This window comes from Nuphar pumila, chromosome 17, assembly GCF_984573655.1.
Source record: "Nuphar pumila chromosome 17, dmNupPumi1.hap1.1, whole genome shotgun sequence".
NCBI lineage: Eukaryota > Viridiplantae > Streptophyta > Magnoliopsida > Nymphaeales > Nymphaeaceae > Nuphar > Nuphar pumila.
In genome coordinates, this window is record NC_143265.1 from 81,978,677 (window position 1) to 82,050,765 (window position 72,089).

At 37.4% G+C, this 72,089-nt stretch overlaps 2 protein-coding genes and 1 pseudogene across 7 annotated transcripts; 2 read left to right on the forward strand and 1 right to left on the reverse strand.

Moving 5' to 3' along the window:
* Positions 1-24,752: 24,752 nt before the first annotated feature.
* Positions 24,753-51,995, forward strand: LOC149812495 (uncharacterized). Of its 5 annotated transcripts, none has more exons than XR_016428562.1 (16): positions 24,753-25,426; positions 26,612-28,386; positions 28,475-28,626; positions 28,731-28,957; positions 29,359-29,427; positions 31,450-31,522; positions 32,271-32,427; positions 32,523-32,814; positions 33,079-33,193; positions 33,369-33,532; positions 33,632-33,706; positions 34,319-34,732; positions 35,151-35,217; positions 35,542-35,600; positions 35,785-35,815; positions 51,849-51,995. XR_016428562.1 is itself a non-coding variant. In XM_089993386.1 (12 exons), exons 1-12 carry the CDS (start codon positions 25,067-25,069, stop codon positions 34,505-34,507), a joined length of 3,648 nt encoding a protein of 1,215 aa, XP_089849512.1. In that variant the 5' UTR covers positions 24,753-25,066; the 3' UTR covers positions 34,508-34,813. The 5 variants fall into 5 exon arrangements, 1 of the variants encoding a protein (XP_089849512.1); XR_016428559.1 differs by having other exon boundaries at positions 49,030-51,864; XR_016428561.1 differs by having other exon boundaries at positions 51,479-51,864.
* Positions 51,996-57,029: 5,034 nt separating this feature from the next.
* Positions 57,030-65,446, forward strand: LOC149812496 (homologous-pairing protein 2 homolog; annotated as a pseudogene). Its single transcript, XR_016428499.1, has 7 exons — positions 57,030-57,156; positions 58,435-58,460; positions 60,681-60,941; positions 61,080-61,150; positions 61,230-61,392; positions 64,395-64,420; positions 64,482-65,446. The product of XR_016428499.1 is annotated as a homologous-pairing protein 2 homolog (transcript).
* LOC149812497 (uncharacterized) lies at positions 64,806-67,075 on the reverse strand. Its single transcript, XM_089993387.1, has 5 exons — positions 66,757-67,075; positions 66,563-66,666; positions 66,219-66,390; positions 66,009-66,131; positions 64,806-65,930 (listed from the first exon to the last, which is right to left on the reverse strand). Exons 1-5 carry the CDS (start codon positions 66,940-66,942, stop codon positions 65,031-65,033), a joined length of 1,485 nt encoding a protein of 494 aa, XP_089849513.1. The 5' UTR covers positions 66,943-67,075; the 3' UTR covers positions 64,806-65,030.
* Between the last annotated feature and the right edge of the window lie 5,014 nt (positions 67,076-72,089).

Here is a 72,089-nt window from a genome sequence, read left to right on the forward strand (position 1 = left end):
TTCCAAGAAATCCAGCTTCTCGTCAGGCAAGTTTGGCATGACAAAGTCGTCATCTACGACGACGGGGAACTCATCTCCTAGTGTCAGGGATCCCTTCGACGGTCGTTTCTCCTCCTCCCTTTCGTCTTGTTGAGTGGTGGTGGTGGTGGTCGATTCCTTGGTCATGTCGAACCTACCAGTGCGAGAAGAGACCCTTTTGGTGTAAGCAACGTAGTGTGGTGGGGAGGTTCTGTTGTTGGAGGAGCAAGAGGAGGTGAAGAGAGGAGAGTTCGAGTAGGTTTCATGGTCGACGTCAACAAACGAGCGAGGCGGTGTCACTAAGAGATGAGCTATACAAACCGTCATCTACGCCATGGAAGAGAAAGAAAGAGGGTGGCAATCGTTGGCTTGCGATTGCCACTTATCTGTTCCACTATTTTACTAATAAAATGAGTTATTGTAAGGAGGGAGGATCAGGTGTAATGTGATTGCACACTTTTAGTGTGATGTTGCACCTGATCTTCCTCTGTTGTGAGTGGGCTTATAAGTGGGACCAATGTCCAGTTTGAAAGCTTGTGGTTTGGGCCAGTTAGAGGGATGGCGAGTTCATGGGCTTAGATCTGGTTTTATGTTTCAGTAAGAAACTATATCCTGCATGAAGACCTGACCGGGTTGGCTTATCCTGACATATGTATTATAGTTGTGCAGGTAGCATAAAATTTTGGGGCTACGACCCCTACCCCCGAAGCTTATGCAACACGTTGGCTTGTGCAGAAGAACCATTTTTATGGGAATCCCATGTCTGATTTTGAGATTTCTTTTTTTTTTATGAACCTTCCAAAGGATGCAAGTCATTTAATGGGCTCACTTTACTACCAAATAAAATCCATAAATTTTTTTGTGACAATGAGTAAGCCTATGGAGTTTTTGTTAGAAAAGTTTTAAAATATAACTTAACTATAAAGTATTGGTGATTTATTGTTTCCCACCAAAAGTGCTTTGAAAATATTTTGTCCAATATCTAGGAGAGGAAAGTTTTCTGGTGGTTTAAATAGAGGGTTTATTCTCTATTCTTTAGTTTGGTAATCCTTGAGTCTTTCGGTGGCTTATGAACGTTGTTGTGCATTATGCAGCAATGGACGTGTCATTCATGCACACGTGTGTGCATGTGTGTGCTCAAGGGTGCTTGAGGTGCAATATGGCATTTTGATGTGCACTTTGCACTTTGCACGCTCGCAGCGGCGTGAGGTGCAAAGGTCCATTTTGACTTTTTGATTTTTGAGTTGTTTGACTGTTTGAAAGGCTTTAAAATGCATTTATATAGAGATTATGGTGTATTGTGGTTTTGAAGGCCTTTAATCAATAGTCAAAGGTGGGTGACCATTCAGGGACCTTTTCATCCTAATTTTAAACCGTCAGATTTATGGGCATTAATCTCATTTATCGCAAAACGTTTTGATCTTTCTAAAAGTCTATAAATCTCTGCATTTTTTGTCTTTTGAGGCATCAGAATCTCTGACTCCCTAGTTTTTCTCCTTTCTTTCTTCCTGATTTGTCTTGCAGAGTTCAAGTGTGGGAGAGGTCATCTGTTCTTGTGAAGCAGTGACTCTCTTGAGGTTCAAGCCTAGTTATATCCTGGGTACTCAGTCGTATCAAACCCCTATTCGCATCTTTGGAATTCTCGGAGTGGGGCAGTTGAAGTTCTAAAGATAGCAATCTTAAGAACGTGCCTCTAAGCTTGAGATCTTCATTTCCTTAAATCCTTATTTTGTCACTTGTTTGCAGTAACAATTTTAGAACTTCAATATGGCCTCTGGTTCGACATCCAACTCTATCAATCTGCTTAGCCGTGACCTTGAAAAACTCGATTGATTTGATGGGTCAAACTTCAAGCGATGGCAATCAAAGGTCTCCTTCTTGTTGCCCGAGCTCCATATCGACTATGTCCTCAAAATTGCTTGTCCCACTATTGTTGCTGGAGAAGTTGAGATAGAAGAACAAAAGAAAGAGTAAGAGAAGTGGCATACTGACAACTACCGATGCAAAGGGCATATCCTGAACACTTTAGCTGATTCTCTCTTTGACTTGCATTCTCAATTGGAGTCGGCTAGAGAGTTGTGGAATGCTCTCGATATCAAGTACAATGCAGAAGATGCTGATAACAAAAGGTTTATCGTAAATCAATATGTTAATTTTTCTATTGTTGATGATAAACATATACTTGCTCAAATTCATGAGATGCAAATATTGGCCTATAAGATCAAAGAAGAAGGTATGTATCTTGATGATGACTTCCAAGTTGTTATCATCATTGGGAAACTACCAGACTTCTGGAAAGAATATAGGAATCACCTAAAACATAAAAATGAGAAAATCACTTTAGATGGTCTTCTTAAGGACATTCGAATTAAGGAGGAGACTTTTCTTCATGACAAAAAAATTTCGAGTCCTAAAGAGGGTTATCCTAAAGTGAATTTTGTTAGTAACAAGGGTGGCAAAATCAAGAGAACTCGGAAAATAAAAAAAAAAATCGTGAAAGAGAAAAAGCCAATTGATAAAAAGAAAACCAGTTGCTATGTTTGTGGCATTTTGCTAGAAAATGCAGAAAAAAAAAGGACTAGTCCTAAGCCAAATGAGTCAAAGGAGAAGCTTGTTGTTATAATCTGTGAAACCTTTATGGTGGCAGCAAATAAGGAGTGGTACCTAGATATTGGAAGCACTGTTTATGTGGCAAACGGCAGAAACTTGTTCAAGTCGTATGAAATAGTGGGGGAGGGATGCAATCTCTTTAGGGAAACTCTTCCTCAATTAAAGTGTTGGAAAAAGGGAGTGTGGAAATTATGTTCACCTCCGGGAAAGTCCTAACACTTGAGAATGTTCACTATGCTTCAGAAGTTCAAAAAAATTTAATCTCTACAGATCTACTGTCCCGAAAGGTTCAAGATTGTTATTGAGTTTGGGATTGTAACTATGACCAACGAGAAAATCTTTGTAGAAAAAGGGTTTGCCACTAGTGGTATGTTCAAGATGAGCATAAATGAAGCTATTACTTCTGTTTATATGGTTGACTTCTATTTTCTTTTTCATTCACGATTAGGACATATAAATTCTCGTTGCATTCATAATATGAACAACTTTGGTCTTCTTCATTGTCATGTTAGAATAGAACATAATCATACGTGTGAGACATGCATTCAAACTAAGCTAACTAGACCTTTGTTTCCTAGTATAGAAAAGAATTATAAATTACTTGAATTAGTGCATTTTGATGTGTGTATGATGAATAATGTTTTGAGTTATGCCAGCAATATGTACTTTATTACCTTTATAGATGACTACTCAAAATTCTGTTATGTTTATTTGATGAAACATAAATCTAAAGCATTTTCAAAATTTCTTTTTTATCTTGCTGAAGTACAAAATAGGTTTAAAACAAAGATTGTACACTTAAGAACAGATAGGAGAGGTGAATACTTAGGTAGAGAATTTTATAAATTTTGTGTAGATAATAGTATTATTCATCAAACATCTGCTCCTAAAACTCCTGAACAAAATGGAGTAGCAGAAAGGAAAAACAAAACACTAGTAGAAATGATGAATATTATGCTTTTTAATACGGGTTTGCATTCCAACTTATGGGGAGAGGCTATATTTTCTGCTTGTTATATTCTTAACCGAGTTCCTTATTCCAAATCTAAAAGATCACCTTATGAATTATGTTTTGGTAAGAAACTTAATCTTAGTTATTTTCGTGTTGTTTAGCATATGTTAAAATTTTAGAAAATAAAAAAAAAGGAGGTTGGACCTAAAGCATTTAAATGTGCATTTGTTGGATATGCTGAACATAGTAAAGCATATAGATTTTTGGACATTATTAGTGATGTTATTGTAGAATCTAGAAATGCATCTTTCATAGAACATAAAAATGCATTTGATTCTCTTTTTTATGACAGTCATATTACAGTAGATGAATGTCCTGTTAATGACATGATTAAGTATTCTAATGATTGTGCTATTGAACCAGAAACTGAAGTTAGGCATAGTAAACACATTAGAAAACCAACTAATTTTGGTTCTGACTATTATACCTTTTTAATTGAGAATGATCATGTGTCTTTTCGAGAGGCAATATCTTCTCAAGATGTTGGCTTTTAAAAAAAAGCTATAAATGATGAAATTGAATCAATTATGTCTAATAATGTTCAAAAATTAGTTGATTTACCTATTGGTTGCAAAACTATTGCCTGCAAATGGATTTTCAAAAAGAAATTAAAAGCTGACGGTACAATCAATAAATTTAAAGCTCATTTGGTTGCAAAAGGATTTAAACAAAAAGAAGGTATTGATTATTTTGCTACTTTTGCTCCTATAACCAAGATTTTTACTATTAAAATTCGGATTGCCATGACTGACATATATAAGCTTCAAATCCATCAAATGAACATAAAAACAACATTTTTGAATGAAGAATTAGATAAAGAGATATATATGGAGCAACCTAAAGGATTTGTAGTGCTAGGGCAAGAGCGCAAAGTTTGCAAACTTGAGAAATCCTTATATGGATTAAAGCAAGCCCCTAAGCAATGACATGAAAATTTTGATAGTTCTCTGGTAAATAATGGTTTTAAAATACATGATGTTGATAAGTGTGTCTACAGTAAAGTAGATTGCAACTCAATTATTATTAACTATTTACATGGTGATGATATGCTTATTTTGGGTTCCAATAGTGAATGCATAAATCAAATAAAAAGATTTTTAGCTTTCATGTTTTGTATGAAAGGTTTGGGTGTTGCAAATGTTATTTTAGCAATCAAAATTGCAAGAGATAATAATGGCCTTGCATTATGCCAATCACATTATATTGAAAAAATTCTTACAAAGTATGAATATATTAATAGTTTACCGGCATGCACGTCATATGATCCAAATATGAAATTGACTCCTAATATTGATGCAAGTGTTCAACAATTAAAATATGTCAGTGTTATAGGTAGTCTTATATATGCAATGAATTGCACAAGGCCTGATATAGCCTATGCAATGAGTAAGGTGTGTAAATATACTAATAATTCTGGTCATCAACATTGGAATGCAGTGAACAAGATTCTTAGATATCTTAAGCATACTTTAGACTATGTAATCCACTATACCGAGTTTCCTATTATTATTGAAGGGTATAGTGATGCAAGTTGGAATACCGATTTTGAAGATTTCAAGACTACGAGTGGTTGGGTTTTTACCCTTGGTGGAGGAGCAGTTGCATGGGAGTGTAAGAAACAAACATGTGTAACTCATTTTACAATGGAATTTGAGTATATTGCTTTGGCATTTGCTTGTAGAGAAGTTGAATGGCTTAAGAATATGCTAGTGGATATTCCACTAGGTGAGAAGCCTATACCTACTATTTCAATATTTTGTGATAACCAAACAGCTATATGTAAAGTAGGTAATATGAAATACAATGGGAAGTCTAGATATATTAGTCTAAGATACAGTTTTATAAGACAAATGATTGATGACATTATTATATCTTTGAAATATGTGAAGTCATATCAAAATTTGGCAAACCCATTTACGAAAGGCCTTTCAGGAGATATCATCAATAAAACATCGAGGGGAATGATAATTAAGCGAATTAAGTCATCACCTAAGGATACCCAACCTAGAGCGCTGGAGATCCCACATGCCTAGGTTCAATGAAAAATGAATTGATGAATGACAGATATTGAGCATATTTATGTGAACCCATTACTGATGTTTGCTCATGAATTGTAACTTATGTGAGAGATGAGCTAATAGCTCTTAATGAGTTTGTAGGCCATAAGGCTAGGGTGTGTGTTACAGTACACTTAGACAAACTCACCTATATGAGTGTAGAAGTGTGAGCCGCTTCTTATGAGAATTAGCAATTCTCTAGAGCACTCATGAATCCAGGAAAGCACAAGACTCAAAATGTGCCAACATGAAATCCACACAATTGAACTTTTGGAAACCTATGTATGATTGAAAACCCGTTAACAATATAAGGAGCTAAGTTCAAGGTAACTCCACTTAGCACCTTAGTTAATTTAGGTTTTCTTTCAATAAATGGGGGTTCAAGTCATGCAGACACTCTCACTAATGCATAAGTTTCTATGCAAGCCAAGTACATTTTAAAACTAGTGAGGGATTGTTAAAACAGTTTTAAAATACAACTTAACTGTAAAGTCTTGGTGATTTATTGTTTCCCACCAAAAGTGCTTTGAAAATGTTTAGTCTCATATCTAAGAGTGAGAAGTTTTTTTGGTGGTTTAAATAGAGGGTTTGTTCTCTATTCTTTACTTTGGTAATCCTTGAGTCTTTAGGTGGCTTGCGAACATTGTTGCACATCGTGCAGCAACAGACGTGTCGTTCGCGCACATGCGCGTGTGTGCGCATGGGTGCTTGAGGCACAATGTGACATTTTAATGGTACACTTTGCACTTCGCATGCTCGCAGCGGTGCGAGGTGCAAAGGTCCATTTTGACTTTTTGATTTTTGAGTTGTCTGATCGTTTGAAAGGCTTTAAAATGCATTTATATAGAGATTATGGTGCATTGTGGTTGTTGAATGGTTTTGAAGGCCTTTAATCAACAGTCAAAGGTGGGTGACCATTCAGGGACCTTTTCATCCTAATTTCAAACCGTCAGATTTATGGCCATTAATCTCATTTATCGCAAAACATTTTGGCCTTTCTAAAAGTCTATAAATCTCTTCGTTTTTTGTCTTTTGAGGCATCAGAATTTCTAACTCTCCAGTTTTTCTCCTTTTTTTCTTTCTGGTTTGGCTTGTAGAGTTCAAGTGTGGGAGAGGTTATTTGTTCTTACGAAGCAGTGACTCTCTTAAGGTTCAAGCCTAGTTGTATTCTGGGTACACAGTCGTCCTTTTTTGCATCTTCAGAATTCCCGAAGTGGGGCGATTGAAGTTCTAAAGATAGCGATCTTAAGAACGTGCCTCTAGGCTTGAGATCTCCATTTCCTTAAATCCTTATTTTGTCACCTGATTGCAGTAACAGTTTTACGTTGTCAAGGTAATGATCAAAAGTATGGCATGCAGAGCCAGCACGATTAGGTCTCTGATCCTGAAAGAGGTTTCTTCGTATAAATATAAAAAGAAAAATCAGAGATGATCCATCAATGCATGCTCATTATCCCTGATACCATGGATGGGATGTGTGTCTTTTAGATGGGTCTCACAAAAACTTTTTTTTCAAAGTCGGTGATGCTCTAGATGAGTGGGCATCTAGGTTTTGCAAAACGAACAACTGAAAAGCAGTTCACCAAAACGTATTTGGGATGTCATTCATCACATGGATGAACGACATCAAAGCATGCTCTGACCTGTCATTTTAAATGAGATATTTGGTTATATCCTTAGTGATGTGAGATGATCACTCTACTTAACCAACATGATACAATTAAAGCTATGTTTGGGTGCCTTGAATTGGAGGTGTGTTGCAGTGTGTTCTCTGATTGTTTGGAAGTAGACATTGAGAATGGAGTTGGCAGTCTTAGGGCCGTCGACGATCGGTTAGGGTTGACCTGAACCTGCCTATATAATTAATGATCGGATTTGGGTTTTTGTCGGGTCACATAGATGGAATCCAAACCCAAACATGCATAATTTTGTTCTTTTATTAAAAGTACATATAAAATACTTGCATAGGATACTCAACAAAGAAGTTGAATTGGGTAGGGATGCACAACAAACCAAGTCGGCTCGGGAAAGCACGACTCAATCTTGGCTCATCCTGTAAATGAATCAGCTTGAACTAAGCTCTAAATCTCAGCCAAGCAAACAAGTCGAGCTTGATCAGCCTACCGAGCTCGATAAGGCTTGATAGGCTTGATAAGGCTCACCTCATATTATATTTTATATGATATAAAATATATGCATATTAATTAAAAAACATTGCCCCACCCAACCTCGAGTCCCTTCCCTCTCTCTCTCTCTCACCCTGGTTGTTTGAGTTCTCTCTCTCTCTTTCATCTCTCCTACCTTGTCTCTATGACCTCTCTCTCTCTCTCACCAAGAAATGAGAGGTGGTAGAGAGCGGCGCTCCACTTTCGATAGATCTTCCACCATAGTCTGGTGGCTCTTTTGCTACCAGCTTGTTGCTTCGTCATTGCCCAGGCGATCGTCGATGAGCTGCTAAAGCCTTATGAGACGTTGTTGTCCCTATAGGAGCGTCTCAATGCCCTGAACCCTAACCTGACCTATCGGCACTTCGTCAAAACCCTCAACCTCTCCGGTGACAATACCACCTTTTGCATCGTCATCGATCGCCTCGCCTTTGGCAAGATCGACACCTTCGGGTTCGAGATTGACTATCTGGGGGGGCTCTCAATCATCACCTCGGCACTTTATGACCATAGCTTCGCCAACCACGCCGAGTCCCTCATGAAGAAGACTGTCGATCGACTCTTCTCGGAAAATGCCATTTGCGAGACACTCGTCAAGGGGTGGTGCACGTTCGGGAAGCTCGCCAAGACTTGAACCCTTATTGGATTTGTCTCTCTCTTTGCTTGCCAAGACTGAACACCCATGGTTCTGGCTCGGGCTAAACTCGAGCCAAGCTTGAACATGCTAATCTCATACTCATATGCATCCCTAGGGTTCGGTCAAGTACTTGGCAAAAATCATGACCTAACCCCGGCCAACATATTGCTCAAGTCGGGTTCGAGTTAACCCGAATATTGTCCCCGATGCAATTTTCATGCTTATACCTAGGAGTGTCAAGGGGTTGGGTTTACCCGAACCAAACTCTATAGGGTTTCGGTATGGTGATAAATAGAAGACTCACGACTCGGGTCTGAACCTGAAGGTCCGATTAATACATGGACCAGGGTATAGTTTGTTAAATTTTATACCAGACTCGGGCCCAACCCAAGTTCTGATTAAGACTCACAATTTTTTCAATGTAAAAATGCTAAAAATATTGTTTTACCGAGTATGATCAGGTTCTGATTCATGTAGTTCTTATCGGGTCCGGGCATGGTTTCTCTTATGGTGGGTCTGATTAGACTTGGGTCCAGACCCGATACCATACCCGAAAATCGGGGTCAGGTCTGGTTCCACCTGGGTCCGAACCAAACCCGACCAGTTGAGACACCTACTCATACCTGAGAATCTGAATCCAGCACCCGATACAAACCCGACCCGTTGACAGCCGTAGGCAGTCCCAAACCACATTCCAGCATATTTCACAAGAAGATGTTCTTGAAAACTCCATGTTCAACATTACATTTTGGCAAAACCGTGCTTTCCCAACACACGAAGATGGTGTTTTCATCCCGATACGATGCTCTTGAACAGAGCCTAAAGGATATTGTCCATAGACTTGTAAAACACCAGTTAATTAGGTTTGATTGACTCGTTTGAGGTGTGTCGCTGACTTTTGCTCTATACTGAGTAGAAAATGCGGAGAAAGAGATTTCAAACTGAAAAAAAACACCTACTTATTTTATTGGACTTTATTTAATTAAGCTTAACCAATGTGTCTTTTTTCTTGGATAGTCAACCACAAGTATGTGTATATTGAATTGCTGATTTATTTATTTACACTTTTACAGTAATATCTGATGTATTTATACAATACCTTCGCCCTTTTTGACATTGACATTGAACTGATTTTTATTTTCATGTCATTTTTTAGAATTTACATAAATCTATACTCAGAAAACAAACTCAATTCTGTGTGTGTGTGTGTGTGTGATTCAAAATGTTGCCTTGCCAAAAATAACTGTGTTTGATATTTGGCCGACTTACAACTTTCTCGGAATGTTTTGTGTTTTCTCTCTCTACAATTATTAGAATATCCAAGTATGGTAGATTGAAGAAAGATAATTCTTGGTGCAAATCGGTTGCCCAATTCTCCAAGAAACAATTAAGTGACACTAGTTCTATGAATTACACTACCAAAAACATGAATAATGAAAAGTAATAAAATAACAAATGCATAAATTTCAGAAAAATGACAATAATTCAATCCAACTCCTCCAACTGAGAAATCCCTATAATGAATATTTATAGGGGAACATGGGAAACCCTAGTTCTATTTTGGATCTTGGATGGATCCATTACATTTAAAAAAATCCAAATCTAAATAAACTCAAATAAAAACCTAAACTAAACTAAATTCAAATGGATCTTATGGACCAAGACTACACTGTTCCACTCCTGGTTGGACCCAAATTCTCAATCTTGGTCCTAATGCTACCTGAAATCAAAACACCTCTAATCCAAAAGTGTTTGAACCAGACCCTTATCCAAAGCCCTCATTAGGAGCCATTATCTTTTTCTCAAACCTAACTTTGATCCAAACATGTATACAATTTGTCCAATTGAACCCAAATGTCACCCTAAACCCACCTGTACCCATCCATGCCTATTCATTACTTGAACAATCCTCGAAGTACCCATTTGACCCATGTGGAACCAATTTGTATCTGATATGTCTTAATTGGATCCAGAAACATTTCTAGCCTTTCTACTTTGTCTCATATATTGCAAGATGATCCATTCAGCATTGTTCTACACCAGCCACCATAGAGCAACTAGCTCCAGATTCTCCCTGTTTGGATCATTAGCAAAACGGATCATGCAACAATCATGTTCTCCACACTTGTGCTTAATAAGTTCACATCGATCTTCATGGTGCTTAGAAGTCGAGTGTTGAGACTTTAGTGCAAATGATGCAAGAGCAGACCAACATGTACTCCAAGTCCATAAGAGATCCAGTTTTGTTTAGACTTTTATTTGAGTTTATTTAGATTTGAATTTGTTTTGTATGTAATGGATCCATCTTGGGTCCGAAATAGATAAAGGTCTTTGGTGTTTCCCTATAAATATTCATTGCAAGGATTTCTTAGTTGGAGTTGTTGGATTGAATTATTGTTATTTTCCTCAAGTTTATGCATTAGTTGTTTGATTATTTTTCACTAGTCCTATTTTTTGTAGTGTAATTCGTAAGAGTGGCATCATTTCTCTCTTAGCTGTTTCTTCGCGAATCGGGTAACCTATTTGCATCATTTCTTCTCTCTTAGTTTGGTTGATACATGTTTAAGAATGACAGCATTGACATTGTGTATGATAAAGGCATTTGGTCTTCCAACTTAAGACACTTTTTTAAATAAATGGCATATCTACTAAGAAGATAAGGTTTGTTCTGAAATAGAGAAGATTTGTCACTCTACATTCATTTTCTACCCTACTCTCGAGTCACTGCATATCATTCTGTCTTTAGAACAACAAATTATCCATTGAGCCTTCAAAAGGATATAATCGGTGGAGGCAAGCTCTGAAGATAGATGAGAATGTCACTTGCCTGACTAAAGGAGGGATGAAGGTGGGAGGACCCTTCGCCCCCACTTTAAAACTCATGTAATTAACCCAAGATGTCAATCATAGACCTGAACCAATCAATAAATAAGTCAAGGATGACTAACCTTGATTTGTGAAAGTCCATCAAACCTGTTTGCACATAACCCACATTGAGATTTTGATTCATTTATCGTCTTGGTCCAACTTGTTGTAATCGAGTGCACCAGGTCCTAACTATTTGACTGGATTCAATCCAGTTCAATTGGTTCACTCGAGTCTACTTGGCTTAATCAGCTCAATAAGATTTAAAGAAGTCCATCAAGGCGCTAGATCCAACCTCCTTGCTATACCTGATCCAATTAAACTGACTGGATCATAACTACCACCTATCCAAATTAGGTTCGATTTCCAAAGCTATATCCCAATGCTACGTAGTATAGAGGAGTGCATGTTATTTATTTTATATTACCATTATGCAATCAGTTATATGCAGTTATTTATTGTTGTAGCCTCAGTAATCTAAGATATAATAGTACTTAGATAAGGACCTTGTTGAAACATTGATTTGTGTGTGACTTGACCCTTTATTTTGCATATGAAGCAAGTAAAAAATATGTATTTATTATTTGGTGCTAGAATTTAAAAATTAAACCCTTGGTATATTTGTAGTTATAAGGTGATCTTAAAAGCATTCAGTGTGTTTGTTTTGTTTTTTTCGAAGAGAGCTGGGGTTAGGCAGACCCCTACCTGTTTATTATTAAAGAAGCAAGAAAACAAACAGATTTACATCAGGGGGGGGGGAGGACCAATTGGGGTTCATGTTAGACCATACTTGGGTCCCATTCAGCATAGTTGATCTCGTCAACTTTTAGGCTAACCCATTATACTGCTGGGAAACAGGCCGAACAGTCACTTTCTTAACCGATATAATGAGTCCACCAAAAGGTCTAGGGGGGGGGGGGGGAGAGCAGTTGAAGGTCCCCTTCTAGGGTAAGAAGAACCTTGCCGATCACGACCGCTCCTAGTTTGATAAAACGTCCGTTTGAACAACGGATGGAATACCCTACATGTCATCTGTCTCTAAATAAGTTGAAGATGTTTGCCTTCAGTGTGTTTGCTTTCTCGTTGATATTTGTGACTAATTTTGTTGTGGTTCCATCTATTTTGATTTTGGATATTAGACTTATTTGCTAACATTTCGTAAAAGCAAGAAAAATGACAAGCAAAGATTGTGCTTTCGAACTCGCAAAGACTGGCAAAATAAATAGAATCTACCCTTCACATGTGAACAACCCCACCACTACAAGAAAACCAGTTTTTGCTGGCACACCCGTGCGGTAGCGCCATTGTAAAGTTTCATTTACTGGCGCAGAAATGAACTTCACCACCATTTTTTTTTCCTCTGACTCAGTTCTTACGGAGCTAGTAAAGACATTTTTTGTTGGCTCAATATAACACTATGCCAACAAAGTGTTTTTGTTGGTGCAAACCTGCACCAGCAAAGATTTTTGTTGCTGGCAAAATATAATACTGACTCAGCAAAGGCCACTGCGCCAACAAATAGTTGTTGTTTTTTTTGCGCAAAACATATCCCTCCCATTTTCTATTCATTTCTGCACCAGTAAAGTTTCCTTTACTGGCGCAGAAATAGACTGCGCCACCAATGTTTTTTTACCGACGCAGTTCTTACGGAGCAAGTAAAGACATTTTTTGTTGGCGCAATTTAACACTAAGCCAACAAAGTGTTTTTTTGGTTGGTGCAATATAAACTTACACCAGCGAAGACTTTTAATTGTTTCTGATAAAATATAATACTGAGTCAGCAAAGGCTTTTTATTGCTGGTGCAATATAACACTGCGCCAACAAATAGTTTTTTTTTTTGTGCAAAGCACATCCCTCCCTTTTTCTTTTCATTTCCCCCCTTTTTGAGAACCTTCTTCTCCTCTCTCTGATCTCCCTTTTTGAGAAAAGAGGATGTCTCGGCATCTCTCTCTGATAACAGGAAGAAGAAGAAGAGGGTGTCTCGGCCTCTCTCTCTCTCAGCCTCCCCTCTCCCTCCCCCCCCCCCCCCCCCGATCTCATCTCCCTCAACCCCTTTCCTCTCCTCTCTTTCTCTTTCTCTTTCTCTGCCCCTCGACGATATCCTTTCTCAGGTTCTTGGAGAGGATACGTTCTGGCATGTTCGTACTTACAGTTTCGGTGTGAAGGCTCTGAGCTCTTTGGTCCACGCCCTACTCGATCCCAACTGATGCAATAGTGTGAAGGCAACTGAGTTCTTTGGTCCAGGCCTTACTCGATCCCAGCTGATGCAATAGTGTGCAAAATACAAAGAAGAAATCCACGTGATGAAAGGAAAAATGCATGAGATGAAAGAAAGAGTGCATGAGTTGGAATCACAGTGCAACACCCAGTCTAGCAAATTACAGGAGCTCAAATCTAAATATGAACATTTGATTCAATTGATAAGTCAGGGCGGTGCAAGTGCTTTACATCTTACTGTTGGATGAATCTAAGGTTCAAGGTGAAACTTGTTTTGTTTTCTTTAATCTTTTTTGGTGTAGCCAAACTTTGATAGATTTTTTTGTGCATGTCCGAAATGATATACTACATATTGTGATTGCACCCTACTATCATCATTAATGGATACTATGTAGTGTGAAAAGGGTATTTGCATTATGATTTATAAAGTTTCTCATGATTAGTTTTGAAAATTCACTCTTCCGAGATCATGCCAGGTTGTTTTCTCTGTGTATTATTTGTTCATATCTATGTGAAGGAATTTCATTGATGGTCACCGCAGTTGAAGATTTTGGTGCCTCACACCTAAAATTGAAGGTGAGTTAAATCCTACTTAAAGATTAGTAAATTTTGTTTCCTTGATATCATGTACTTTGTTTGATTTTATCATGTTTGTTTTTTTGTTCATTTGTATATGTCTGCGGGATTTGATAGATTTTTGCAAGGATACAAGATTACAGTCAAGTGGTGCAGCCACCATAAATTCAACCATTAAGCTGATCGGAATGTTGCACAAATTTGTTGGCCCAGGTGAGCACATATACCTTTTTACTGTCTGGTATTGCATTAGAGTTATTGATTTTCAGTTGTTTTACTTCTCTTTGTACTGCAGGCATCAAAGGGTTCCTCTCTGATGTGAAACCTGCACTTCTTATTGCTCTTGATACTGAATATGAAAAAATCCTTTTGAGGTTTGAAATCTCAGTCTTGTATACCTTTTGGAGTTTCTCAAAGACTTCTATTATCATCTTATGTTCTGGTGCATGTTATCAACAGGGTGCAAGTGCCTTGGAACGACACTTCTTATTTTCAACAGGATCTTGAAAACAGATTCAGTCTACCACATGTGAGGGATATCTTTGATGCTAAGCCAAGACCAACCACCTTTTCTCTCAAAAGCTGGTAAACTCTCTCTCTCTCTCTCTCTTTCTCTCTCTCATTTTAGTTTTGTTTCTTCTGTGTTCGGTTCATGGGTTCAACATTTTGTTGATCTTCATGAGTATTAATGTTGATCTTCTTTCGGCTCTCTCTCTCTCTCTCCAAGATGATATATCTTTTGATGTTTGCTATTACATGTGTCGTGGTTTTTATATTGTTGATGTGGAATTAGTGATATATCTTTTGAGTAGCTAAATGATATAGTGAGTTGAAGCACTGTTAGGGTAATGCTCTGGTTGAAGGTTAAGCCTTAGATTTGTCATGCTTCATCTTATGCATCAATAAAATCATGGGTTAGCATCTGCTAGCTTATGATGCCCATCTGTTTAAGGCATGGGGCGTGTAGTTACGACAAAATTCACTCGAATCCTCTATTTTGTCAAAAACAGGACTTGATTGACTTTCCAAATCAAGATTTAATTGTTCTATGGATCTGTTGTTTCAAATAAGAAAGAAAGGCCTCCGTCTTGTGTGGAAAATTTAGTTATCTTGAACATACCTTTAGCCTTCTGGGAACCTTCTCCTTGATCAATCCTTTAGCCTTCTGTGTTTCTTGATTTTGGTGTGATTATTGACAAATATTTGGGTTGGCTTGCCTTTATTCATGGAGTATTTTCTTTCCTTCGGGAAGAAACAGCAACTTGATTTTTTTTCCTGTGAGTTGTATGGAACAGAAACTTGAATAAAAGATATGTTTACAAGGGAAAGTTCTTTTATTTTTGACATTTCCCTTCATCCGTATGGTTTGAAACATTGCACTCTTTCCAACATCAATGTCTTTCTTGATTAGCAGAACATCCGAGTTTGGCTACCGAAGACATGGTTTATGCTATGATGCATAGCCTGGAATCATCAGTGTCATAGGCTAGTAGTTAAAGAAGAAGAGCAAGAAATGAGGAAAAAATACAAAAAACCACTTTGCTTTCTATTATGATCAATCCAGTACCATTAACCTCAAGCATCTTTTTAATGCTGCAGATTGGTTGGAGATGCCAGGATCGTTGGATCATGCCTAGAAAGCAGACCATCCTAACAATGTGGCTAATAAATGCTGCAGTTAGGGTACTTCTCCATTATGCAATATAAGAAGGCTGGAGTCTTACAGATTTGACAATTAGAATTTAAATATTTAGCAGGACATTAATGAAACAGACGAAGCGATGAGGCTTTCATACGTTAACATGTAATGCAATTAAAGCAATGTCTGAAACTCTGAATCAATTAGGGACTTCAAAGACTGCCTAAATAGTTGAAACCAATTGATGGGCTGGTGACTAGAAGTCTGTATCAGATAATATATATTTTCTCTGCTATATTTTCTAATGAAGGTTAGATTTAGTTATTGAAGTCATGAGTTTGAAATGGTAAATGAGAGGAATTCCAAGCTAAAGGAGGGTTACAGTTGGAGGAATTGATTAGGTAGGGGGTTTAATATAAAATTGCTCTGTTTTTAGACAGCTTGAATGTATTGTGAAAAATAATATGTGACGAGTTGGAATGCTCATCCATTTTCAAAGTGAAATACTTTCTCCTTGACACATTGTCTCCTTTTCTTTATTACAATATGGAATAAAAAAGAAAAGGAAAGGACATCTTTTACTGACCTGGAGTTGACAATCTATGAACAGTTACTAGTACTTTTCAAGTTCAAGTTGAAAGGGCATTGACTATTGCAGCATGATGATCTGTCGTCCTATCTTCCAACTGCATCCTGGTCCAACTGACGCCATATCTTTATGTTGAACATTTGAAATGCTGTAGCTCAAGGATGCTTCACTTTTCTCCATAATGCATGCCCATGTTTACTATTCTTAATAAAAAATTAAAGAAATAACCACATTCCCCCATCCTATAGCTGAATCTGTTCATCACTTTTGAAATATTCCAATCAAATGATGCTCTGGAATGTATTTAAATATATTTTTGATGATCTAGAAAACCATAGTTCATTTATTGATTTGTTTGGGTTGACTTAACGGAAAAACTTAGTTCACATAGTAGTAGTTGAACATTGAGTTTTCTGGTCCAAGCAATTATTCTGTGAGCTTCTTGGTTTAAACATTTAACATCTCATTCTCTAATATATTTTGTTCAGTTTGCTGACTCAATTTTTACAACACTAACAGAAAAAATACTGGTAATGATAGTAAGGAATGCAATAATTGGTTGAAGCAAGAAGCTGTTGTCTTTGTTCCGGTAATTGAGTGTACATAGCAACTTTAGCTCAACTTTAATACCCCGTTTTGTTGAATCAGTGACTCGTCCGAGTTGACCCTTTAACTGGGTCAACCCAATTGGATTGGTTCATAGTATATTTCTGTATTTATGTAAAAAATTAGCATTTGATCAAGCATCATTTAGAAGTTATATGATGGATAACGGTTCTGTTTATATTTCTGATATAATTAAACCAGTTTTCTGTTCAGTTTGCTGCTATATGCTCATAAGTATTCTTGCTCTTTATTCTGCAGGCTATAGTATTTAAAAGAGATGACTTTGCTGGTCTTCCTTTTCCACTTCCAGCTATTGTTAAGGTAAATTGTTTTTGTAAAAGTGTTGCCTGATCTCCTTATTTCAGGATCAGATGCCATTGTCCTTTATACTGTCTCTCTTTCTTGATGTATAATAGTACATTACCATCTTGTTTACAAGGACTTTGAGGTGGTGGATTAGAGACCTTGAGATTTTGATAGTGCATTTCATGTGCATTAGTGGCATTCAAGGATGGGGAAGACACCTGCAATCTCAAATGTCCTACATGTAGTGGTTGTTGCCTGTGACACTAACATATTGTAAATGAGGTTTCAATGTGCTTGTTGCTCTGTCTTCATCACAATGGCTTTTGTTGTTGCATGTCTTGTAAATTGAATTTAATACTTGGATATTATGTCGTAAACAGAAAACTTGTACTCATTCACATTTTTTTCTCATGTACTCTGCTAGTTTTTGTCCAAGTTTCATAATTGACAGAGAATATATTGACATCTAGGTATATAGTGACAGGGAATATATAATTTCATAGTTTCTGCCCCTTGTTCCTGCTATATATTGACAAAGAATATATAATTTAAAAAAAAACATTTTTACAGGCGCAGTTTTAAACTGCGCCAGTAAACACTTTTTGTTGGCACAACAAATGTGTCAGTAAAAAGACCTTTGACACTCTGAAGGCCATAAAAAAGTGTTTACTGGCACAACTATTCGCCAGTAAAGCCTTCAAAATATTATATTTTTGTTGGCTCAAAACTGTGCCAATATTATATTTTTGCTGGCGCAGAAATACGCCAGTAAAAGTTGTTTTCAATTTCATGAAAGATTTTTGCTGGCGGAGAATTGTGCCAGCGCCAGTAAAAGTTTTTTTTAATTTTGTGAGAGATTAATGCTGGCGAAGTACTGCGCCAGTATTATATTTTTGTTGGTGTAGATCTGTGCTAGTAAAAGTTCTTTTCAATTTTACGAAAGATTTTTTCTGGCGCAAAACTGCATCGGTATTACTTTTTTGTTGGCACAAATTTGTGCCAGCAAAAATAGTATTTCTTGGCGGTGTAAAGTTGCACCAGGAAATGGATTACCGACGACACCTTTTCTGGCGCAACGTCTGGTGCATTCTTGCGCCAGCGAAGGTTTTTCTGGCTCTATTAGTGCGCCCGTAAAACCCTTTTTCTTGTAGTGCACTGACTTTAGCCCTAGTAGTATAAAATATATTTTGGACAAAGAAATGCATGAACCTGATCATGAGGCACTAGAAAATGGACAAATTTGACTACCAAAAAATTGAAAAGAGATAATTAAATCACAACTATCATGCTAGCTTATATGGAGGATGACCTCTTTAGGGTCTTTGAGAACTACTTTACAATAAATGCTAGTTTGCTATTTTTGCAGCAAAATATACATTAGAAACCAACGTCTAGCTCTTTCTAAAGCAATACACATATAAGATGTGGAAAAACAAACAATGTCAAGAACTATGTGAATAAGATAATTGTCATGGCCAAGGATTTGGTAATTGATGAAAATGTCATTAATGATCATATACAAATATCAATAATCCTAAATACTTTGCCTCCATATTGAAGAATAGTCACAATTGCCCTTAAACTTAACTCAAAAAAACTAAATACGATTGAGCTACCACCCTGATTACCATGAAAAAGATAAAAAAAATAAATTATTGGTAGTATGAGATATTGCTAAGAGTAGTCATAGACAATCCAAACCCCACAAGTTAAAGAGATGACCCAATAAAAAATTGGCAAATATAATAAGAAAAAAGGGTTCAATAGTATGAAAGTCAAGGAACCGTTTTTCATGCCAAATACTTTATATTTGAGAAGTTTGGACACGTCAAAGAGATTATTGGCCTTGCAATAATGACAGCAATAATAAATGCAATAAGAAAAATGTCAATCATTTCCAAAATTCTGATATAATTTGCATGGTAACGAAATGTTTGTTGATAGGCCAAGACACTTCAAGATGGAGGGTGGATTCGGGAGCTACTCATCATGTTGCAATGAGCAAAGATGGAGCGGCAAACTTGATGGAATATCCACCTAGATACCATCAAGTACATATGAGAAATAACATGTATTGTGATTCAAGTCCTGTATACTAAATGTATTAGGCAGAATATGTCAAGGATGAGACAAAAATTGTTGTTGATACAAGCCCTAGTTGAGGACTTTGGAGTTAGGTTTGTACCAAAAAAGGTCACTATGGGTGTGTACGGTCAAATTAAGTTTGATGGCATATTCAACCAAGATTAAGATTTGTTTAAGATGAGTGTTTCTAAAATGAACAATTCATCTACTTCTTCTCCTTACATGGATAGTGCATTAACTATAGATGCGGATCTCTACAACAAAGATTGAGACATATTAGTTTAAACAAGATCCTAAAATCATAAGAAGCGAAAATGTTGAATGTTAACTATAAGTAGCTGATGAGACACAACCCATTAGTTTTTCTAGCTAAAGTTTAGAGTCTGGTCTCATGAAGGATTTTTTTCCTGCTTTTCATGTTTCTGGGGTGCTCGCCTCCTGATTGGTGTAATCACCAGTATTTTCTTTCTTCTAATAAATTAATATTTTGTAACACTCCGATCTGGGACCTCAGAAGTCCGAGTTCGGTTGGTATTACTTCCCAGAGGGAAGAGTGCAAAGCTTATACAGAGAAAACGTGGCTGAAAAAAACTTTTCATTTCATTCTCATAAATCAACTTTTTTCTTACAATTGTTCATCATTCATAATAAAATAAAGTAAATACATCTTATTCAATGACAAGGAAAGTAAAAAATACCAATGCTCTGCTGAAGAAGAAGAAGTTGCTCACAATTGAATGATCTAATGCCTGGAACCTACAGTTGTAATTAAACAAAAATGGGGTGAGTCTACAACCCAGTAAGAAATAATCATAAGTAAATAAACAACAATTTACAACTGTAGTGGGCTCTAAGTCCCTAGTCTTATTTTAATTATCGATACACCACACATGTTTGTATATTTTAATTTCCCCCATTATCATTCTCAAATACTCTCTTTCACACAACTATTTCTAGGTTGGCTATACCGGTAATAACCATCTATGGGCGTAGCAACCCTGTAGAACACCTCAATTCTACATGTTGGCCAAACTATGAATCATACACTCTCAATGGTCCCCAGACCACCAGGCACTACAGTGAACCACCACGAGGACCCTACCGGTAGCTAGCCGGGAGGTCAAGCTCTTAATCTCGACATGGTTCATGCTACATCCTAAATATGATGTTTATCAGCCATCCATGATCCTCTAGAGTACCAAACCAGTGTGAGTGAAATCTTAAGTAATAACTAAGTTCACACATTAAACAATATTCTTAAATTCAAAGTTCACTCGTTCCCTCATGAGTGGTGCTATGACTAATCACAACACTCTCATTCTTAATCTCATGTTGATGTTAGGACTCACACCGTTCTCACTTAGCACGCAATGATGCAGTGTCTCTACATCATTAAATCACCGGCGGCCCACTCTCCATGGTGGCTGCACTCTGGCCGCGAACCAGGTAGCCCTTGCCACAGGTCGCCACTTCCAGGATTTAAGGGGTACTGCATGCTGAACTCTAAATATCCATTCATACTACATGAATGAACTAAATGGGACTCAAAACCACTTAAATATCATCATAATGCATGATATTAATACTCAATTCGACATGCAATTACAATTGCTTTTTATCATACATGACACATTACAACTAACATGCATTTCACAATAAACATGTATTTAAATTAACTCAGAATGTCAAGCATGCATGTCATGGTCTCACTCAAATCTATCATGCTAATCACATAATCTCTTAAACACTACGATAACAAACAACGTGAAACATGTTTATTCATATCTAAAGTTACTTATAATATTTCTTACCTCAAATGCGAACACTGTACTTCCACCGAAGGTGAGTCTCAAGATGCTCTAACAGTAGGATTTGGTCATTAAAGCAATATATTTGAATTAATTCACAAAACCTCTTACTAAAATTACCAAAATACCCTTCCTGAATCTTATTAAATAAACCACGGTTTCTGTATTACAAGTTTGACTGAAGTTCATAGACCAATGGATTTCTCTCTTCAATACGAATCCAACGCACCAAACCTCAATCGATTCCGAGTTTGGAGTGCAAAGATATGCTCATTTTACTGAAATGGATCTCAAGTATCCAAATAGACAACATTTCAGTTAGATGAACTTTTATTGAACATTCAAAAGGATCCAAGTGATACAAATTTCATGATCTTACTAAGGGCTTGATTGAAAGCAAATATGTTAGAAGTTTTAGAATAATAAAATATTGATATTGATGTTCTTAAATATCATGATTTTGATGATCCATTTGATCTAATTTATGTTTTTTTTATAACCCATCTAAATATTAAGATAATGAACAAAAGCGAGTGATCTTTTCTCTTATAGTAAGGGCACATTTGTTTCATTCAACTTACGTGAGAACTTGCTAAGTTGACAACTCTGTAATCCCTTTTGACCGTGAATAAAAACAAACATCAAATCATCATGATGTGAAAGTGCCACGCTAACACAAATGGGCCCCAGCTTTTTTCACAAACTACTAATTTTTATGTGTAAATCCTTACATACCTCTCCTATGAAGCTTTCACATGGGAAGGTTGAGCTAGCAGGGTTTTTTTCAATCTTGTGCCCATTCTTATGCCTTCCTTTTATACGAGAATGAAACAATCATGGCCTTAATGGTAGTAACAGATCACAAGATCCTTCTTCATATTTGAATGGTTATTGTTTTTCTAGCTGAGCAACTATGTCTACACGTTTAATTTGAATATATAAAGTGAATTTTAGAAGAGAAAAATCACTTTATAAGGAGTATTGTCATGTTTTTAACTTTTAGCTTCTCCTAAATTACTCCCTCTTTTGATGATGATGATGCGTGTTCAAATCAATGGCACAAACAAGTGTTTGGCAGGCTTCTCCTAGCAAGGGAAAGCCTTACCATGAAAACCTAAATCCAATAAAACAGTGCCATGTATAAGATTTCAAGATCTACATAAAGTGTGAACATAAAAAACTATAGAACACACATTTCAAAATATATTAGTATCACACTTTTATCATATTAATATCATGATAGTTTAAATATTAACGTTTATTTTGAAAGATCACCTCCCTCTTGTAATATAACACCATTTGAAAATACTTATTTCAAATAATATATCCATGTAAATATTGATATTTCATGCACATGAAATCATTATGTTATAATTAAGAAAAAAGTAGATAAGAGTCGGCTGACTCGTTCAAGTCAATAATAAGACTTAGTTGTTTCAATTAAGTCAATGATAAGACTTGTCTGACCTAGTCAAGTTTAGTCCCTAACCAACTCATACTAATTTCTTTACTTGGTTAGGGGTCGATATGAGAACTCAACTGAATCACGAGTTGGCTCACTGATTTTACCAAACTATGATTAGGATGACACTTTAAAAACAAATATTTCAAGTATTTCATGAACTTTAGTCGAAAATTAAGCCTTATGTTGCATAGATATGTTGATAAGGACAACTTACCACTTTGTATAAATTTTCATCAATAACTTATCGGGGGATACAATGTGTCTTTTACAAATGACTCGCCAACTCTTTTTTAGGGTCCAAACAATCCCATAGATGTGATATCGTGTTGAGTTTTTTTTTTTTTAAGAGATAAAGTTGGGGTTAGGCAGACCCTTACTAGTTATACAACTGTACCATTTGAGGTTCAAACTTGCAACATCCCAACACAAGGTGACGTGCACTAACTACTCCTGCCAGACAAGCAGAGCCCCCGTTAGTAATATCGTGTTGCGTTTGGTGCGAAACAACTTTTGAATACTCTGACATGTATACATGTTTTTTTTCGATAGTGCAAAAACGGGCTGTTGCAAATTTTTCTTTCTTTCAACAAAGAAAGTTGAGGTTAGATTAACTCGGAACAACTTGCATAATAAGATTTCAATCAAAGCGCCCTCAGAGTTGTTTCCTATTAAACCAAGCATGTAGATCACATATGTATGGTTAAAACTAGAAAGCAAAAACTCACAAAGCCCATTTAACATATCTCATTAGCATGTTTTCATTACTTTAACTATATATATATATATATATATATATATATATATATATATATATATATATAGAGAGAGAGAGAGAGAGAGAGAGAGAGAGGGTCCAAGAAAACCCTCTCATCATCCACCACATATGGTCTGGTTATTGTTTGGCAAAACCTTTAAGATCTCTTGCTTGTAGTAGATTACATTCAACTTTGTCCTTGTTGCAAAAAAGCCCTTTATAGGTTTCACATTGACAACTAATGTCTCCTCAGGGTGTGTTTGATCATGCATTTGGGGTGATGCTGCGGCAATCAAATGTCGGATGTGGCATAACACGCATACGTGAAACAATTCTCCCCGTTACATTGGGAACAGATGGGAGAAACACCACTTAAAAAAATGAATGTAAGGGGGGTCTAACCCTGACTCTCTCTCCCTTCTCTTCTTTCTTCATCCACTCTATCCCTCTCTTTTTTCTTCTTATTTTTCGTTCTTCTTCTTCTCTCATAAAGGTTTTTATTAGGGTGCTGATTAAGAATTTTGTTATTATGACTTTGAATAAATTTTCTTTAATTAAGATTTAAAGTTAATTTGATTAAGGCTTTTTTTCTTTGATTTTACTCGAGTAAGTTTCTTTTATTTTATTTTAATTGACTAGGGTTTTGAATCAAATATATTTAATCAAGGTTTTTGCTTTTTGAATTTTTTATTTGGGATTTGAATCAATTTTCTTTAATTAAAACTTTTTATTATTAATTTGATTAGGGATTTTCTTATATTTGATAAGGATTATTTTTATTTTATTTTATTTGATCAGGGTTTTTTATATTTAATTTCAATGTTTGTTTATTGTTTCTTTGGTTTTATGATTTATTTTTTTAGTTTATGGTTTTTTGGTTTATTTATGATTTATTTTCTTGTATTTTAGGGTTTTATGATTTATTTATGGTTTTTGTATTTGTATATAAAAAAATATGAATTATTTTTTCTCAAACCCAAAATTTAAATATTTTTTTTTTGTGCTTGGATTATGTTTGAGATCCATATTAGGAGCTCAAATCCATAATTTTTTAATAATCTTTCATAATTAAATTCAATATGACACCATACATATAAAAAAATATCAATTCTTATTTTTCTTAATTTATCCAAAATTTATTTATTTTTGTTTTTTAGATCTTCGAAGTTGAAATCCATAATAAACATGTTAAATACTCATATGGCATGGCAGATCGAGTCTGTGATCCAAAACTAAGTTATCTAACCCATTATTGCGGGTACCAATAGACGGTTTATCCCCCTCAATTATATCTTGCCCACTAACCACCCGCCACACACCTTTGCGCGTCTGTTCTCGCACGTGCGAGGGAGGTCGACCCTAAAGTTAAAGACTCGTCTCTGCGTTTCACTCTTCGCGCGGGTGAGGAGGGCCACAGAGAGAGCAAAGGGAGAAAAGAAAAGTAGAAAACCCCTCGATCCCGACCGTAACCCTAATCCGTTTTTTATTCTTCTTTGGTTCTTTTTCGGCCTCAGAAGACAAAGAAAGGAGAGAAAGAAAACCCTAGAAATCCCGGATTCGAGGGCTTCCTCCATCGGTAGAAGCCCTAAATCTAAAGATTATAATCGTTATTGTTATTCATTCTTGTCGAGCAGTTTCTTTATCCGGAATCTAGTCATGGCGAAGGAGGAGCCGTCTTCTCACAGGAAGCATCGCCGATCGGGCGACGGCGGCGGCGAGAACGAGAGCGATTCTAAGCGGCGGAAGCACCACAGCCGGAGCGGCCGGCATCACCATCACCGTCACAGGAGCAAGCACACGTACGGCGGTGAGCAAGAGAACGGCAGCGATCCACGGGCGGATGGTCCTGCGATGGTTGCTTGCGTTGACGAGAAGGAGGAGGGCGAGATACTTGAAGACGAGGACGGGGGAACCGGGGGTGTTCAGAAGATGGCGGTGGATTCGGAGGTTGAGTCTGGGGAGATCAAGTCGGAAGAAGCTATGGAGGACGCCTCCAGCCTGAAGGCTGCTGATGAGGTGAGTTTTCTGGTTATCTTGCTACATCGTTATTAGCCAGGTTATAGACTTTTAATGGTTTGGACACTATCTTATTGTTCTATTGTTCTTGATGGAATTTGATAAATTTGGTTAGGAAGGGATACTTCTGCTAGTAGTTGTAAAATTCCAAATACTCTCCTCGTTACCTGGGTTTTATGGTTTTAGATTTTTAATGTTTCGGACACTGTTTCGTTTCCTGCAATGGCTGGCGGAGGTTCTTAATTCTGTGATTCTTGATGTTATTTGATAGCTTTGACTATGAAGGGATCGTTCTGCTAGCGGTTATTCAATCGTTTTATTGTGTTGAATTTTGTGTTGTGGATATGTTAAACGATTGAATTGATCATGACTTGGAGAATCTTGATCTTGGATTCGAATGGGGTACTCGTGTTCTTGTTGCTTACGTCGCTACTCTCAGAGCGCTGCCTGGAGTTTTCACGTGTTAGTTGCTTATGCTTTATCATCACTGTAATATGTCCCTAGTGTGGAAGCTCTGGCTGTGTTTAGTAATTTCTTCTTTGCATGTGTTGATTCATGGCTTAGGTATTTGGACCGCAATTCTTACTTTGTGTATGATAACCTCCTTTCCATCAAGTCAGTGCATGGAAACTGTAGCATATCAAATTCATAGTAAACGTTGGAGATTGCTTCAGTTTGAGATGGACTTAAGGAATTCATTTCTGGTAGTTTCATGGAGAGGATTGCTTGTAGCTGAACATCGTCCCGGCGTGATGTTGATTTGATGTTCCTGAGATGAGTTTGTTGGATAGAAAATTAGTTTGTAAGTGGTGAAATGGAACACAATTTCACGTGAGTAGTGGGATTTTTTTTTATGGAGATGGTGAATTTGCATGTATGTGTTTATGAATGTTAGAATCTTGACCGTGCCACTACTTGTCCTGATCATTGTGTCTGTTAGAGCCTCTAAATATTTATGATTTGTGATTGAGTGTGCTTGTGCTGGTTTGTTGGTTTTATACAGACCCCAGAATGGAACATTTTTTTATGTAATGAGCATGTAAACAGTTCTTTTATTTTATATAAACCATGAATTGAGCATTGTTTCCTAATAGTATATGGATACAGATTTTTGTAGGGCTTTCATTTCTTTCCAGTACTGTATCTACTGTTTATTTGGCTATTGTGTGCTTGCTGTATTGACAGGAGTTACACGTTAACAAAGAGAAGAGCATATCTGTCACACAAGAGTTGCATGTTGGCAGTGAAAAAATTAGAAATATTGAAAGAAATAGAATGCTTTTAGCAGATCTGGCACCAGGTGATTCAGGGTACATGTCCCAGGAAGCCAAGAATGCTTCCGGGGATGGCCGTGTTGAAAAATGGAGCTTAAATGAAGACGTGCAAGGTAGAAGTCGAGAGAGACATAACCATGATTTTGAGCAGGAGAAAAGATTCAACCATGATGATAGAATTTGTACAAATGGAAATTTGTATGTTATTGATAAGGAGGCACCTTCAGCAAGCCAGAAAACCTTGTCTGGGGAGTTGGGGGATGAGAATTTAATGTGTGGACATGAAGATGCTTCTCCAGGTAAATGTGATGAAGGGAAAAGGCTGGAACTGTTTCAAGATTCATCAAGTGGTCATGTTAGTTCAGAAATGGACTACGAGTCTTGCAGAAGGAATGCTTTGCTTGGAAATGATTCCAAGCATGCTGTCTTAAGTGTTGAAATGGAAGGCATTGGCATTGGTGATCCATCTCTTCTTAAACCCGGTTCTCCAATTTCCAGAGATAGTTCAAGTTCAAGGAAGCACAAAAATAGAGATTATTTTGCCAGAAAAAGCGAACACCCTGGTGATTCAACATGTGACTTGGAAGGATTTGATGCAAAAGTTGATCCAGAATCGAAAGAATTTAAAATAAATGGTTTGAGAAATAAGAGGAGATCTTTGTCACCTGAATCATCCAGTGATAAGTATGGGAGAAGGGTCCAGACTCCATCTAATCATGTTGTTGCTGGTGACAGGGACCATTCAATATCTCATAATCCTAAAAGGGAAAGGACATCCCAAACCAAGGATAATTTAGATGACAAAGATTCTATACAGGTGTCTGATTCTCATGATTACAAGATAAGAATATCTAAGGATAATGACCGAGCAAGACCCTTGCATTCTAGAGAAGACACAAAGAATGTTGGAGACTCTGGCAAGTCTGTTAATCATCAAATGCTTGAAAATAAAGAGGATTATCATGGTAGTAGGAATCATTATGTAGACATGGGCAGGGAGCATGATTTCAGTAGAGGTACTAGCAGGGATAAATCTCGAAATAGTGTTTCTTGTAGGCGTGGTGAACGAGAGGGCAAACATGACCAATGGGATAGGGGCCAGGAAAAGGACAGGGATATTGACAGGAACAGGCATGGCTCTCGTGACAGGAACAGGGAAAGAGGCAGAGATAGAGAGAGGAGCTGGCATGATTCTTGGGACAGGGGCAGGGAGATAGACAAAGATAGGGAGAGGAACATGCATGATTCTCGGGACAGGGAAAGGGACAGAGATAAGGAAAGAAACATACATGACTCTCGGGATAGGCAAAGGGATAGAGACGGAGGAAAGAACAGGCATGATTCTAAGGAAAGGTCCAAGGAGGAGGATTCAGAAAAGGATAGAGATTGGGAAAATAAGTACGGTTCTCGCAATAAGGATGGGAAAAGGGAAATGAACAGAGATAGGGATAGGGAGCGGGAGAGGGATAAACACATGGGTAAAGATAGGGAAAGAGATGGGGTTGCTTTGTCTAAACAATATAGACGCGATAACCCAGAAGATCGCCATAGGCGTGGTATGTATAGTGATTCTAGGCATTCAAAATATGATGATCAGGAACATGGAAGGTATAGTTCAAGAATGAAGGAACTGACAAAGGATCCGAGTGGTGTGAATATTGAGCAAGTCAAAGAAGCCATGATCAGGTGGATGGTTACCTATTGTACTTCATGATTCATGTTTTTTTTGTTGTCTGTGCTTCTTTTGTCTTTTTGACACTTGCCTTTTATGTAGGGAGGAAGATGAGGAGGAAGAGTTTCAAGAGAGAATAGCTTTACAGCTTGCGGAACAAGAAGAAGAAGATATTGACAGGATCAAAGAGGAAAGCAGAAGGAGGAGGCAAGCGATTCTTGAAAAGTACAAACAGCAACCACCTCAGGAACATGGTAGGGACATGTTCTTTGTTTTGTCATTGTATTTTTTGTCTTTTTGTTTCCATGACTTTATGTGTCGTATCACTCATCATGATTTTAATGTTTTGAATCTACAGAGAAAACATCCAATAATAGTGAGAAGCATGGTGATGATTTGTTGCATGCAAGGGCTGCTGCAGCTCCTGTGCATCAGGGATCTGGTGCTTTTGAGATTAGACAGGATTCATCAGATCCCTGTGTTGCTGATCCAACATTTTGTGTTGGCAAATTGCCACTTCCGAATGGGGCCTTAAATTTGGAGAGGTCATCTGCTGAAGGGGGATTGTATGATGGTTCTCCAAAGGTATATTGTCAATGATATCATCCCTAATTTGAAATATATAAAGTGAAATGCACAGCCAAATGCATGTGTTGTTTCTTTTGTTGATCAAAATGTTCTGAGTTCCCATTATTGTTGATTTCAAAATCATGATTTCATATTATGCTTGCATCTTTTACTATTATGTTGTGACATTGGTGTTGAGGTTTCTAAAGACCATGGCATGCTGAGGGGGAGATGCACGACTTGCATGAATGCTTGCACATGCAAGTGTGCTTGTGTGTTTATGTGGGGTATGTGCAGATTGCTGGAGGCCCATGATTTAGGACCTGGATTGCATGTGGCTGCATTTGTTAATGTTTATTATTAGAAAAGTTATATTCTTCCATTGTATCGTGGCTTTCTTATTTGGTCACTCTATGCAGAGTGAGAGTTCAGAAGATATGTTCTGCGATGACATTTTTGGAGAATCTCCTGCTGGCCTTCGGAAACCGGTAAGACATGCTTCTCTAAAATGATCTACACTTTCATGATTGCTTGTTGAATTTTTTCTTTTGGTTGAATCTGGGACTGAAAGACAAAGCTTTTTTTATCTGCGTGCACATTTGGGCATGTGTGGCCAGATGTGTGTATGCTGACTTCATGTATGATGCACAGTTTGGTCATTTTTCTGATGGGGATCCATTCAGACTTAAAGAATGTCCTGAGCACCAGAAATTCTGACTTGTCGATTTCATTAGGGCAACAATTTTAATGCTGAAAAAACTAAATATTTTGTGTACTTAGAGATAGTGTAGATGGTGGTTTTCAATCCTAGTTCATGGTCAGTAAACAAGTTAAAACCTAGGAAAACAAAGCAAAAAATATGATGTCATAGGCCAGCTGGAATTCCCTGAACCACATCTGTTTGTTGAATCTGCTAGCTAAAAAATGTTTCTGTTCTTTCTGAACAGGATGTCCAGCAACACAATCATCAATCTTTAGAAGTTTTCAAAGTTTTATTGTCATTAACCCCTAATATGCTACCAAGTGAATACTGTTTCAGTGTTCTTGAACTCTATGCATATAGGTGAAAAGATCTTATATCTGGCAGTGTGACAGAATCGATATTGAGATCAGGATTGATATCTCTCATTCTTTGATAGATGTATGTGGTGTGGATTAGCTGGATATGGATTTTAGTCTGTGAGTTCCCTCATCAATAACCCCAGCTCATAAGGAATGCAAACTCGATCATGAAACTTTAATTTGTCTCACTTTGTAGCATACAATGTGAATATGCAGAGGTTGAATAGTTGACCTAAAATTGATCCTTCACTGAGGCATCTTTTGCTATTTGCTTCTTGCACAGATGTTTAATGTATTCAGTTGTTTTATTTGTTACATGTGGCTTTGGTTCTTTTGGTGGTTGTCCTTTTCTGTTCTTTTTACTTTAGAGATGAAAGCAACAAATTGAAGAAAAGAAAGCCGCATATCATTGCCATTCCGATATTGTCAACAAGAAGAGTCTTATTGCAGAGGAGCTCTTCCAAAATGCTTTTTTAAAGTGTAGTAAAGGGCATTAGCTAAGAGTCCTAATTGCTATACGGAAGAGGCACTCCATAGGGCTTTCAAGGAGTCTGATCCTTCCGTGCTTATTCGAGATTCATAGTCTGAGACTCTGAATGCATCATAACATATAAAGGATTCCACACTGATTATATAGCTTGGTTTTGTCGATTTCAATATTTCACTGATTATCAACAATGCTTGTGTCTCTCACCGTGACAAGTAGATGACCTATCTACCCTGTACCTAGGTAAGGCCTTTCTGAAAGCCCTAGCCTAGTTGAGTGCCTGGTCACAGTTAGTTGAGGCGATGTCTTGCCTAGTACCTGTAGCTTGTCTATCTTAAAAATCATTTAATTTTGTTGGTTCTAAACAGCATGCTTTTAGTACCTCAAGAGCAGTGGATATTGATGGGTCTCCAGATTAATAAGGTCAGAAATCATCTTTTTCATTATCATGAATGTATTTGGGCTGAAGGAGTGAATACCATATGGTTTCGCCTTTCTCCTTCAGATCTCTGTTTTTCTGCGTTCTGGAAGAATCTCATTGAAATAAAATTGTTTGGAAAGGCTTGTGGTACCCAAATCAGCTACATGCAGCAACCAGGCTTGATATATTTCATGAGTTCCACAGAAGGCCTATGTGCAGATGATAAGTCACACCCTGCGACAATGTAAATTGGACAGAGATAACCATTTTCTCTTTGACTGAAGAGAGTGGAGTTGAACCAACCTGCTAATTCCGGCATTTTAAACATTTCCTATTCATAGCATATCTGATTTATAAGCTATTGTAACTCTTTAGAATAATTTACTTTATGAAAGTAATGTCTTGTCTTATTCTACCCGTCCAATTAGATTTTCAAATGATCTGTGTGATAGAAAGGGATTTCTTGATCCAATGGATTGTTCTTTATTTGGTTCTTGACACATGATTCTTTTTGTTCTCTTATAACACATTGATTTGCAGGGAAGAGGTGATGGCCTGCAAATTGATAAAAGCGGCCTTCATGACAATTGGGACGATTCGGAGGGCTACTATAGTAAGTCTTATATCAAACTTATAATCTGTCTTTCCTCATGCTATTTATTATTTATGGACTTTGTTGTAATCATGAGAGGATTTCAGGAGATCATAAGATAACATTACCAGTGGGACTCCTGCATAACTTTTGGTGCTTCTTTATTATTTCACCCACTTTCACTGCACACAGACTTGCCTGACCGCATTTCCATTGTTGACTTGACCCCACATTAGATGGAACATGTGTTGATGGCGATCATTCTTTCTGGCTATGACTGCCCATGAAGGCTTGCCTTCAATCATCATTTTTTTGTATGCATGAGACATGGAATGGGATATCAAACAGGTTACAATTAGTAATGATTGGGACTGTAAGTTAATTGGTTCTGACATAAATCAATCTTTTTCCAGTATGTTTCTTTGAGTCAGATCTTGTTGTGACAGCCGCTTCTGCTAAAGTGTATTAGTAAATTCACATTTTTTTTTGGGATCCATCACTTGGGCTGGATAGATATGCATCCTGGTATATGTGTCCTCTGTCTCTCACAAGGGCTGGTCATGCTTCACTAGTTATTGCATCTTTATTGTCAAGAGTCAAGATGTGTGTAATCCTATGATGGGCCTTTCCCAGCTGATTACGCCTTCACTTCGTGCATGGCTTTTATCTTCTTGAGATATTTTTGATCTTCTAATTTGATTTTATGAGCTTGGCCTAACATCTTCTTCACATGTGGTTCTTATCTGATTTTTTTTTTTACATCTATTAGGTTACCGAATAGGGGAAGTGCTTGATAGCCGATATGAAATTACTGCTGGTCACGGAAAAGGTGTTTTTTCAACAGTTGTTCGTGCAAAGGATCTTAAGGCTGGGAAAGGAGATCCTGAGGAAATAGCTGTTAAAATTATACGTAACAATGAGACCATGCAAGTATAGTTTCATTGTTGTGTTAATATGTTTTATTGCATGGATTGTGATGCTGATTAGTTCTCTTGGTATGGGCTTCCTTTCTTTGTCAAAGGTACAAGGCTGGTATGGAAGAGGTGAACATTTTGAATAAGCTTGTTGGTGCTGATCCAGAGGATAGACGCCATTGTGTTAGGTTTTTATCAAGTTTCAAATATCGTAACCATCTTTGTTTGGTTTTTGAATCTCTTCATATGAATCTCCGTGAAGTTCTGAAGAAGTTTGGTCGCAATATTGGCCTTAAACTAACTGCTGTGAGGGCATATGCAAAGCAGCTTTTCATTGCATTGAAGCACCTTAAGAATTGTGGTGTTCTGCACTGTGACATAAAACCTGACAACATGTTGGTATGCCCTCATTTTCATAACATCCATTTCTCTATTTAGAATTTTAAATATAAAAAAATGGAGTTTCTACTAGCCTGGATAAATAATTATAAGAAAGTTGTAGCTGAGTTAAAGAAAACTGCTTGTATCCCAATTCTGTATTCGGATTTGTTAGCTTTGAGACGTGTCGCCTTTTTTGGTGGTATTAAAAAGGAAAACCAACTATATATTTTAGGTCTTGAATTGATCAGTTGTTACTTACTGACTGCTTGGTTCTTTATTTAGGTGAACGAAACTAAGAATGTGCTGAAACTTTGTGATTTTGGTAATGCTATGTTTGCTGGAAAAAATGAGATTACACCATATCTGGTTAGCCGCTTTTATAGGGCACCTGAAATCAGTAAGTTCTGCATTTATATCTATTCATTTTATTTTATTGGTTATTTGATTTTGCTGCGAGTAGTTGTGGGAAATCTTCTGTGATATACTAGAGGAATTGTTAATATGCTGAATATGCTTTTGATGGAACAGTTTATTGTTTGTGAATTGTTTTTTAACTCCTTTTTTCACTGCAGTTCTTGGCTTGCCTTATGACCATGCTTTGGATATATGGTCAGTCGGTTGCTGCTTGTATGAACTGTATACAGGAAAGGTCCTTTTCCCGGGTCCATCAAATAATGACATGCTTCGACTTCATATGGAATTAAAAGGCCCTTTTCCTAAGAAGATGCTGAGGAAGGTGTGTGATTTCTTAGTGTACAGAGTGTGGTTTTATTTTGAATACAAGAACATGATCAGGTTACCACTGACATCCTTTTGGTTGCTGCCTTTATTCTAGGGAGCCTTTACAGATCATCATTTTGATCAAGATCTGAATTTCCATGCCACTGAAGAAGATCCTGTTACAAAGAAGGTAAAGTTTATTTCCTTGACATCTATTTGTGATTATCTGTTGTATACGATCAGTTTTATCTTTTCAATTTTGATGATTGAAGTCCGTGTGTGCACGTGCATGTGTGTGTGTGCATGCACAGCCACATGTTCACATGATTGTGTGTGTGTGTGTGTGCGCACACACTATGCACATGTTCATATGCATGCATGGATGGATGATCATGTGCTGCCAAATATAGTTATATTTTGGAAATAGTGTCCTTAGTGTTAATTTTAAAAATATAGTATTATTAAAGTTTATTTTTGTAAAATGCTAATAACTCAAAGATATTTATGATATTTAGACTCTCTAAATCAAAAGTATTGCATTGTCATGATATTATTGCAATGCTTTCCAAGAATTTGATTATATTGATTTTTAAATTTTTACATGATTATTATTTTTAATATTCTGAGACTTTCCCAAGAAAGCTGCCTACTTGGTCTTCCATAAAACCCTCACGGATATTGTTGTGATTTTGGTGAATATGATATTAGTGTATGCTATATATATGTTACAGATGCACACATGGTGCATGTGAGAGAGAGAGGGAGGGGAATCTATTTACTGGTAATTTCATTGTTGCTGCAGACTGTGAAGAGACTGCTGATGAACATTAAGTTGAAGGATATTAATAGTCTTATTGCAAGCTATCCTGGGGAGGATCCCAAGATGCTGGCCAATTTCAAAGATCTGCTTGATAGAATCTTTGTGCTAGATCCAGAAAAAAGAATGACAGTATCTCAAGCACTGAGTCATCCATTCATTACGGGCAAGTGAATAAAGATGCTGATTTTCTGACCCAGAACTGCTGTTGAGTTAGCTATACATTTCAATCTTTTATTCAGTTCATCTGATGATTGGGCATTTGCTTGTCTGTATCTTTGCTGTCCGGACCAAGAGAAAGCAATGCAGACTTCTTGGTGAGGATGAACCTGAGACAACCACTCGTTGGAGCTTTCCTACTTGGCGAGTCTTTTCAGTCGAATATGTTCTGTTTCTATTGTAAGATAACTCGCCAAAGGCGTTTTCATCTCTTGTAAATCATTTATGATAATGAGCTCTATGAATGCGTACACTTTTTTCTAGTCTTTGAATTCCTTGAACCTCAGCTTCTTATGACTGAAAACACAGGTTTTGAATGCATTGTGTATTTATTGTGACAATTCAAATTTAAATTGGGAATAATCAGACCCGCCTCATTTAGGCCTTTGTTCTTTGTTTTTTGTGTGTATCACTGTTCTGAAAAAAGAAAAAAAAACTGTGAGCTACTTGGGCACTTCATTCTGGTTTGTATTGAGCAGTGTTAGCATGTTTGTGTTTTAAATGAAATGATACTTCCTTTTTTATTCTCTAGATAAACCTCTTTCCTTTAGTTGTTTTCTTCTAGTCCTGGAGGGTGCTAATTGTGTCTCTCATTCAGGGTTTCTGGCAGTTCTCTGAGGCAGATATATCAATGCTTTTGATGCTTAGAGGTCCGCAGCAAGAAGGTACCCTGGTTTGTTTGCTGGGTAGCTCAGTACTCAAAAGTTTAGTGCATGCTCTAACTGTAGATTGTGATAGACTTTTCAGAGTGATTGGTCTGTCCTTTCTCAATTATCTGAGCTTTTGGGCTATTAAATGTTCCCTTATGCTAGAAGCATAGCTTCAGGGTCTCCATTAGTCCCAATTGTGATTGGCTTTGTGAAGGCGTTATTGTCTACTGTTTAGATTGTAATTAATGTGGTTAATAAAAAATAGTTTCTTTCTCTTCATAATATGCTCCTTGCTGTTATACATCTTCCCAATCTGACATTCATTTGGTGGTCCTGGAGGCTTTTTGGACTGGAGCTGGATGGGCGCGTGGCTCTTGTGATGCAGCACTGATTATTTGGTGAATAGTCCGCTGCTCTCTTATGATTTTATTCCATCAAATTATCAATGATGTTTTATAGTTTTTATAATACAAATTGAATATAATTTCATCAAAGATTATCTATACTATAAAGCTATCATCATTTATCTTTCCATTTTTAGCAAAATTTCTTCTGACATGATGTACTGCCTTTTTATTATAGGGCAGATGACTGCTGTTGTCTTTTACATGCTGTAAGTATTCAAACTTGAGCTTGCATGTTGTATGTCCTTTTCCTTGTGAGATTATCTTCATCCTGATATTTGTTTCTTTCTTATAGGGGTTCTTGAACTTTTAACAGCTTTTGATCTGTTCCCTGGTCACTTGTGCTTAAAATACACATTGCTGACATATTACTACTGGAAGCTCTATGATTTCTTATTTGCCTGTTTCATCCCGGGTGCACTCATATCAGTGCAAGTTTGCTTCTTGATACTTCTTTTCCTTGACTTTGCGTTTGATGAGCTGGACAAACACTGCCTGGATAAGCCGGGCAGCATCACATCCCTTAAATGAACGCTCGGGACTATCCTGCGTGGGGCTGCGGTGCCCCGACTGCATGGGATTGTCCTGCGTATCAAACAGGCCTGAAAGTTTCTTAATGTCTGGGACGTTTCTTCAAAATTTATTTCATTAAGATAACTTAGCGTTTGTGTGTCATAACCTTGTTGTTAGACTCTAGTGCATTCTGTTTTGGCTTATTTCCCTTTTCCCCATAGAACAATGTGTCTCAATTTATTTGAGTTGCCAGAGTGGATGTATTTTGTTTTTGAGTCATTAGGAAATCATGTTTTTCCTGTCAGCTTGCCATGGGTCATGAATCATTCACCATGCCTACTAGAAACACTATTTCGAGATCTATCCCTGCTAGTACCTCTACTGAAATCATGCTCCCTGTCCATATCTACATAATGATTCCTACTACCATAGTAATCCTCTTTATTTTCAAGTGTTTAGTGATTAACAGACTTGCCGCAGTTTCCAACATTCTTTGTGTCTTCTCTATCATGCAAGTGTCTTGCTTGGTCCTTATCCTTAGATATTCTTATCTTGTAATCATGAGAATCAGATACCTGTATAGAATCTTTGTCATCTAAATTATCCTTGGTTTGGGATGTCCATTCCCTTTTATAATAATGAGATATTGAATGGTCCGTGTCACGAGGAACAACATGATTAGATGGAGACTGGACCTTCTCCCGTACTTATCACTGGAGGATTCAGGTGACAACGATTCTTATTTCTCAAACCATTTATTTTAAATTCTTTCAATTCTGGATCAACTTTTACTTCAAAAAGTCACATGTTGAATCACCAGAGTGTTCGCTTTTGCTGTCAAAATAATCTCTATTTTTGTGCTTCCTTGAACTTGAACTATCCCTGGAAATTGGAGAACGGGGTTTAAGAAGAGATGGAGCATCGACACCAATGCCAAGGCCTGGGCCGATGCCCTTTCCATGCTCTTCCATTTCAACACTTAAGACAACATTCTTGGAATCATTTCTGCAAGACTCGTAGTTCATTTCTGAACTAACATGACCACTTGTTGAATCTTGCAACGGTTCCAGCCTTTTCCCTTCATCACATTGACCTGGAGAAGCATCTTTATGTCCACACATTAAATTCCCAGCCCCCAACTCCCCAGACAAAGTTTTCTGGCTTGCTGAAGGTGCCTCTTTATCAATAACATACAAACTGCCATTTGTACAAATCCTACCATCAATGTTGAATATTTTCTCCTGCTTAAAATCATGGTTATTTCTCTCTCGACTTATACCTCAGACATCTTCATCTAAGCTCCATTTTTCAACACAACCATCCTACGCAGCATTCTTGGCTTCCTGAGACATGTCCCCTGAATCACATGCTGCCAGATCTGCTAAAAGCATTCTATTTCTTTCAACATTTCAATTTTTTTCACTGCCAACATGTAACTCTTGTGTGGCCAATAGGCTCTTCTCTTTGTTAACATCAAACTTCTAAAAAAAAAGATTCTGCAAATTTCATGTTTACTAATTTAATCATGCCTCATTCACCCAACACTTCACTGTAGCTGCTCTTTAAGAGTAAAAATAGGTGCAAGTACCATTTTCTAAAACCGTTGTATTATCAATTCAAACTATGAAGATGGCGACCTCAACAATTCTCTGCTTGATATGATACTAGAATGTTAGTGTTCTAGTTTTGCAGTTTTCCTTGCAAGGTTAGCAGGTTTGTATCCCAACAGGAAATTGAGAACATTGTGACATCTTGTTTTATGGAATAATTAGGGAGGAGATTGGGAATAGGTTTCAGTATACATGCTGTGACAGTTGATACCGTGGGGTTTATTTGCTAACCTCAGTTTTATTGTTTTTTTTTCAAATGATATGTAGAAAGGCTTTTGGATGATTAAGCTTTGGTAGCCAGATTGTCCTTTTTACTTTACAAATGTATCTAGCTCCCCTAATCTGGAGACAGGTCGTTCTGCTACAAATGGTTTGTTTATGTGCAATAAGCTTTTTTTGTATTCTAGCCCTTGAGGATGGTTTGTCTACAACAAACTCTGGACTGGACTTGCTGTTGACGTCTGAATTATATGTTTGAACGACACGAGTTAGCTTAGGCTTTGCTTGACCTGGTAATGGGAGTTTGGGTGGGTAGGTTTTTGGTTATAGTTTCTGGCAAATGATTAGGATTGTTTGGACTATGGATGACATATAACTGTTTTGTACATGTACTGATTCTCTATCATCATCATCATTTGTTTCTATTGGTATCACCATCTCACCACTGCAACCATCATCAATCCTCATCCCACCCATTTATATCACTGTACCATCCCCACAATGCTTCCACTACCATCTCATTCTTATTATCATCATCATTGCCATCTTTTGCTAAGTGCTTATTTTTCCTTGTTCTTCTGTATCACCTTATTTCTTTCACATCATCACCACGTCCTCTCTATTATCAGCATCACCCCTCTTTCTCACATGTCTGTGCATGCGTGCACGCACACACACACACACACACACACACACACTACCACCACTATCATCGTTGTCACTATCAATGTTGTAATTATTGTATTGGAAGGGTTGTCGATACAGGTGTATCGTGCCCATAGTCACAGATATTGGCGATATTTTCAAAATATTGCGATATTATTGGTATATTTTCTGTAAAAAATATTATTGGTAAAATATTACGATATTTTTAAAAGATCACCAATTTGATAATATCGTGATATTATCAATTATTGATACTGTTTTTATTTATTTTCTACAGCTCAAATGTGTTTTTCTTCTTTGTTTTGCATTTGTTACTTATTTCTTTTATTATATATGTATTTTATTATCTCAACATGACATTTGTGTTATTTTTATATTTTATATTTTATTTTTGAGCCCCGAGATTTATCACCAAACCTATAATATCACGAGAAATAGCCTTGCCGAGATATAGCCGATACCCATATTTGTGACTGATCATGCCATTTCGTAAGATATGGGAAAAAACCCTTTTTAAAAATCACAAAAAATAAAAAGCACAAAAAAGCAGAATTTTTTCTGAAAAACAGAAAAAAATTAAAAAATAGAATAAAATTGAAAAAATCAAATTTAAGTGTTAAACATATACATGTACCATTATAACCTGTGAAACAATATTGTAACAAACTAACAACTTGCAAAATAAAAGATGTACTATTAAAGAGTAACATTAGATAACAAACAAAAGAAAATAGTTTTGAATAAACAAATTATAACAATCACATAATACAAAAATAAAAAATTAAAATAACTGAAAACATTAAAAATATGACCACAAGGAGAAATAAAACACATTTAAATATTCAAACTACAATATTAAGTAAACTTAATTATGAAAATTGGGCACGGATAAATATGTAACGAGTATCAAATGTAAAAGCTATGATTGCAATTTTTTAACAATGTATCCATTACCTGTATCAGGAGTTTGAAATTAAATGTTAAAAAGTGAAAAAGAAAGAAAGCAACATGTCATTTCTAAGTAGTAAGCATTAAAAAAAAGAAGTTTCATAATGTTTCATTAATTAGTTTCAATAATTATAATAATACTTCTCTTCTTTCTTGTCTTCATTACACACATTAAATTAAGAAGAAACTTCTATTTTTTGTTCAAATAGCTTATGAAATAAGTGAATAAGACTATTAAAGTCTTATTTATGTAAAAAGTTGTCACTAAAAGCAAAAGGGGATCTAAAATAAATTACTTGAAAAATTTCAACAAAAAAGTGAATAGTATCCGTATCTTACTACTCTACAATATGGTGCAATAGAGTCCGATACGGACCAATATGGTCCATTATACTGTATTTTCTGATTCAGGGGGTGTATATTGTATAACATTGGCTTGCTATACTATCATGCACCGTACCGTATCATATGATATGATATGATATTTATAACATCGGTCACCATCATACTCTTTCTTGTTCACATATCATTATTGTCATAATCACCATCACCTTGTCTTTTTTCTAATACATTCTTATCTCCATTATCTTCATGGTTATCATCTTTACATCATATCTTCATGGTGATAATCCTAGCATCACCATCATGTTTTCTAGCTCACACATCATCATTGTTGTGGTCATCACTATCATCTAGCCTTTCATCACCACTCTCATCACTGTCCGCTAGCACCTCTTCCCTCCCTCTCCCCCTCTCTCTCCCTCTGTTTTCCAATCATCATTTAACGATGTAGTTGCTGGTCTCTTTATCTTCCCCTCTACTTTTCCTTATTTATTTGATTGGCCACATGATGGTGGGGTGGATTAAGAGAGGTAGTGTCTCCCATCTATTTTTGTCAACTATTTGTTAGAAAATGTTTGAAAGAGTGTCTTTCTATCATGAGAAATCATCACAATCATTTCTTGCCACATGATCATAAGTGGTATCCTAAATGTGGAGAGAGGTTGAAGGCAAGGGTGTCAAGAATGTTGCTTTCATACTGTCTTGTTAGTAATGTACGTCCATGAGCTTGTCCTTGGTTTACTCTCTGCCTGGGCTCTAGTTCTTGCTCCAAGATGCATTTGGAACAATGGGTGAGTATGCTGCTTACGTAGGAGCCTTGATCCCTAAGCTAAGGACCACCTCACTTTTTTAGACTTTGCCCATATCTTTGCTATTGCAAATCCAATCCTTCTAGGAAGGTATGTCCTGTTCATGACGGTGCTTAGTCGCCAACCTACTCAAACTGTTGCATGAATCACTTATGGCGTGACTCCGGAAGCTTGGATTGCGTTTGTAGATAGTTAAGTTCAGAGTGGATGATTATCTCCTATGATCCAACTCGATAAATGGGGTTGATCCATTGATGGTCCCACCCAAAGATTTTTCAATTTGAAGTTGGCGCAGGTTTTAATTTTGGACTGGGTTGACTGTTATCTTAGTTGTCAACAACTGCGCATAGTTTTGGACTAGGTGCATGGCCACCGGCTAGGCTCATGGGTCTAATCGGTAGGGTCCTATTTTTTTGATCAAGGTTGCTTAGCTTGTCCCTGTCTAGGCCACAAGGACATTGTTATCATTTATTTTTTATTTTTAAATTTTTTGTCCTTCTTCCTTACACCCCAAAAGCTTTCCTTTTTTGTTTTCTCCTTTTGTTCTTCCTTTGCTTTTTTTTTACCTTATTTTTTTCTTCTCTTTTCTTCTTCTTCCTCTCACCCCTCCGACTTTTCTTTTTCTCCCTCTTCTTCTTATGCTTCCTTTTTGCCCTTTTATTTTTCCCTTCTTATTTTTTTTCTTCTTTCTCTTTTCGCCCCTCCACTCTTCTTTTTTCTTCCTTTTTATCTTTTTTCCTTCTTTTTTATTTTTGTTGTTTACACGTATGCATGTATTTTTGAGACACATACATATAAAATTTGTTTTTAGTTATTTATCTATCTCTCTCTCTATATAGGGTTAATCTAACATTAAACTACTTATGTTTAAATTAGATGAATTCAACCTTATTAAAATAGTTAAAAATAAATAAGAAAGTTAACCAATTAGCCATCTAGAGAAAATTGTTATTCTGCAATGCTAATGGCTAATTACCTTAATAGATAAATATTAACTAGGTGAGTTAAGCAAACTATGGTTGATAAAAGATACATACTAAATATTAAATAAATTAAGTGAGCTTGGGTTGAATCGAAACCATTCGGAGTTGGATCAAATTGGGGATCCAATATAGAAATTACTTAGGCAGGGATTACCAAAACAAAAATTTAAGAAATAAATGAATATAAAAGAGTATATATATTAAAATTATATATATATATACATATTGAGTTAGTTAGCCTTAGTTGGAATGGAACCGACTAAACCAACCATGTAGGGGGTGATTTTGCCATATGGACTCCCCTTGGAATCCGTATGAGGAGGTCAGGCTCAAGGAGCCTCCTCTCGTGATCCCAAGGAAGGATCTACCCTTTTCCTAAGGTAAAACATATTTGGCAAGCATGTGTAGAGGCCTTATTGTAGCATGCCATTTTTATGAAAAACAACACATGTTTTATAAGAGAGTCAACATGAAAAAATGAGTTTTGGAGTGGAGGGCAAGATTCCATCTCCCCTCATGTGTGGTCCACCACACATCTCATCATGACCCTCAAGACCTCTATAAATACACCTTAAAAAGGTGGCTTGAGCCATTCTTGGATTTTCGAAAATCCTTCTCTTTCCTCCTTTATCCACCAATTTTTCTTGGAGGCTTTTAGTGGCTCTTCACCTCTTTCCACAGAGGTGTAGTGTGGGGTACCTTAGAGAGACCCCATCCTATATGATTTTGTGGTGGAGGAATTTCATTTAAATAATCTTAAAAGAAGGCATTTTTTAATAATATATGATTTCTTTTTTAAATAAAAAAGGTAACTTTGATAGACTCATAAAGTTCAAAACACCTATAATGCCCATAAAAATAAACATGCATTATAAAAAGTTTCATTCTTTTAGTGGTTTTCAGTCACTTTGATAAAGTTGAATCTATCTAATGTTAAACACAACTAGTTTAATGTTAGATTAACCCATATATATATATATATATATATATATATATATATATATATATATATATATATATATATATAGAACATGGTTCATCCCAAAGTTACCAGAAGCACCATAGGACCTGGGGAAGAGTTCTTTTTCAAAGTACGTAATGTGTTGAGAAGCGCGCTTTCCCCTTGCCTCCCATTTTTTATTTTTTTTCTTGTTTTTCCTTTTTTTCTTTTTTTTCTTTTGCTTCCTCCGCTTCCTAGGTCGTTTCCGGTTCGCTTCTCTTCTCACTTTCGAGACGACTCATGGTTTACTTCTAAGTCGTCTTGCGCTTCCTGCTTCCTAAAATTTTGGAAGTGCCTCGCTTTTCACTTTCGCTTCCCCGACTGACAACTCTAGTTTATACTATCCCCTTTTTCTTTACGTCACTGCTAAAACCCTCCAAATATCAGAGTTTTAGGTGTTTTATGCTCAATTTGAACAATTAGATGTGTTTATTAATACTTATTTATTGAGAAACAAGCTTTGTTTCAAATTGATTTGATGTAAAAAATGTGAACATTTTATCATAAAATTTTAGTACGATATCAACCGATGATTTTTTTTATCTATTTAAAATACACATCTAACCATGAAGATGCTTAATCAATTACATGCTCTCCATTCAACAACCATCATAAACACATTTAATGGTTAAGATAAAGTATAAAACATCTAGAAACTATGATTTTTGGAGGGTCCAGTGACCTAACTAAACAGGGGTAGGATAATCCTCATTCTCTCTCTCTATCTATATGTATATGTATCTATGTATATATAGATTTATCAGATGGTGTGCCCCAAGTTTTGGTGTATGTTCAATATTATGCAATTTTATGAATTTTGCGACATGTTACACTGAATTGCACACTTCATCCATAGTTAAAATCATATGTTTGTTACTAAATTTAACTATTTATTATAAATTTTTTGTTTTTCTTGATGTTTTATTTTTTTGGTCCCGCTTAGGCCTTGACTAGTCCTTTTATGGGTCTTCCGCCTGGGCTCCGACTAGCGCTTTTGACAACCGAGTCTGTTATCCAAATGACATTCCAACCTAGTCAACTGGCCCAAACTTGTACTGATTGTGCAGCAACTATGCTGGCTATGAAATGCTGATATACATAAAGTAATCATTTTTTTTGTGTAAAAACAACATAAAATATCTAAATTAGCAAATCATAATGATTAGAATAGTTAGAAACACTACATTATAATGACTGTTAGCTTGAGAATAGGTTCATTTGCCAATAAAACAAATTAAAATAATCTCTATCATCATAGTTCCTATATGCAGGATGTTAATCATGCATAATTAAAACGTAAAATATTGATGCTATGACGGTGGATACATATGGACCAAGTCAACCAACATCGTTGACCCAGTAAGCAGGTTGACTTGGATGATGTGGACGAATCACTTGTCACTCATCGGGTTTTTAGACTGTTATTGGACCTCTGGTTCCAAATAATTGGAAATGAGCTCCCCATCTAAGAAGGTAGTCATTTTTGTTGATTGGGAACACGATAAACAAACAAGAATTCAGAATTCCCAGATTTAGGGAGTTGTGCTCCCTCAATAATGTAATTTTAGTGGGATGTGCACCAAGTTTTTTGGAGTTTGGGTAATCCCCTCCCTTATGGTCTATGGCATATGAAGTAAGCTTTGCTTCTCAGTCTTTTGTTTCCAAAAACCATGAAAAGGGATACAAAAGAGTTAAAACGAGTTTTTGACTCAGTGAATCATTTTTTTCTTTTGTAGTTGCAAAGTGATGAAGCAAAGACACCTTGTATACAATTATGCTTTGAATAACCATGAAGTCCGCTATGGAGGCCTTCTTGTTAAAGCAAGATAACAAGGAAACTTCACATAAAATGTTTTCAGGTGCCATTTATACATAAAGCCCTTTGACAAAACCATATTAATTAAAAGTTGGAAAATGACCCTAGTGCATCAACATGCCCTTTGATGTAAATTTTCATGTGTGGCAAGTAGCAACCCTCACATGCAGAACACAATTATCAAATTTGACAAAGAAAGAACACAAAGATGTCCTTTCTAAAGAAATGCTTGCTACTGAATGCACACGATGTTCTCTCTAGCTTTGACCCTATGCTACATGGACACTTCTAGGCACTGAACCTGTCAGCATTGGACATGGACACGGCTGGACACACCATGGACACACGGATTTTTGAAGTATAAGTGTCCAGGGAAATGGGCACGTGTTGAGTGCCCGACAAGGGGACACAAAGTGTTCAACACCTGGGCTCAAAGTGTCCAATTCATGACACGCGATGCCCGACACTTGGACATGAAGTGTCCAGTTTATAACATAATGTTTGAAGCTTAGATACAAAGTGTGCAATACCTTGGGATACAAAATATCCAGTTTAGGACACTTTTAGGTGTGTCATTGACACAAAGTGTTCAACTTAAGACACTATTTAGGTGTCTTGGAGATGGAGTTTCTCGTGTTTTGGACGTGAAGTATCCAAATAGGATACACTTAAATGCTTTGGATACGAAGTATCTAGTTTAGGATATGTTTAGATGTCTTGGGCTACTTAGGACATATTCATGTTCTTGTAAATTATCAATGATCAATGTCAAATAAAAATGGATACACATTTTTATTTGATTTAACACTTTTTTTGTATTATATTTTGCTTCTCTCTCTTTTCTCCTATATATATGTGGTTAACATTTGGTGCTATTGAAGGACGAACTATTGAGCTGAAAACATAGGTTCAAGCTTTATCATCTCAATCTCACCACATAGACGTGTTCAGCATGTTTTGTTTGCCAAGGATCGAACCACAGATCATGTTATTTCAATCTAAAAATATGATTTTTTTTGAGTTGTGAAATTTTAGTGGATCATGGGGCATTGATTTTTGAAGCCCTTAAAGGGCCTGTTTATAGGTCACAATCACATGATTCAAAACTCATATTCTACTAAACAAACATTGTAGATCACATCCATAAGGTCTGATCTACAAAGAACATCTAAAAAATATAAAAAGAAAGTGATTTATACTCAATAGTTCCATGCCTTCAATAGTACCAAATATTAACCCATATGTGTGTGTGTGTGTGTGTGTGTTAGTTTTTTAAGACTCCTCATGTCTGACACTTCGTTCCGTGTTCGATACTGATACCTGTGTCAGTGTCCAATTAACATAACTTTGACCTCTTCTGAACCAACTGAAGCCTTGGTGCTATAATCTGTTTGCATCAAGATGTTTATATGAAAACAAATTCTAGAACGCAATTTTGATGACCAAAATTTGAAAATATGTACCTAAAGGGGTTATTTTCCAGTAAACCTTAAAGCACAAGCAACTTCAAGACACAAAGCAATATGCGCAATGTGGAAGGCTTTGCAAGGATTGGCTTTATGGTATGAGCAAAGCCTGAATTTCTTTTTTCTTTGAATTTAGTGGAGCTCTTGAGGCGACGAAGCTCATTTGAGTAGATGATTTGTCATGACCCTCTTTTATTGCTACTTTTGAGTAGACCCATTTGCTTGCTATGCTATAAGTAGGCCTATGTTGTCATTGTCCGAAGCGCATTCATAGATGAATATAATAGGATGATGATATGTTCAAAGTCTTGCTCCTCACTTCCAAGTCTCATGGGGTTATTTTGCTTCACTCGCTCAGTGATTTACTTACATGCTTTGCTTCCTCTACCTTTTGGGAGGCTTTATGGATTGACTTCACTAATACTTGAAAAGTGAACTTTGTTGCTTCCTCTGTCTACTCATGGGCAACCCAGTTATCTTATCAGAGTCGTCATTTTCCTCCACTCCTGTAAGTGAAAGAACATGCTTGGATCGTTCTGTGCTTTCATATGGGATTTCTGCCCTAAAACGAAAGTTTCTTGTTTTAAATGGTCTCGGGGATTTACAGATTGAATTTGGAATGAAGGGCATATTGATAAATTTTGCTCTATGTAACACGCCCTCTTCTAACAGGGCACCACACCCGCACCCAGGCGGGTGGATACAACTTCCTTTGTGTTAGGTGAAGTCAACCACATTGAGGTCCATTTCTATCCAAAAGTAGATTCAGTTAACCCTAGTCAAGTCCATTTTTTATCTATATTATATATATAAATACATAAATGCACACACATACACGTAGTGTTAACTTAAAACTGTTAATATATATATATATATATATATATATATATATATATATATATATATATATATATATAAAAGTCACAGGGATTCGGCTAGCAGGGTGCTGCACCCGCGTCGACTCGATGCGGGTGCGGCCAACCCGACCCTGGGTGCGTTGACCGCACCCAGGGTCATTTCGGTCCAGTTTTTGATTTTTTTTTTAAAATTTGCCCTATGAAATGGGCTGCGGAATTTAAAAAAAAACCACGTCGGGGGACCCCCAGACCCCCTTCTATATATATATATTTCTATATATATATATATATTACATTTTTGCCCCTGCCACACCCCTGCACCCAAGGTTTTTGAAAGTGCCGCACCCCCGCACCTGCACCCATGTGATATATATATATACCCTCCCCGCACCCAAGTTTTTTAAAGTGCTACATCCGCACCCATACCCTCATCTGCACCAGAACCTTTGTGACATAGATTTTGCTTAAGAAATTTGTTTTAAGGAGTTAGGTTGGCTTTGTGTTTGATTAGTGTTAGGGCGTGTATACATGTTGATGGCATTGTATTTTGTATGAAAGTTTGTGCATCATATGAATGATGTCGGAAGGTCATTGTGGAAGAAAGTTTAATTGGAAGTCACCTCAAAGAATTTTGGTGGCTTTGAAAGGCTTGCTTTGCTAACTTTAATGGGGCACATTTATTCTATCAGTCTTCTTAATACATGGAATGAGAAAGTGAAAAGTAAATTCTTCAGAGATTTTCAAGCTATTTGTCGTTGCTTATCTCCCACTATTCATTGCAAGAGTAAAACTATGCTGGTGTTTTGTCATGCACCTGTTCTTAATTGATGATTTTAGTTTTCTCCTAGATGGTTTTAATAAAATATGTGTGGTAAATGATCACATTGGAAGACTGCAAAGTCCCAAGAGTTTGATTATATAGGCCTGCAAAGAAGTGGGAGGGCTTAACTAGGGCCTCTTGTCCAAAAATTGGGCATGTAACATCAGTAACCTTATATTATTCATCTATTGCCTTGATCAGGCCTTGTTGTAAAGGTTTTTTTGTTTCACTCCTAAAGCCAAGCAGTCCTTGCTCTTTGATTCCATTGAATTTCCTAAGGGATCCTTTCCTTTTCTTTTCCATTCACAGAATGGTTTCAAAAGCATATCCCAATGGATCAGTCAAACCGTCCATTTGCATGGTCATAATTTCTTGGTAGTGACCTTACATGGTCAAACCTAACTTCTAATCAAATTACCTGTTCTTGTGCGTTGCATGTAGGCTGGCGTGGGATTCAGATAATATGGCATTTGGTTTGGTTGGCGTTGGATGATCCAACTTAAAATCAAATGCAGCACCAACCCGTTTACCATTAGTATCATGTCTTCATATTTAAGTTCTCAAGGTTTTCTTTGTATGTGTGAAGAGTCTAGATTGGAGCCTAGTAGTGGTTTTGCTTTGCTACTTTAAAAGTCAATTAGATACATACTCACATAGTTGTCGTAGTATGTCATTTCAGCTCCTTGCATTATTAGGTATATTGTACCTTACAATGTGAATCTGAGATGATAAACATGCCTTGGATTGTCTGATTTATTTTCAATGATCTATTTTTTGACCAAAATGGGTGATTCTCAGATCCAAAGCATGTCCAGTATTATGTGGATCTTGACAATCTCATCCTTTGTGTCTAGGAAGTATGATTGATGGACTATAAGATTCTAATGTAGATTGTGCTCATGCTATCTGGTGTTATAGATGCAGTACTTGTCCTGATTGTAATCTTTGTTGAGGATGCTGTGCCAACTATGAGTGACTGGAAGTTGTTGACCCTAAGTGTCATCCTGTGGGTTCCTTTGAATGGGTTTAAGCTGTATCTCGTCACCCTTTTGTTCAGTTATTCCAAAAAAATCTCATGAATACTTTTAACTGAGTCAAATTTCTCTGAATTAATATTTTAATATGGAGTGAATTACGTCCAGACACGTCCCAGTATTTTATCATGGTTTGCTGATTTGATCATGGGACAATCTTGCTTTCTTCGACTTAATCCCAATATTAGGGATGATTTCTCATAGTGGTTTGCTTGGGCTGAACTTGGAAAAGGTTTCACTTTTGATCACTGGAGTGATGTTTATTACCGTGAAATGAAGTCCTTATTGCTGTACTTCATCTAAAGTTTTTACTGAAGCCAGAGAACTTGTGGATGATTAGGAACTTTTGGTGCCGGTCCAAGGATATCTGGCTAGCATTATTGAACTTAGATTGAAGGAATACAAGAGCATGTAATAAGTTGAATTCCAGCATTGAGGATCATCAAGTGTTGCAAGCCATGAAAAAGACATTGGATGATTTTTCTGGTGCATCATTCTGGTGTGAAGGCTCGATGAAAGATGCTTAATCTTGGAGAATTGGGACTTAAAATTGTTGTCTGGATGGGGCGTATTGATCGTGATGCTCATTGAGACTTTGCCAAGTATTGTTTAACGATGTTATGTGGTTGGGCAAACTTTTGGCTCAGTGAAGGATATGCTCCATGGATATCATGTTTCTTGCTTGAGAATCTTTGATGATCCTTGACTGTTTCATTATGTATCATATAGAGACTTATTAATACGGTTCCATGTTTGGCTACAAGTGTTTTTGCAGTACAGAATCTAGCATGTCTGATGGTTAGAGTTCCTCCACGAATTCTATACATTTTTTTGGTTGGTGTGTGTTAACAGTTGGATGTCTTGTAGGCAGTTTTACTAATTAATATTGATTACTTATAGTGAATAAGTGATTACTGGAGTGAATAAAATTCCTCTATTCTCTGTTGCTTGCTTTGTATCTCTGAAGTGATTCCAAAGGGTTTGCTATTCATCTGCTTCTGCTTCATTTACCTGTGGTGTTGAAAGTGGTTTGATGTTGGGTAATATAGTGAGGCAAGCAATATTTCTGAGTTCAACTTGACTGATGACTAGCAGTAGTTCTGTTGCCCAGCACAAAATTGCTAAATTAGGGCGCCATGCACAAAATGCTTTCAGAAAAATAGGAGTTTGTGGAGACAGGTGCTAAGGGACTTTGTCATCCCTTCAGTATTTGACATTGGCCATGTTGAATTTTTGTATATTCATGTTATGCTGTTGTTGTTCCCATGTGTTTCTTTGATGAATCAGTTTCAATGGTCAAGAATATTGTCTGTTAGGTTTAGTTTCTACTTGGCACAGAATTTTAAGGAAATAGTTGTTGTAGTTGTTCATCTTGCCCATGGGAAAACTGGTGGATTTATTTACTTAATATCCATGTAGTCTGTATGTGAAAGCTTAATAAACCATTATACATGATTAAGTGGAGCAAAAATTTGTGCATCTGAATTGACATGAGTACACATGGGAATGTCTCTTCTCTCCATTTGAAGAATTGCTTTGATGACAAGAAATAATTTTGTGGCACTGGGTGGGAAAGTCCGAAAGGGGGAAAGATCATTGGGCCCTTCATTGATTTATCGTGGGGTAACCATCAAGCTAGTGATATGGTGACTGACAAGGAAACCCAGATGTTCTCTCTGTGATTGTCCGTGTACAATAAAGCGTTGTTTTAGGAAGGAAGAAGATACAGATATTGGGGGAAATGCTTGCATGCCTCTCCAGATGAGGGTGGGCGCCTGCCACTGTCAGGCACGATGTAGACGGTTTGGATTTGGTTGATACCAGATCCAACTAATAGGATTCAGATGAAGAAAACGTAATACTAAATCTGATTAAATAATATTATCAGATTTGGATGTCTTTGAATTGGATTTCCGCCAGATTCGGTTAAGAAATCCCAAACCAAATCCAGGTCTGATTATTAATCGGATTTTGTTTTCTTTACTGAATCTGATTAATCAGAGACGAATTCGGCTCGGATGTTGGATAACATCCAACGCATCAACATCCCTAGCTGTCGGGTCATGTTCATCTGGCTCATCAAGTTGGTCCTGTAATATTTTTCTCTTTCAAAAATGTAATCCAACCTGTTTGATGTTTCTTGCATTGCTAATGGCAACAGCGAGTTGAACCTGATATCTGCTGCTGTGTAATAATGGCGACCTTAATTTTATTGCGTTCCCAGCTAGCTGCCTGAACAACCAGTGTTGTTGTCCAATTATCAGGCATGCAAGCGTGTAACTGTGTCCATTGGCTTAGCATTGATTTGAATAGTGTTTGGTCACTTTGTTATGACTTGGAACATTGTATCAGCCGTGCCTTTGGGGGGTTGCAAGTTTGTGCTCTTCTAGTGTTTTCCTTGAGTTTGGTTTCTGTAGTTTGCCTTGCTCTACTCTTTTTGAGTCGAGGTTGTGCAACTTGTTATTCTGAAAACAACCAGACAAGGAATCATCTGAGGAAAAAGATCGGGTGGAAAGAGGGGTCAGGCACTGCTCTTCTTATAAGGTCTATAGACTCTATACAAATAGCTCCTTCACTTCCATTCAATAGTTGTGATTTGCTCCAGGTGCTTGTTCTTTTCTTGCAAAGATAGCTCTTGCATTCCTCCAAGGATGAGCTATGCTTTAGAAATCATGTTCAGTGTTTGAACTTTAAAGCTTGAGGTAAAATTATTTAGTCAGTGCAGCTGTAACTGAAGAAAATTAGAAAAAATTACTGTAGCAGTCGCTCCCATTCACACTTGTGTGCAGGATGGTTCCATGTTGTGTGGTTCAACGCTTCTCTGCCATAGGAAGATGACGTTGGCTTTTTGCACTAGGCTACACTTATCTTGACCTGACAGAAGCTTCTGCTGCCATGAGCAAAACTACTCGCCCCTTGACGGCTAACATGTACTGTTATTGGTGCTTTAGGCATGTAATCTTCTAAAAATGATCCACATGAATGTGCCTGTTTAGATAGGCTCCAGCTATTTTAATTTTGTATATATTTCTTCCGTGAGGAAATGTTATTTGTAATATCTGGGTTTCATGTGCAATTCAAAAAGAAGTTAACTAGTTCAGCACATCAATCTAGTTTTTGTCTGACTTGTATTTTTCATATATGCTTAATAGTTGTCAGCTCGGTTTTCTACCCATATCAGTATGTGGCTTTAGAAGGTTAAGTATTGAATCTGGTCGAACTTTATTAGTTTGTATATTCCATATATTTGAGCATGACATGATGTAATGGACGACCAAATTTTGTTAATATGCCTTTTTTTGTTTTCCCTTTTGCTTTTGGCTGTTGCTTCAAACCTGAAGGTGCATAGGTGCTCATTATGCTATTAATACAGTCTCTGCACTATGTGCCTCGTGTGTTCCTAGAGAGACGTAGGATTTCTCTTTGGTAATCTGACCAAGCTCTCCTTGTGGCCCTAGACATCATCACTCTAGTGCTTTAGAATGGAGCTGTTCTGGTATACTGAATGCGAGTTTTATCTGCACAAACAGAATAATTGAAAATTCTGAATGATGCCGATGTCTTAGGGGGGGGGGCATCTGTGAGGTGCTCCGCCTGTTTGTACGGGGAAAATGTAATGTCTCTGATAACCTCAGGAAATTTGTGAGTTCATTTTGAAAGAAATTTGCTATAATTTCGGGAGGTTTCAAACCTTGAAAACCCTGCAGAGGTACTGGATAATCCAACACTGCCTCAAAAACCCTTTTAAAGAAAGTAAAGTATTTAAAGATAATAAAATAGTGAAAACACGAGTTGTGTGATTGATATAAGGTTGGGCACTCCTGCTACACCAGTTTCCTGCCATTCCAAGCCTATCGGTTCGGGTTATTAATAGTTCATTTGATCTTTGTTTGAGATGAAATTCTGTGATTAAGCAATTGGGTTGTTAAACATTGTTCCAACGGGAATGGATTTTCTAGAATGTTGGAAGCCTGAGCATTTCAATTTCTTGATAAATTGATGGAACCCTGTCACGCATTATGATTGAACTCTGCGTAGGGAAAATTATCGTTAACACAACATTAAAGCTGGAATTGGGATCTGAGATCTCTAAACTTACTCTTCAAAAAAAAACAATTGAACTCTTAAAAAGAAATATATCTCTAAACTCACTTCCTATGTCATTAAGGAGAATCACATGGCTGCGTTCGATGGCTCCATGGCAACAGAATGTGGGACCTATTCAAAGTGCTACCATGCCATGATAGGAGAAATAGTTAAGATGTCATTGGATCTCGTTTGGTATGGCTAAAACTTTCTCGAAAACATGTGATTTGCATTAACAGCTTGATTGCTGCTCTCTATGTTGTGTTTCGTTCCAGTTGCATATTTTTTGGTAATGCCCGTTGGCTGTTGACATTTGGTATACAAATAGTTTGGAATTTGTCAAGGGTCCAATTGACATCCAACCATGTTATCCGAAGTAGCAAACATATATTTGAATCTTGGTTGTCAGGTCAGATCATAATTGAATGGGCATATATGGTTGGGTCTAGGTATAAAAAGGGTTAATCCCAACCACTGTATCTTTTCCACTCGAAAATCTGATCCAGTACTATGTGATCTTATATTCCAACCAGGCTTGGAACTGAACCCATTATTCAAAATTTAGATCCACTATTGGGTCTAGCTTGACCCGTTTGCAAGCCTCGATGGGTGCACCTTTCGGATTGTTTGGCCATCCGCGAACACACTTTGCTTACGCATAATTAGTCGGGAGGAGACATATTATAGACTTGTTTGAAGAAGGAAAATACCGTGTGATTGGGACCTTCCTCAAGCTGGTCCAACCCGTGCCAAAATCAGGTCTAAGAATCGATTCTGCTCTTTACCTATATCTTATGGATATGGATCCGATATGGACATGAGATATGAATACATGATCTTCGTAAAAATTAGGGCATAAGCACGTGTTATTTATTTGTTTATTTTGGATGACGAGAAACTCCCACCGAACTCCGCCTGTGTAGTTATACACTGCCGGTCCCAAGCCCGGATAAAGGAGGAGGGTTGCGGTAGGCCTGTGACAGCCAGCATAAAAACTTTGTCATATCCTATGAAAATGAACCAATATGAGAATTTCGTTGGGGCGTTCCCTACTGAGCGACGCGCTGTACTCTCTAGGCCCGGAGGCAGTGATAAATGTGCAAGGGTTGCTAGGTCGTCGCCCAGAAGCGACGCGTCACACCGGCGCCCGGGTGTGGTGTCAAATAGGCAAGGGTTCCCTCGCTTTGTTGGACGGGTAGGGGTAAAGAAGTTAGTCCAAGACCATAAAATTAGGTTAGCCACTTGGAACATAGGGTCTTTAACTGGTAAGTTGGTAGAGTTAGTAGATGTTATGTGTAGGAGAAAGATTGATATTTTATGTCTTCAAGAGACCAAATGGGTAGGTGAGAAAGCTAAAGTGATAGAACCTTGGGGATATAAGATTTGGTATACAGGAATAAATAGGAATAGGAATGGAGTAGGGATTGTTATGAGTCGTCAGTTTATAGATAATGTAGTTGAGGTCCGTAGGAAGGGTGATAGAATTTTACTTATTAAATTAGTATTAGGTACGGATATTATTAATATTATTAGTGTTTATGCACCTCAAGTAGGTTTAGATGATTCCATTAAGCATCAATTTTGGGAAGATTTAGATGGAGTAGTACAAGAGACATCTTATGGAGAAAAGCTTTTCATCGGCGGTGACCTTAATGGACATGTAGGCATTAGTAGGGATGGATTTGAGAATATCTATGGAGGCTATGGTATAGGAGAAAGAAATGAAAGTGGAGAAAGGATTTTAGATTTTTGTTTGTCCTATGATATGATCTTAGCAAACACTTGGTTTAGGAAGAGGGAGTCTCACCTAGTAACATTTAAAAGTGGGGTTAATACGAGTCAGATAAATTTTTTCCTACTTAGAAAGAGAGATAGGGGTTGCTGCATCGATTGTAAGGTTATACCAGGAGAAAGTGTAGCTACACAACATAGAGTCTTAATTTTAGATCTTAGAATTAGACAATGCCGCAAAAGGGATAGACATAGGATAGATCCTAGAATTAAGTGGTGGGCACTGAAAGGAGCTAAACAAGGAATGTTTGTAGAGCAGGTAGTTAAGGAAGTTGATTGGTGTCTCGAGGAGGATTCAGAATCAATGTGGAATAAGATAGCGGGTGGTATGAGAAAAGTAGCTAAGGAGGTATTGGGTGAGTCTAAAGGCGGTGCACCACTAGGTAAGGATACATCATGGTGGAACGAGGATGTCAAATTAGCTATTAAGGTTAAAAGAGAGTGTTATAGAAATCTAAGTAAGAGTCGTGATAATGAGAATTTGGAGAAGTATATGATAGCAAAGAAGGAAGCTAAAAAAGTTGTTCGAAACGCGAGGGCTAAGGTATTTAAGGAGGTTTATGACAAGTTGGATACCAAAGAAGGCGAGAAGGATATTTATAGGCTTGCAAAGATGAGAGATAGGAAATTGAAGGATTTGGGTATGGTTAGATGTATCAAAGATGAAACGCAAAGGGTTTTAGTCAAAGATGAGGAGATTAAGGAGAGATGGAAAGATTATTTTGATAAGCTATTTAATGATAGTCATGCTCAAGATCTTGGAGACTTCTCCATTCCTTTTCATGAGATAAATCGTGACTTCATGCGCAAGATTCAAAAGAAAGAAATTGCAGAGGCTTTGAAGAAAATGAAATCAAGAAGGGCAATTGGCCCAGATGGTATACCTATCGAGGCTTGGAAATGTTTGGGAGAGAAAGGTTTAGAATGGTTGACAAATCTTTTTAACTTGATTTGGCGAACAAATAAGATGCCTAATGAGTGGAGGAAGAGTACTTTGGTGCCTTTATATAAGAATAAGGGTGATATACAAGATTGCACAAACTATCGTGGTATAAAACTCATGAGTCATATTATGAAACTTTGGGAGAGGGTGATTGAGTCTAGGTTGAGGAAGGTTGTCATGATATCGGAGAATCAATTTGGTTTTATGCCTGGAAGATCAACTATGGAAGCTATACATCTTCTTAGACAACTTATTGAAAGATATAGAGAGAGGAACAAAGATTTGCATATGGTTTTTATTGATTTAGAGAAGGCATACGATAGAGTACCTAGGGACGTTCTCTGGTGGACAATGATGAAGAAAGGTGTTTCTCTCAAGTACATTAGTATAATTAAAGATATGTATGAACGAGTAGTAACCAATGTCCGCACTTGTGGAGGGGTGACAACCAATTTTCCGATAACGGTTGGGTTACATCAAGGATCTGCTTTAAGCCCTTTCCTATTTGCGATAGTGATGGATGAGCTTACGAGATCAATTCAAGAAAATGTACCGTGGTGTATGTTGTTTGCTGATGATATTGTTTTGATTGATGAGTCTAGAGCTGGGGTTAATGCTAAGTTAGAATTATGAAGACAGACATTGGAAGCTAGAGGTCTTAAGTTGAGTAAGAGTAAGACTGAATATATGGAATGTCGGTTTAGTAAGCAACGAAGTAGTGATGGGAGTGTAGTGAAGCTTGGTGAGCAAGATATACCGGTGAATGATTATTTCAAATATTTGGGATCCATCATTCAAAAGTATGGAGAAATTGATGGAGATGTAAATCATAGGATAAAGGTTGGGTGGATGAAATGGAAAAGTGCTACTGGAGTGCTGTGCGATCGTAGAATGCCATTGCGGTTGAAGGGAAAGTTTTATAGGACGACTATTAGACCCGCTTTACTTTATGGTACGGAATGTTGGGCTGCCAAGAGACATCATATTCAAAAAATGAGTGTAGCTGAGATGCGGATGCTTAGATGGATGTGTGGAAATACAATAAAAGATAAGATTCGGAACGAAGAGATACGTAAGAAGGTAGGTGTTGCACCCATTGAAAATAAGATGCGAGAGAATCGTTTACGGTGGTTTGGACATATTCGGCGAAGGCCTAATGATGCTCCAGTTAGAAGGTTGGAGAAATGGGAAAATATATTAGTTAAAAGAGGTCGGGGTAGGCCTAGGAAGACTTGGATGGAGATGATAGGAAAGGATATGAATGCTTTGAACCTCACCGAGGACATGGCGTTGGATAGAAATGATTGGAGGAAAAGGATTCATGTGGAAGACCCAAAATGAATTTCTTTTTTTGGTTCATATCGCTGACCCCAATTGTTTTGGGATGAAGGCGTAGTTGTTGTTTGTTTGTTTGTTTTAAACTCCCACCGAGAACCCGGCTACTTTTAGCTTGAAAATGTTCGTTTAGTAATCTAATTGTAAAGAATTTCGTTAGTCCCGAAGGGGTTTGGCGTAGTGGGATGGGAACTAGGCCACTAGCCAGGTGGTCTAGTTTCAAATCCAGTGGGCGTTACTCCTTGTGCAGGGATAAGCTCACGGAGTACTATGCTACCAATTATCATAAGTACTGCAGGCATAGTCAGCACGGTTTTGTCTCTCTTTATTCGGGTGGTTTCTCCGTGTAAATACATATTAAAAAATAAATCTCGTTAAATAATGTTTATTTTTCAAACAAACGTATGCTGTATGCCAAAATGAAAGATTAAACACAAAATTATTAAGAAAAGCATGTGAAATAGCAATAAAAAACAATGAGCTATAACGAAAGCGGTTAATAAATAATACATTCACTATGCTGCTCACGTGTTGTGTCATTATTTCTGATTCGATAATTTATTATATTAATTCCAGCAAGGCACACCAAACCTTCAATAGAATCCAAATGCGTTATCGGATTGGATTGGATTTGTATGGCCACCATAAATGTTTTTGGATTTCGTATTCGGATCTATAATTTCTTTCGGGTCTGTGTTTGAATCTGGACCAAATCTAGTCGGCGCATACTTTTACATGTAGAAAACATCTTTTCAACCTATTTTTGCTGGATCCTACGCTATCCCACGAATTTCAGAGCCAGATTCGAAGCCTACTTCACAGGATCTATTTCCTATGATCCGGTTCATATCCGATCCATTTGCATCCTTAGTAACAGCCAGACAGGCTAGACTTTCATTTTTGTGGTCCATGTCTATTCAGCCACTGCGTCGTACATCCACACCTGACCCAGCAGTAGATTGTAGGTGCAATCAAACTTTGCGAATGGGTCGGAACTCCTTTTTTTTTTTTTTGTCACATCTAACACTATATATGTGATCTACATGTTTTCTCGTTCTTCTCCAGTGTTCATTCTCTCCACTGTGCACCCAACAGAAAAACATTGCCCTAGTAGTGGGGAAATGGGCGGTTTTCAAACCGGCCCCTTTCTTTAACGTGGGCCGGGTCCGGATCTCGCCCATCATGGGTGGACCCGGTACCCAGACCAACACCTACAATCAAGGATCTCGATAACAGGAAATCAGATGAGAATGAACACTCATAACAAGAAATGTAACAATAAAGAAGGTATTCTGCAACTTCAGAAAGTAATAAGAACAGATAACAACATTGAGTGAGGTTTTCCAATATTCGTGGACATAGATTTCTTCAGGAATCGAACCACGTTATATCGTGCATTATTATCTATTTGTGTGTGACTCGTGACTCGTGACTCGTGAGAGGTGAATTTTTTGCATTTTATAGCTCTGTTTTACTGAAGGTAACCTCTCTCTCTCTCTCTTGCGATTGTAACAATTGATGGATTGCTTTTTTCTCGTTTTGTGCATTTTGCTTCTGATTTGAGTCTGTCGCTGTTATTGAAAATTTCAGGCATAGTTCTGAGTTTCGTCAATGAGGTAATGGCTTTCGGACTCCGATTTTTCTGTTTGTTTCTTACAAATTCCGTAGTTCCTGCATATTTCCATTCATTTTATGCGATCCGTTGTTAATTCAGTGAATTCCTATTCGTTTCTTTAATCATGCATTTGATTTAGTATATAGAACTTCCAGGAAAGAAAAAATCCACGAAATTCTGGAAATTTGACGTGAATTTTTTCATTATTTACCGGAATAATGTCATTGTACCTGCAATTCTACATTGCGGTTAGCCAGAGTGATGTTCTCGCTTTATTTTGGTAGTTCAAAATTAGGTAAAGTTTTGATCTGTGTTCTACTTGGGCATTCAGGAAAGAATTTACCATTTGGTGTTTCCGAAATTAGTGTTATAAGATCAGACTATCTCCGTTTGAGTCTAGTTTCTTCATGATTTGGCCCTGTTTTTCCATTTTCATCTCATCTAGAAATTATGTTATTTACTTCTGCCTCTGTGACCATGCCAAGCCAACCCAACCCATCAGTTGGTTGGAATCTATGTAGTCAAAATCGCCCTACCAGCGCCTAGTCTAAGGTACTTAGGCACTCTAGACTTAAAAGGTCCAGCCTAGGCTTAAACTTGTCTGTTTTTTTACCATATATATATATATATATATATGTATATCTACTCTTTTTCTTCATATATATATATTTTCTGTTTTTCAAATATTTGTATATATATATTTATGTATATATATATATATATATATTTATGTATGCATGTCTGTGTGTGCATGTATAGATTACAAATATATCTTATTATTAATTTTGCATTTTTTTAATCTCTTTTTTTTTGTTAGAATTCTGACTAGTCCCATCTAGGCCTTTTATATTGCATAGGTTGGCATGAAATAAAAAAACGTGTAAATGCTCAACAAACTGTATAAAATGCTTGACTATGTGAAGGCCGTTTCTTATTGCAGTGAAAAATTAAACAAAAGATTATAAAGCGGTAAACAGACATTACTTTCAGAGCAAATGAATAAAATATGATTTATAAAATACCAATTTATACTAGACAGCAATGGCCTTTTTTTTGTTATCAGTAGAAACCGTTGATGATCCGAGTTCTGATTCATTTCACGCCTATGCAACTTAGATTAGCCATTTTTGGTTGGTGTGAATCATGATTATTCAGAAGTATAAGCTGCACTTTTTGTTAGGTGTAAGAAGGAAGGGAAGAGAGAATTCAAATATGAAACATGGGCTGTTTTAGAGAAAGTGGTTTTGATGACGTGGAATAGTCCCATATTGATTGTGTTTGAGTTTGTTGTGGGCTTTATAAGCCACATGTAAACTCTTACATTTGTTCTTGAGAACAAGAGGTTGGGATGACTACCACACATGCGCATGCTCGCTTGCCGTGTTGTGCCGGGCTCGGGTAATTTGTCCTTTAGGGCCATATCCAATCAAGACCAAAGTATCTTTTTGCCAAAAGTTTCTGTGGATATTTGTATTCTTTAACGGGTTATGAGAAATGATAACGGGTCACGACTCCTCGTAGTCCATGCCCATTATGGCTCTTCGGATTCCTTTAACGGATCTCGACTCTTTGATTTCCGTTAACGGGTCACGTCTCCTTGGATTCCGTAACAGGTTCCTTCCACGCTTTGTAACCATTCGTGGGTTATAAAAGCGTGGTTAGGGCTGGGGTTACAACAGATCTGAGACAGACTAATCTCTGAAGAAGGGCTCTGCGATTTTCTATTTCTCCCTGTTGCTCTCTCTCTCTCTCCTGAGTTATCCCGAAAGGGGTTTTTCTGCAACTTCGGTTCGTAGAGGTTGTTTTCGAAGGACGATCCGTCGGAGTGTACCGGTTTGATCGTTGAGGCTATTGTATCCTGGGGGAAGGACGCCGGACCCTGTTTTGCCCTGTATGTGGGGGCGAATCTTCTCTAAGGGGAGTACTTTCGTACGCCTTAGCCTTTTACACAGTATTAACATGCTTCTCTTGTGTTTATTGTGTTCTGTGCATCTGTTTGTTCATATGCTGCTTTCTGGATTTTGATATATGGTGGAACTCGACATGCCTGCTCTCTGTTTATGTTTCGATCTGCTGAAAATCATGATTTGTATTCTGCTGCATATTATGATTTATATCATGTTTTGTATCATGATTATGATTGTGAAACTATGTGATCCGAAATTCGATCCAACACTTTTAGCTTTTAGCTTGACGAGGTTCAAAATCTAGTCTTTTGCAGCAAAATAGGCCACTAAATTCCCAGAATGTTGCTGATGCCTTGCAAAAACATGACCTCAAGAAGACTGCAGTCCAAAACGCACTCATTCGCTTGCCGATAGTGGACAAATTTCTTTTAAAGAAGGAAAACAAAATATATACCTTGCCAGGTAGGATCAATTCAATAGCCCAAACAATGAGGAGCTTGATTGTATGAAGGAGAATACCAAATTGCAACAGGAATTGGAAGAACAAAAGAAAGCAGCAACTGAGATTGAGGCAGGCATATAGAATGTTTGTTGCTCCTCCTTTCACACACTCATTGGATTCTCTACATGTGCATCATCCCACAAATATCTTCAATTTCAGATCAAATGGAAAACCATATGGCATTGAAACAATATGACTGTTCAAATTGGAGAAATCCGAACTTTGCAGTAAAACTTAACATTGGAAGAGATTCGCGCCAAAGAAGCCAAACTTAGGACAAAGGTGAGCTTGATCATGCATGAAACCTCTTTAGATTGTTCTAAATATTGGCATGTATACTTACGATTTAATATTTCATCAGGTTGGGCAGATGGAAGAAAAATTGAGTAAATTACGACAAGGTACATCCTTGGTACACCCAGAGGATAAAAAGAGAGTGGAAGCAACTTATGCCGACAAAATCAACTTGTGGAGGCAGAGTAAGCGTATTTTCAAGGACCTTTGGATTATGTTAACTGAGAACGTAAAACCCACGAGTCAAAAAAAAAAAATGGACCCGGGTCGGATCCGAAAACCCGTTAGGGTTATAATGCCAGATGCAGGGGGCGAGGGTTTTATTTTTTAAAAACCCTCTTCCCCACCAGCGCCGCTTTCCCCCTTCCTTCCTCTGCTAAAAAGGGAAACCCCTTTGGGGTTGCCCGATTGACGCCCCCCCCCCCCTTTAAAATTGCGCAAGAGGGGAGGGAGGGCTCTCAACCTGCGTCCTCCCTGCTCCCACTTCCGGTGACCTCCCCTCTGCAACCCCCGACTAGCTAGACGCTCGCCTCTCCCTCTCTTCTTCCAGTTCGGTGTACCTCGACGCCACGGCCGACCACCACTGCTCCTCTCCCTCTCTCGTTCCCTGTGTGTGACAATGCTGATCCTCTCTCAAGTACACATCTTCTTTTTTTTCTTCTTCCTAATTTCTTCGGTTTCTTCTATTTGCCGGAAGGCCGGCAGGAGGTCGTCGCCCCCTCCCACGCCTGCTGCGCCTCCCCCTTCTCCTTCTCTCCTTGTCTTCTTTTCTCACTCTCCTTGGCTTTGTCGGAAAGCCGACAGCCCCCTACCGCGCCTTCCCCTGCTTTTTCTCTGCGTTGTCGGAAGGCTGGTAGGAGGTCATCCGCCCCCTGCCATGCTCTCTCTCCCTCTTTTTCTCTATTTTTGTCAGACAGGGCATCGACCCCTGCCGTTCGCTATATTCTCAAGCAGGGGCCGAGATCCTTGCCACTTGATGGTTTGTTAGGCAGGGGACTTGGGCCCCTGTCGTTTGATGTTTTCTGAGAGGCAGGGGCCTTGGCCCGTGCCACTCGTCAGATTCCGTACGACAGGGGCCTCGACCCCTGCTACTCATGCTCTCCGCCACTAGGTCAGGCCCTACCACTGCCCTATTTTGTTCTTTATATGGCTATAACTTAATAAGCGTTCACACTTTTGTAGTTTGCGTGATGGATCCCCCTCGTGCTTCACAACTCACACCCTGCATCACCTACACTCGTAAGCGCACACAACGATGAAACCTCCCGAGGTAGAAAAAAGTCACACGAGGACTTTGGATGAATTAAATAAAATATTAGGATTCTAAAATAAGAACAACCGATATTGCATGCATGTATACACATAAATAAAGACGACTTGTTACTGCCTGTCTTGCACTTGCTTGTTCTTATGCTTTTGAAATTTTACGTGTTTTTCTTGTATTCTACATGTATGAGGTGGTTCTATATTAATTTCCTGTTAATGTTTTTCGTACTTGCTTTTGGTTGACGTTGCACCGTAGATACTTAGATTTGCTTGTACATGTTTGTTCTTTTGTAACCCTCAGGCAAGCCTTGCAGGGTGTGCAGGTGCACGTACAACATGTCGTACCTTTCAATATGGGTGCGAAATTGAGTACAAACACTGTAGTGTCGAGAAGTGGGCCTTCTTAGTGCAAGGCTAAACTTCTCGAGCATGAAAGCCTACCTTTAAAGTTAGTGTCTTCTTCGTGGGTTGTTTGATGCAACTATCTCCACCTCGAGTCGGTTACTCGGGAGAGATACTCAGATCCACAGCGATCCTAAGACTTGTGTTCTTGTTTCGTAGAAATTAAGCTTGCTAACTGAAAATCACATATACGACATCCTATGAAACACAATGGTGGGATATCCTTCGAGAAACCCATGATCTACCATCATAGTCGGCCCTTTATATGGGTACGGTATGTACACTACGATGGGTAGTATGAGAAGTCGTTGAGCACCTCGAACTATGCAATACGTACTTTATTGAAATAAATAAAGATAATGATGTTCGCCTTTATAGGCTAAATGCTCAAAGAGCAATGCATGTCAAGTTTGAACCAAATGAATTGTAACATATTAAATGTTATTCTCTTATTGTAGTTGTACCTTTAGATAGGTATAACCGTACTTTTGAACAAGTACGTCATGCTGATGTTACGATGTTTGGATGATGAGGTTGTGACAAGCTCGAAGCGTGCATATAGCACAATGCTGATATCACATAAATGGTGACAACTCGCCTTCACAGACAAGATGGTCGAGTAGGTCTAACAGACCAGAGCATGTAGAATGAGACAGCGGTTAAGAAACCCCCATCGTATCCATTCGACTCTCATAGTTCATCAAGGAAGAGGATGGATGGTACAAAAACTCCAATAAAAATGTTGTTAACAACCACCTCATGGGCAAAAGACTCGGCTTTCCAAGTCATCGAAGTTAGGAAAAATGGGACTACCATACATTATCCTAGTTGGTAGCTCCCAGGTACTTATGGAGAAGTTGGATGCATCCATGGGCTACAAATGCCTTTGTGAATTTACTCGTTTGGTCACTGACTGTCCCGTTAAGAACGGACTCAGTCAGCCATCTAGGTTAATAAAAAATATTTGACATAATAAACCCTCGAATCGATCTCAGTTGTTTCTACGTTTCACGTCTGTGCATACCCACGGGACAGTTAATATCAAAACTTAAAGAATATTATGTTCACAATAATTGTAGATTAATGAAATTCATACTGCTTACGATGTTGCTTATCTCTTGTGATGAATATCTCTTTCGGTATAGTAGTTTTTTGTATATGTTACACATGTTAAAATAAATTTACTTTTTCGTATTTCAATTATGCATTTTAATTACTACTGTCAATGAAATAAATTGTTTATCCTATAACGTTTATTTTATTTATTCTATATTGTCTATTTGTACACCTACCAAAGGGCAAGTGGCAAGTAAGACTTTACAGACGACCGATGGCGTGATGCAACATGGCTCGAGATCACTCTATTTTTGCTGGCATCCTGACTATTCTTTGTAGATAATGTTGGTTTATAAGTTAACGTGCCCAAAATTTGTTAACTTGTTTTTTTTTTCTAAAAGAAATTTGCTTCTGTTGACATCTTTAAAACTAAACCCTGAAAATTTGAAAAGTTTTCTCTAAATATTTTCAAAATTTGCAAGTTAAAATTTTGGGGGTTACAGAAAACATCCCAAGGACATCAAAGAATTCAAGGTTTTCGTATAAACAGTTTTATTTATTTAACATGTTTGAATGAAACATAGATATTCGACAGGAAAAGCTTGGAATTCAATATGACGAAGATGTTGGGGTAGAATTTCAGTCTTTGAGCGGGTTGATGGCGCAAAATAAAAAGCAAAAGTGGTCTAAATGAACTTTCTTCCCTTCTTGGTAAGCCTTTTCTTTGTAAGGAATGCTGTCAAGCGATTTCATGTTGCAGTGTACGTATGATGGAGGGTGTCCAAAATGAGTTACTACTTCACAATATAACTTCTGTATTAGAGCCAACGCAATCATAGATCAGTTGCAGCTTGGAATATTTTGCTGTACATGTAAATCATCACCATGCAGCAGCTTATGAATCTCAATTAGCCTGTACTTGTCCTTACAACGAATGATCAATTTCAATAAAAAAACAAATCCTTGTATTTAATAACCACGCTTTTGACTTTACATAATTCACAAGTACAATGGAACACTAACCAGAATATTGACAATACGATACCAACAGGAACATAGGAGAAAAGAAGACAATCACTCTTTTTAAGCACGGTTCTGTTCTATCACATTCGCACAAAATCTTTTGGCCTCACTTCTCTTGGTTTTATTGCCGAGATCCCGGCCTCGTTCGTACAGAGGCAAAATTGGATCCTCTTTGTGGCAATTTCTTGGTCCCTTCTTGAATTGGCCCTTTCTGCATGTCTGAGTTCTGCCATCGCAATTTCCCTGTGGAGTACCCCATTACATTTTCTGGTTGAGAATTTCCTTCATAATCTTTGTAGTGTTGTACTGGATCTTGTTTCTGGCAAGAGTCTTCAGCAGTTTCATTCAAGAAGCCTCTGCCTCCTGTGCCCTCGGTTGCTTGGGCCTTTCTAAATCCACGATTAGTCTTTTCCCTGTTATTGCTTCTTGCTGGTGATGATTGATCATCATCAAAGGAACTTACTGATCCTGTCTTCCCACCGTAGTTCAGTTCATGGTGGTCAAACTGCTTTGTACTGGTCACTGGAGGCCCTCCAATCCAAGATGACTTATTTGAAGAGAGATTTTCTTCTACTTCAGGAGCTCCTATAGAATCCGAGCTAGAGGAAGATAAAGGCCTTTCTGGATGCAATTTCAACTTCTCCCCAAATTCTTGTTTCTCTGGATTCTGTCTGATCATATGAACGTCCTCTGGTTCATTTCCATCCCCATCAGATGTGCTTTTTACTCCGGGGCTAGAACCATCAGGATCATGAAAACCTTTACCTTTGGATTCCTTTTTCGAAAGTTCTACTGCTGCTCTTGCTGCTGCTGCTGCGTAAGCAGCTGACTCAAAGGCAGCTTGTGCTGCAGCCTCCACATCCGTATATTTTGTTCCATGCACGGATCCCGCAAGCAACTGATCTTTGTCAAATTCTACTGCATTATCATGATCACTGGAAGCTTCTTTTCTGATTCGAGCATCCTTTTCCTCTGCATATGCTGATCTTCCAGACTGTTTCTGGTTCAATCCCAAGCTCTCCTGCAAAGACATGACAAAGAGTTATATAGTTGAAAAGATAGAAAGAGTTCAGACGAGGCCAACGTTCCATATGCATACCAGAGTGAGATCAGACAGTTGATCTTCCAGATTCAGTTGAATACCCTCTTCCGAAGCAATTTCCTTGAGCACTTGAAATCTGGCTTCTAGAGTTGGTTGTTTTGTTGACATCTTCTGAATCATCTGAGAGAGAGAGAGAGATTTAGGATGCTATAGATGTTCATATTGCTATCTTTTGGAAAAAATTCATGTTGTCATGTATCTGCATACCTTCACATTTACCCCAGAACCACCACCGAGTTCAAGTGCCGAGGCAGTAAATTCTTTTCCAAACCTCGACGTGAACATAGAACGCATCTCTAGCAGCTCAGGCAACTCTCCGCACCTTGAACTAGCGAAAATCAGACTTGATATTGCCTCTCTCAGTTCATCTGGGCATGTTCTGAAATACCAACAATCCCATCTTTCAGTAACGATCAGAATTATCTACAGGTTGACTATCTCAAGTTCAAGAAGCCAACGTTTCTTCATGAAAAGGAAAAATACATAATCCACAGGAACTCAGATTAGAATTCTTATAGCAGAGCAAAACAGAAAAATTCCTTGGAACTCACTTTTCGTTTTCTATGAGGGTGGCTCTCTCTATCAGGAGATGACAGAAACCTTCTATCAAAACAAAAGCATCCAACAGGTTCTGATCCTTGATCACATGTTCTACCTGAAAACCATCAAAACAGCCAAACCAAAAACATGGAAAGAGAGTTCTTTCTTCTCCAAACTCACAAGAAATCAATCAACAAACAGATACCCGTAGAAGAACGCTCTCTTGCTGTTCCCTCTTGAGGAGTTCCAGGACATCCTTTCTTGTATAGGCACAACGGGCACGACGTTGGTTCTTGAGAACACCAAGCCTAGTGATTGTGAGATTGAGGAGAGACCTGAACTTTGATGTCTTGAAGTTTCTTCTTAGCAGAGCATCAAGTGTCCTCCCCATTTTTCTGCCCTTTCTACCAGCAGGTGGTAGAATAGCAGCAGCAGAGGTAGTATATGCTGTAGAAAAAGAAGAAAGCAGCACAAACAGTACTAGAGCAGAAGAACTTGTAGGAACATCAGAGAACTCGAGTCAAAGAAGAAAATTGAGTGGGTTTTTATGATGGTTGCTTTCAGATTTTGGAGTTTGCTTCATAGTTAAGGCATAGGGTCTGGAAAAACGCGGTTCTACCTCCATACTTGGCATCTCCAGCCGGGTGTTTGCTGTATAGTGTTCACACGTATCCCACCCCGTATCTACTCGCCAATAAGACAAGTCAAGTCAACTTCTATTTTTCCCTATAGCCCGTCTTCATGGGTTACAAAAGTCCGCATAGGAGGTAATGGTTAGATAGAAAAGGCTGGAAAACAGCAGTACTTTGTGGTTTTCTTTAGCAACAATTAAAAGGTAATCATCGTCTTGTGGTCGTTGTCCTGATAAACCAAACTAAACTTGACCATAGAAAAAGGAGCCAGGATCAGGTGCCATACATGGCCCACTTTTGAGTGTGCCACTGCATCTGCTTCCCTTCATTTTTGGCTGCACCTAAAAGCAGATGGATGGCAGTCAGGTGCAGAGGCACACTCAAAGTGTAAATGGCACCGGATCCTAGCTCTAAAAAAATAGTGTTCGATTTGAGTGACTTTTTTTTAAAAGAAAAGCTGGGTTTAGGCAGACCCTAACAGTTACACGACATATCAATGGGTTTTGAACTTGCAACGTCCCAATGGTGACGTGCATTTACATCTTCTACCAAACAAGCGGAGTCCCCGTTGGTGAGTGACTGTTTGTTTGGACTCGCCGTTGGCTGTAATGGACCGAGCTGGCCCGGCCCTGGTCAGCTCAATGAAAAGCTCGTCTGACCCATCAAAATAGCTGAGTTCGGACGGGGAAATGAGCTGAGCTTGATCAGCCTTTTGAGCTCGAGGAGCTCTCGGTTCGTTTTACATATTAAATATATTTTATATAATATAAAATATATATTCCATACATTAATTATTACAAAATATCGGGCTCGCCTCTTTGGTTAGGGTTTCTTTCTCATTCTCTGTTCAAGAGACTTCGAGTTTGACTTCTAGCCCTTCGTTCCTTTTGTTTTTTATCTAGCCCGGCTCGCCCCATCGTCGCCTTCTATGATTTTCGAAAGATTTTTATTTTGGTTTTCAAAATAACCTGTTTATCTACTTGTAGATTGCTTGTGAGCTTTAGGTTGTTTTAGTATATGCTTTGTTTTTTAAATTCTTTTTACTTGTTCCTTTACTTCACAATAATTCTCAATTTGTTGCTAAGGGCCTCTCTATAGCATTTGCAAAATGAGGATTCTCACCACAAACAACCCCGGGCCGTGCTCGGTTTCTTGTGCATGTCCGATAGCTTAGTACGAGCTTACGAACCAGGCCGAGCCAAGCTTGTAACTCGGTACGAGTATGAGTCCAGCCTGAACACTATTGGGAATAAGTGGGTCTGGTACGAGCCGAGCCTAAACACTCGGTACGTCTAAAATGAGGTTCACTTGACCCACTTTTAATCCGGACCTTTGACACGGTCCAATCACCAATTAACAAGCTTCTTGATGCTTTGCCACGGTGAGAGGTCTTGCTCTCCACGCACTATATACAATCTCTCAAATATCAGTGTGGTTTTTGTTTTCGTAATAAACGGAAAACCTCGTGATAAAATTATACGTTGAAAGAACTTGTGACAAAACTAAAAAAATAAAAAACTTATGAAAATATGCTTAAGTCCATCCCCGCATGGGTTTTGATTTTAACTTTCATCTCCATCTCCATCCCCGTTTCATGTCCTCCATCCCTGGTCCAAACGGGCCATCTATAGCATGAATGAAACTAGTAGCAACATTGTGTCATCTCTTTAGTTTTTAATTGTTTATTTTATTTTTATTTGCATTTATTTTCTTTTGAAATTTGTTATCAATTCTATTAAATTTTAATTTCAGCTTAGTTTTATTATTTGTTTTTATTATAGTAGTTTAGAATTGTTGTCCAAAAGAGTGTATTTTACATGAAATTTATGTTTTATTATATATACATACACACAGTCGGTTGGAAATATCATTGAACCCCAAAAAATCAGACGGAAATCAGACGAAGGGATAAAGCTCATGGCAGAAAAAAGACCTTTAGCGGTCATTGACTGCCACTAAATCTATTGGCGAAAAAAAAGACCTTTAAGGGTCATTGTCCGCCACTAAATCTCTTGGCGGAAAAAGACCTTTAGCAGCAATCAAGACTGTCAACGCATTCTATTTTTGTCAGATTTGTGCTAAAGGTCTTTTTTTTTTAATCTTTGCACACATGCATCAATTTCTGTCTGTTTTTTTTTTGGGGCTCGATGATGCACCCCACTAATATATATGGGTTAATATTGGCTACTAATGAAGGTACCGTACTAATGAGTTAGAAATCATAGGTGCAAGTTGGATCGACTCAATCTTAACCACATAGATGTGATCTAGATGGTTTGTTTAGTAAAAAACTAGTTTTGAATCATGTAATTATAACAAGTAATTAAGTTTTTAAAGGGGTCAAAAAATCATCGACCTACAATGTATCAAAATTTTACAACTCAAAAGATCACATTTTTACATCAGAAAAGCATGATACAAGGCTTGATCCTTAGCAAACAAATATGTTGAACACATCTATGTGGTTAGATTGAGTGCTCTACAACTTGCATCAATGATTTCTAGCTCATTAGTATCATACCATTAGTAGCCATTATTAACCCTATATATAGGAGAATGAAAACCTACTCAATAGAAAACCTCCTCAACCTACCCAATAAGAAATATTTATCAGATTTTTAGTGTTTTTTTGAAATTTTGACCTTACACGTGGTCTATGCACTTGTTTTTATAGAAATCAGTTCTTGAAGCATTTGATTTTCATGCATGGATATGTTTTTGTAAGGTTTCAAAAATTAACAGCCTATACTTTTATAAATTTTTGTAGTTCTAAATACCATTTTTTTCATCCAAAATGAATAATCCAAGTATTGATTTCTAGTAAATCAATGATGCTGACACCTGTACAGTCAGAATTTTGAAAAATTATTGAAAAATTGATAAATGTTTTTTATTGGGTAGGTTTGAGAGGTTTTCTATTGGGTAGGTTTTCATTTTTTTTATATATAGGGAAATGAAAACCTCACCAATGATTTTTTTTTTAAATTCTGGCCATATGTGTTCAACATAATTGATTTACTATAAATTGATACTTGGATCAGGATATTTGGATAGAAAAAATGACATTTGGAGCCTCAAAAATTTATGAAAATGGTATGTTGTTGATTTTGAAACTTATAAAAACATATCCTTGCATCCGAATCAAATGCTCCAAGAACTGATTCTTATAAAAACAAGTATATAGATCACATCTGTACTGTCAGAATTAAAAAAAAAAAAAATCCAATAAAACGTCCATTGGAGAGGATTCCTTATATATATATGAGAACTAAACATATTAGGCCCCATTTCCCATAGTGTGAAGTGTTTTATGATAGATCTGAACCGTTAGATGTGTTTAGCATGCTCAATTTAGTGAAAATAAACTCTTGGATCATATTTTTTTTTATGAAAAAACATGATTTCATGAGCCGGAAAAAACTGGTACCTTCATAGCCATTGATTTTGGATCACCAGAAAAACATGTATACAGGTCAGATTTCGGTGATCCAAAAGCCGGTTCCCCCTAAACAAAACCTATACATAATATTTATGGTATTAGATGTGAGAAAAAAAACACAAAAACTATTTTTTAAAGGGCAGAACGAAAAGGTGGGCAGGAGGAGCGCATTACTCTCTATATATACATGTGTGTGCACGGTTTTGAACCCCTAGTAAAAAACTTTAAATCTTTATTATTTTTAAACATTTGACCCTCTAAATGTGATTTACATGTTTTGGTTTAGTAGAAACTAGTCATTTGGAAATGTTTTTAAGACGTATATTGTTTTTTTCACAGTTGAAAAATCAATAGCCTACAACGAAGTGAATTTTCAACATCCAAAAAATTGCACCATTCAAGGTTGATTCATAGGTTAGGCTTCGTTAAATTGGCCTGCGATGAGTTTCAACTAATGGATTTGGATCAAACAAGGGTAGCCAATGTTTTCCACACACATATAGTAGGGCATAACATCGTCCACTATTGTCAGAAGTGCTCCCGCCTTTAAATGTTCATTTTCCACTCAGACATTTGGTGGCGGTCGTGACCACCGCTAAATGGGTTTTTTTTGTGCAAAATCGAACGAACTAGCATTGTTTGACAATTGGGCATCCACTGTTATGCCCTATATATTTACAAAAATTGATAGCTTCTCACTCATTAGGTGCCCAAAAGAAGGTCACTCACGCTGCACGATGAACACTGAACGGCTTTTCTGCGTAAATAGGCTTTTACTGGCACTAAAATAGTGCCAGTAAAAGTCTAAGCACGATGGAGTCAGTGTGAGTGACCTTTGCTTGAGCACCTAAAGAGTGAGCAGCCACACTTCACTATATATATATTAGGTTGTAGTTGCCCCCACTTTTCTAGTCTATTACCAGCTTCTCACATTTTAAAGTATTTTTTTCATGTTTTTCTTAAATCTGACCATACAAATGTGTTTACATATTTTATTTTATAGGAATCAACTCTTAGATCATCCAATTCCGGTACGCAGGTAGGTTTTAATAAGGTTTAAAAATCAATGGCTTAAGATTTATATAAATATTTTAAACTTAAAAATCTTGTTTTTCTTTTTTCAAAAAAACATGATCCAAGTATAGTTTCCTAGCAAATCAACCACGCTGAACACCTGCAGGGTTAGATTTGCGAAAGAAACCCTCAAACACCGTTCATTCGTGGTATGCAGCTACCACTTTTCCTATATATATATATATATATATATATATATATATATATATATATATATATATATATATATATATATATATATATATATATATATATATATATATATATATATATATATATATAATGTGCGTGTGTGACCATGTTTTTTGTGTCTTAATTTGTAGTTTTAATACCGTATCGAGTGTATCCACATTGTGTTTTGTTCTCGCATTTATATCCTTGTGAGATACTTAA

Coding starts and splice junctions, on each gene's coding strand:
- LOC149812495 (XM_089993386.1), top strand. CDS start 25,067: ATGGCGAAGGAGGAGCCGTCTTCTCACAGGAAGCATCGCCGATCGGGC. Junction 29,428..31,449: donor CTGCTGGCCTTCGGAAACCG/GTAAGACATGCT, acceptor ATTGATTTGCAG/GGAAGAGGTGATGGCCTGCA. Junction 33,533..33,631: donor CTAAGAAGATGCTGAGGAAG/GTGTGTGATTTC, acceptor CCTTTATTCTAG/GGAGCCTTTACAGATCATCA.
- LOC149812497 (XM_089993387.1), bottom strand. CDS start 66,942: ATGGGGAGGACACTTGATGCTCTGCTAAGAAGAAACTTCAAGACATCA. Junction 66,391..66,562: donor ACCCTCATAGAAAACGAAAA/GTGAGTTCCAAG, acceptor TTGGTATTTCAG/AACATGCCCAGATGAACTGA. Junction 65,931..66,008: donor AACTGTCTGATCTCACTCTG/GTATGCATATGG, acceptor ATGTCTTTGCAG/GAGAGCTTGGGATTGAACCA.